The sequence below is a fragment of the Taudactylus pleione genome, unplaced genomic scaffold (genome assembly GCF_031769625.1).
Source record: "Taudactylus pleione unplaced genomic scaffold, aTauple2 ptg000268l, whole genome shotgun sequence".
NCBI classification, from domain to species: domain Eukaryota; kingdom Metazoa; phylum Chordata; class Amphibia; order Anura; family Myobatrachidae; genus Taudactylus; species Taudactylus pleione.
This window is the reverse complement of record NW_028284670.1, coordinates 5,453,488-5,525,576: the sequence shown is the minus strand read 5'-3', so window position 1 is coordinate 5,525,576 and position 72,089 is coordinate 5,453,488. Positions and strand designations below refer to the sequence as shown.

The 72,089-nt window shown below is 42.0% G+C and overlaps 1 protein-coding gene and 1 pseudogene across 1 annotated transcript; one reads left to right on the top strand and one right to left on the bottom strand.

Annotated features, from left to right (window-relative positions):
- The first annotated feature begins 30,380 nt into the window (after nt 1–30,380).
- Nucleotides 30,381–45,799, top strand: LOC148513917 (uncharacterized; annotated as a pseudogene).
- A 22,560-nt stretch (nt 45,800–68,359) lies between these two features.
- On the bottom strand, nt 68,360–69,370 carry LOC148513916 (olfactory receptor 5AR1-like). Its single transcript, XM_088481333.1, has one exon. It carries the CDS (start codon nt 69,368–69,370, stop codon nt 68,360–68,362), a length of 1,011 nt encoding a protein of 336 aa, XP_088337459.1.
- Nucleotides 69,371–72,089: the final 2,719 nt, after the last annotated feature.

Sequence of the window (72,089 nt, the reverse complement as noted above, 5' to 3'; positions counted from 1 at the left end):
ACATGCCTACTTGGATGCTGTCACCGATGTAATCCTTTAACAGACAGATGCACGCTTGTCGCTGCTGCTTTGAGGATGCAAGTGCGGCTACAGCCCACACAATTCACAAAGACAGAAAAAAAAAGAACAATATTTTAATTGTTTGTGTAGCACACTTTGAGGGTGTCACCACCCTTTAACAGACAGACACACGCTTGTCGCTGCTGCTTTGAGGATGCAGGTGGAATCTAGATGGGATTTGGAACCGGGGACACACTACCTCCATCAATTGTCTAAATCCCACTGCACTAATGGCGGATACCGGATGCACGTCTAACACCAATATAGCAGTCAAGGCCTCAGTTATACGTTTTGCTTCAGGATGACTGCTGTCGTACTTCATCCTCATCGCTAGGGACTGTTGGAGGGTCAATTGTTTAGTAAAAGTAGTGATGTTCCTACTTCCTCTCTGGGATGATGAACAACTCCCAGCAGCAGCAATAGCACTAGGAGGAAGTGGTTCTTGATCTTTCCCTATTTTATTTTTATCGGAGAAAGTTTGGTCCTCCATTTATGCTATATTGATATATACGTGCGGCTAAAGCGCACACAAACACAGAAAATATTTTTTTATTTTTGCTGGAGAGTAGTGCACTTTGTGGGTTACACCACCCTTTAAGAAATGAGCCAGCTGGCTCTTTACTTATGGGACACAGGCGCACGCTTGGCGCTGCTCCTTTGTTGATGCACGTGCAGCCACAGTGCACACAATTTACAAACACAGAAAATAATTTTTTTTTTGGTTTGGACAGGAGTGTACTTTGGGGGTTACAGCACCCTTTAATGGTCAAGCCAGCCGGCCCTTTACTTATGACACAGGCGCACGCTTGGCACTACTTTGTTGATGCACGTGCGGCTACTGCGCACACAATTCACAAACACAGAAAATATATATTTTTTTGGTTTGGACTGGAGTGTACTTTGGGGGTTACAGCACCCTTTAACGGTCAAGCCAGCCGGCCCTTTACTTATGACACAGGCGCACGCTTGGCACTACTTTGTTGATGCACGTGCGGCTACTGCGCACACAATTCACAAACACAGAAAATATATATTTTTTTGCTTTGGACTGGAGTGTACTTTGGGGGTTACAGCACCCTTTAACGGTCAAGCCAGCCGGCCCTTTACTTATGACACAGGCGCACACTTGGCACTACTTTGTTGATGCACGTGCGGCTACTGCGCACACAATTCACAAACACAGAAAATATATATTTTTTTGCTTTGGACTGGAGTGTACTTTGGGGGTTACAGCACCCTTTAACGGTCAAGCCAGCCGGCCCTTTACTTATGACACAGGCGCACGCTTGCCACTACTTTGTTGATGCACGTGCGGCTACTGCGCACACAATTCACAAACACAGAAAATATATTATTTTTTTAGCACCTGGGGGGAGCACCCCTGATGGACAGAGCACCCCCTGGCAACACTACAGCACCCCTTTAGGACTGGGACACTGCACAGGACTTTGGAGTGGACACAGCCCCTATGGAGAACTGACAGCACAACACAGCCAGCCCCTATGGACTTTGAAGTAGTGGACACAGCCGCACTACACTACGCTACACAACACAGCCCAGCCAGCCCTAACTCCCACCCTCCCTCTTCACTGTCCACAGCCGAGTGAGAAAATGGTGCCGACGCGGGTACCTTATATAGGATCCAAAACCCGCGAGACTCGGAAGGCGGGATGATGACTTTTTGCCTCGATTTCAGATCCGAGTCAGGCGGGAAAAGTCGAGCCTGACTCGGATCGGACTTGGATCGGGGGGGCTCAGGGGGGTTCGGATTTCAGAAATCCGAACCCGCTCACCCCTATTCTATAATATTCATTAACGTCACTATATTTATTGGCAGCAAATTCGCTAGTTTCCTTCCAATTAAGAGTTTTTTTTAAGATAAATCTCACAAAAGTGTAAGTAAATTTATATATTATTAAAGTCTATGTCTTAAACGGTGACTTTCTGCAAACATTTGTAGGGGATTCTCAGAGATAAAGTGTGTCTTCATTCAGTGTTTTCCAACTTCTCCAACTATTACTTTGTGTAGGACCAGTCATTCATATGATTTGCAGACTTTCTGTTGTCACTTAACTTCCCATAATTAGTTTATACCAGGAAACAGATCTATATACACACATAAAATGATGTCATTACAAGAATACCTATATATCTGTCTGTTATTACCCAGTTTTGTTCTATTAATGTTTACAATTGTAAAGCGCAATGGAAGATGCTGCCTATATAAATAAATAAGAGTAACATGCACTGTACAATGGTGACGTAATGAAATTAGCCCAGTTGTTCCCTCACTCTCCTGACATAATGAGCATTTTAGGAAAATAATTTGTAAGTTCTGAAAGTGAATTTCAACAAGTAATAGTTGGAAGTACTCAAAGAGCAATTGGCCTTGCCCCACATTCATACTCAGTGCATCTGATCCTATGAACCTCACATACAGGGTGTATGACAGTGACACTGATAACACAGGGCATCTCATCCTATCACCCCCCTACACAGGGTATCTGTCAGTGACACTGATAACAAAGGGCATCTCATCCTATCACCCTCATACACAGGGTATCTGTCAGTGACACTGATAACAAAGGGCATCTCATCCTATCACCCTCATACACAGGGTATCTGTCAGTGACACTGATAACACAGGGCATCTCATCCTATCACCCTCATACACAGGGTATCTGTCAGTGACACTGATAACACAGGGCATCTCATCCTATCACCTTCATACACAGGGTATCTGTCAGTGACACTGATAACACAGGGCATCTCATCCTATCACCCTCATACACAGGGTATCTGTCAGTGACACTGATAACACAGGGCATCTGATCCTACCACCCTCATACACAGGGTATCTGTCAGTGACACTGATAACACAGGGCATCTGATCCTACCACCCCCCTACACAGGGTATCTGTCAGTGACACTGATAACACAGGGCATCTGATCCTACCACCCTCATACACAGGGTATCTGTCAGTGACACTGATAACACAGGGCATCTGATCCTACCACCCCCCTACACAGGGTATCTGTCAGTGACACTGATAACACAGGGCATCTGATCCTACCACCCCCCTACACAGGGTATCTGTCAGTGACACTGATAACACAGGGCATCTGATCCTACCACCCCCCTACACAGGGTATCTGTCAGTGACACTGATAACACAGGGCATCTGATCCTACCACCCTCATACACAGGGTATCTGTCAGTGACACTGATAACACAGGGCATCTCATCCTATCACCCTCACACACAGGGCATCTGTTCCTACCACCCTCCTACACATGGCATCTGTCAGTGACACTGGTAACAAAGGGCATCTGATCCTACCCCCTCACAGACAGGGTGTCTGTCATTGACACTGATAACACAGGGCATCTGTTCCTACCCCCTCACAGACAGGGTGTCTGTCAGTGACACTGATAACACAGGGCATCTGATCCTACCACCTCACAGACAGGGTGTCTGTCAGTGACACTGATAACACAGGGCATCTGATCCTACCACCCTCACACACAGGGTATCTGTCAGTGACACTGATACCACAGGGCATCTGATCCTACCCCCCTCATACCAGGGTTTCTGTCAGTGACACTGTTAACACAGGGCATCTGATCCTACCACCCTCATACACAGGGTATCTGTCAGTGACACTGATAACACACGGCATCTGTCAGTGACACTGGTAACACAGGGCATCTGATCCTACCCCCTCACAGACAGGGTGTCTGTCAGTGACACTGATAACACAGGGCATCTGATCCTACCACCCTCACACACAGGGTATCTGTCAGTGACACTGATAACACAGGGCATCTCATCCTACCACCCTCATACACAGGGTATCTGTCAGTGACACTGATAACACAGGGTATCTGTCAGTGACACTGATAACACAGGGCATCTGATCCTACCACCCTCCTACACAGGGTATCTGTCAGTGACACTGATAACACAGGGCATCTGATCCTACCACCCTCACACACAGGGTATCTGTCAGTGACACTGATAACACAGTAGGGGTGAGCGGGTTCGGATTTCTGAAATCCGAACCCCCCCGAGCCCCCCCGATACGAGTCTGATCCGAGTCAGGCTCGACTTTTCCCGCCTGACTCGGATCTGAAATCGAGGCAAAACGTCATCATCCCGCCTTCCGAGTCTCGCGGGTTTTGGATCCTATATAAGGTACCCGCGTCGGCGCCATTTTCTCACTCGGCTGTGGACAGTGAAGAGGGAGGGTGGGAGTTAGGGCTGTGTAGTGTAGTGTAGTGTAGTGCTGCTGTTGACCACTACTTCAAAGTCCATAGGGGCTGGCTGTGTTGTGCTGTGCTGCTGTTGTTAATAGGGGCTGTGTCCACTACTTCAAAGTCCATAGGGGCTGGCTGGACTGTGTTGTGCAGTCAGTTCTCCATAGGGGCTGTGTCCACTCCAAAGTCCTGTGCAGTGTCCCAGTCCTAAAGGAGTGCTGTAGTGTTGTCCAGGGGGTGCTCTGTCCATCAGGGGTGCTCCCCCCAAGTGCTAAAAAAATAATATATTTTCTGTGTTTGTGAATTGTGTGCGCAGTAGCCGCATGTGCATCAACAAAGTAGTGCCAAGCGTGCGCCTGTGTCATAAGTAAAGGGCCGGCTGGCTTGACCGTTAAGGGTGCTGTAACCCCTGAAAGTACACTCCAGTCCAAACCAAAAAAAAAATTATTTTCTGTGTTTGTGAATTGTGTGCGCAGTAGCTGCACGTGCATCAACAAAGTAGTGCCAAGCGTGCGCCTGTGTCATAAGTAAAGGGCCGGCTGGCTTGACCGTTAAGGGTGCTGTAACCCCCGAAAGTACACTCCAGTCCAAACCAAAAAAAAAATTATTTTCTGTGTTTGTGAATTGTGTGCGCAGTAGCCGCACGTGCATCAACAAAGTAGTGCCAAGCATGCGCCTGTGTCATAAGTAAAGGGCCGGCTGGCTTGACCGTTAAAGGGTGCTGTAACCCCCAAAGTACACTCCAGTCCAAACCAAAAAAAAAATTATTTTCTGTGTTTGTGAATTGTGTGCGCAGTAGCCGCACGTGCATCAACAAAGTAGTGCCAAGCGTGCGCCTGTGTCATAAGTAAAGGGCCGGCTGGCTTGACCGTTAAGGGTGCTGTAACCCCCGAAAGTACACTCCAGTCCAAACCAAAAAAAAAATTATTTTCTGTGTTTGTGAATTGTGTGCGCAGTAGCCGCACGTGCATCAACAAAGTAGTGCCAAGCGTGCGCCTGTGTCATAAGTAAAGGGCCGGCTGGCTTGACCGTTAAGGGTGCTGTAACCCCCAAAAGTACACTCCAGTCCAAACCAAAAAAATAATAATTTTCTGTGTTTGTGAATTGTGTGCGCAGTAGCCGCACGTGCATCAACAAAGTAGTGCCAAGAGTGCGCCTGTGTCATAAGTAAAGGGCCGGCTGGCTTGACCGTTAAAGGGTGCTGTAACCCCCAAAGTACACTCCAGTCCAAACCAAAAAAAAAATTATTTTCTGTGTTTAGCCGCACGTATATATCAAATCGATATAACATAAATGGAGGACCAAACTTTCTCCTATAAAAAAATAAAATAGAGAAAGATCAAGAACCACTTCCTCCTAGTGCTGAAGCTGCTGCCACTAGTCATGACATAGACGATAACATGCCATCAACGTCGTCTGCCAAGGCCGATGCCCAATGTCATAGTAGAGGGCACATACAATCCCAAATGGCAAAGTTCAGGAAAATGACCTTGAAAAAGACATTTAAATCAGCTGAAGAGAAACGTAAACTTGCCAATATGCCATTTACGACACGGAGTGGCAAGGAACGGCTAAGGTCGATCCCTAGTATGTTCATGACTAGTGGTTCAGCTTCACATGACGATGGAAGCCCTCCTCCCACTAAAAAAATCAAAAGAGTTAAGCTGGCAAAAGCACAGCGAAGAACTGTGCTTTCTAAGAAGATATCACAAATCCCCAAGGAGAGTCCAAGTGTGGTGGTGGTTGCGATGCCTGACCTTCCCAGCACTGGACGGGAAGAGGTGGCTCTTTCCACCATTTGCACGCCCCCTGCAAGTGCTGAAAGGAGCACCCACAGTCCACTTGCTGATATGCAAATTGAAGATGTCACTGTTGAAGTACAACAGGATGAGGATACTGGTGTAGCTGGCGCTGAGGAGGAAGTTGGCGAGGAGGATTCTGATGGTGATGTGGTTTGTTTAAATCAGGCTCCGCGGGAGACAGTTGTTGTCCGTGGGATGAAAAAGCCCATCACGGTCATGCCTGGGCAGAAGACCAAACATTCCACCTCTTTGGTCTGGCAATATTTCTATCCAAATCCGGACAACAACTGTCTTGCCATATGTACCATATGTAAAGGTGAAATAAGTAGGGGTAAGGACGTCAACCACCTAGGAACATCCTCCCTTATACGGCACCTGCAGCGCGTTCATAAAAAGTTATTGTCAAGTTCAGAAATCTTTGGCTAAGACCGTAAGCAGTCCAGGGACACCTAAATCCTGTTGTCCTGTTGTATCCAAGCGCCTGCAAACCACACCGTCAACTCCCTCCTCGTCAATTTCCTCCTTAGTCAGGATCGGAAGTAGTCCTGCAGGCCATGTCACTGGCATGACTGACTCTCCTATCCGGGATTCCTCTGGAGGATCCTGCATTGCTACGCCTACTGCTGCCGCTGCTGCTGTTGCTGCTGCTGGGAGTCGTTCATCATCCCAGAGAGGAAGTAGGAACACCACTACTTTTACTAAACAATTGACCCTCCAACAGTCCTTAGCGAGGAGGATGAAGTACGACAGCAGTCATCCTGAAGCAAAACGTATAACTGAGGCCTTGACTGCTATGTTGGTGTTAGACGTGCGTCCGGTATCCGCCATTAGTGCAGTGGGATTTAGACAATTGATGGAGGTAGTGTGTCCCCGGTTCCAAATCCCGTCTAGATTCCACTTCACTAGGCAGGCGATACCGAGACTGTACAGAAACGTCAGAAAAAGTGTCCTCAGTGTCCTGAAAAATGCCGTTGTACACAATGTCCACTTAACCACGGACATGTGGACAAGTGGAACAGGGCAGACTAAGGACTATATGACTGTGACAGTCCACTGGGTAGATGTATCACCTTACGCAGCAACAGCAGCAGCGTCACCAGTAGCAGCATCTCAGAAACGCCAGCTCGTTACAAGGCAGGCTACGCTGTGTATCACCGGTTTCAGTAAGAGGCACACCGCTGACAACCTCTTAGAGAAACTGAGGGAAATCATCGCCCAGTGGCTTACCCCACTTAGACTCTCCTGGGGATTTGTGATATCTGACAACGCCACCAATATTGTGCGGGCATTACATCTGGGCAAATTCCAGCACGTCCCATGTTTTGCTCACACAATAAACTTGGTGGTGCAGAATTTTCTGAAAAGCGACAGGGGCGTGCAGGAGACGCTTTGGGTGGCCCGAAAAATTTCTGGCCACTTTCGCCATTCAGCGACTGCGTGCCGAAGACTGGAGCGCCAGCAAACACTCTTGAACCTGCCCCGCCATCACCTGAAGCAAGAGGTTGTGACGCGGTGGAACTCAACCCTCTATATGCTTCAGAGGATGGAGGAGCAGCAAAAGGCCATACAAGCCTATACATCCACCTATGACATAGGCAAAGGAGGGGGTATGCACCTGACTCAAGCGCAGTGGAGAATGATTTCCGTGTTGTGCAAGGTTCTCCAGCCCTTCGAACTTGCCACACGTGAAGTCAGTTCAGACACAGCCAGCTTGAGTCAGGTCATTCCCCTCATCAGGCTTTTGCAGAAGCAGCTGGAGAAAGTGAAGGAGGAGCTAAGACGGAGCGATTCCGCTCGGCATGTGGGACTTGTGGATGAAGCCCTTCATTCGCTTTGCCAGGATTCCAGGGTGGTCAATCTGTTGAAATCAGACCACTACATTTTGGCCACCGTGCTTGATCCTAGGTTTAAAGCCTATGTGGTGTCTCTCTTTCCGGCCGACACAAGCCTGCAGAGGTGCAAAGACCTGCTGGTGAACACACTGTCAGCTGAAGCGGAACGTGACACGTCAACGGCTCCTTCTTCATTTTCTCCCGCAACTGGGGCTGCCAGGAAAAAACTTAGGTATCCTAAGCAACCCGCTGGCGGTGATGCAGGGCAGGCAGGACCAAGTTTGGACATCTGGTCCGGACTGAAGGACCTGGCAACAATTTCTGACATGTCTACTGTCACTGCATATGATACTGTCACCATTGACAGAATGGTGGAGGATTACATCGGTGACAGCATCCAAGTAGGCATGTCAGACAGTCCATACCTGTACTGGCAGGAAAAAGAGGCAATTTGGAGGCCCCTGTACAAGCTGGCTCTATTTTACCTGAGTTGCCCCCCCTCCAGTGTGTACTCCGAAAGAGTGTTTAGTGCAGCCGGGAACCTTGTCAGCGAAAGGCGTAGGAGGTTGCTTCCACAGAATGTGGAGAAGATGATGTTCATCAAAATGAATTATCAGCTCTTCCAGGGAGACCAGCCTCCAGAAGGTACAGAGGGACCTGTGGTGGTGGATTCAAGTGGGGACGAGTTAATACTTTGTGAGGATGAGGATGTACACACTGAAGAGGGTGAGGAATCGGTGGATGAGGAGGATGAGGATGACATCTTGCCTCCGTAGAGCCAGTTTGTGCAGGGACACATTAATTGCCAGCTTGTTTTGTGGGGGCCCAAACAAACCAATCATTTCAGCCACAGTTGTGTGGCAGACCCTGGCGCTGAAATGATTGATTTGTTAAAGTGTGCATGTCCTGTTTATACAACATAAGGGTGGGTGGGAGGGCCCAAGGACAATTCCATCTTGCACTTCTTTTTTTTCTATGCATTATGTACAGTTTGGGGCCTAGTTTTTCTAACTGCCATCCTGTCTGCCACTGCAGTGTCACTCCTAGATGGGTCACGTGTTTGTGCCGCCCACTCGTGTCGCTTAGCATAGTCATCCAGCTACCTCGGTGCAACCTTTTGGACATGAAAACACTATTGTGAGGTGTGAGGTGTTCAGAATAGACTGGAAATGAGTGGAAATTAAGGTTAATAATAGCATAGGAGCAGAGAAACCAACAAATTCTGTGATTTTAGCTGTTTTTATGCTTTTTTTAAAAAAAATACAGATCCAAAACACAAAACCCAGAACCCAAAACACGGAAGGGTGGTTTTAGCAAAACCAATCCAGATCCAAAACACGAAGAAAGATCCAGATCCAAAACCAAAACACGAAAAGTGGCCGGTGCACACCCCTATAACACAGGGCATCCCATCCTACCACCCTCATACACAGGGTATCTGTCAGTGACACTGATAACACAGGGCATCTGTCAGTGACACTGGTAACACAGGGCATCTGATCCTACCACCCTCCTACACAGGGTATCTGTCAGTGACACTGATAACACAGGGCATCTGTCAGTGACACTGGTAACACAGGGCATCTGAGCCTACCCCCTCACAGACAGGGTGTCTGTCAGTGACACTGATAACACAGGGCATCTCATCCTACCACCCTCCTACACAGGGTATCTGTTACTGACACTGATAGCACAGGGCATCTGATCCTGCCACCCTCCTACACAGGGTATCTGTCAGTGACACTGATAACACAGGGCATCTGATCCTACCACCCTCCTACACAGGGCATCTGTCAGTGATATTTCAGCAAATTACAAAGCATACTAAAATCAGGTAATATAATAATATCAATAATAATTCTAAACTCCAGTTATAAATTGCCCAGTGGCTGTGCCATGCTAGTGTCTGAGGCCTGGGTCACTGATCCTAACAATGCTCCTGTATTGAACCAGCAGTATCTCTTCTTTTATTTAAATAAAATAATTGATTGCTGTATATGGGTCTTACCTGGCGCCGTATAATAGTCTGACATCAGGGACCTACATGACGTCTCACTGCTTTGTCTGTTTTATATATAAAACTCACTGACCCATGAGTATAATTCTCTTCTGCCTCAGAGAACATATAATAATAATGCAATTTAGAAACAAACTAATTAGTGAAATGTTTTCTGTAATTTGTTTTAAATTTTTTTATTATTTATCTTCTTTTTAAAGGAACATAGTTATATCCTCCTAAAATACTCAATACATTAATTTATCTTAACTTATGTTACAATATAAAAGTAAAATGAAAAAAAGTACTTGTTAGTATTAAAATTTTTGCAATCATTGTTAACGGGTATAAATATGCACTAAAATCACAACAACCAATCGGGAATTTGCCTTCATTGTCCAGTTTGCACTAAAACTATAATTCTGAATTTGCAAAAGCACCCAATAGTCCGACTAACCTTTTCATAGGGCACCTGTGAGGTTTCTCCTAGAATATTACATATGTCTAAAAAAAATTAACATATGTAATAGTTCAAGTAGAAAAGTCTCCATAGTAGTCCGGGTAGGAGGAGTCAGTCTGACAGGTAACCTGTAAATAGTGAATAGTGGGATCCTGCGTTGCCGCTGGAGTTAGGTACCAGGTGGTCTGGTGCAAACTCTTGTGACTTTGGATTCACCTGTCCCTCTGTCACAATTGGTGTCTGCGAGTTATCTGTCTCAGGTGGTGATCGGGTTTCAACGGAGGCCGGCATGACTGGAACCACAGGTGATGTAGATAGCTCTATTTACAAGACTTGTGTAGCAGTGAAAACTGCCTTTGATGATAAATGACAGGAACTGGAGGGACCAGCAGGAAGACTTGTTGAATTGAACTGATGAACTAAGAACTTGACTCTGGACTGGAACAACGTGGACTGAACTGATGAGCTTGGAACTTGACTCTGGACTGGAACAACGTGGACTGAACTGATGAGCTTGGAACTTGACTCTGGACTGGAACAACGTGGACTGAACTGATGAGCTTGGAACTTGACTCTGGACTGGAACAACGTGGACTAAACTGATGAGCTTGGAACTTGACTCTGGACTTGAACAACGTGGACTGAACTGATGAGCTTGGAACTTGACTCTGGACTGGAACAACGTGGATAGAACTGATGAGCTTGGAACTTGACTCTGGACTGGAATAATGTGACAATGGCTGAAGGGAAGTCAGGTAATGCTGAGACGAGGGCTAAACAAGGTAATCTGGAATTTCTATGACAAAGGCTGGAACTCAGGTGCAGGCTGGATTGGATAATTGGGAATAACAGGTTTCAGGAAGGAATGGGTAGGTTTGGGAATTTTAGGTTCAGGGAGGGAGTAGGTAGGTAAAAGGAGCAGGAGTTGATCCACAGCAGGAAGCAAGGCAGGTTGACACGATGCAGAGCACAGGCAGGCAGAGCACAGGCCAGGTATTGCTGTAACAGGATGACTGGATGCCAGGTATTACTGTAGCAGGTTTTTGGGATGCACCAGGGGTTGCTGTCAGCAGGTTTACTGGATTGCCAGGTTTAACTGTAGCAGGTTTTCTGGAAGCACCGGGGGTTTCTGCCAGCAGGTTTACTGGATTGCCAGGTATAGCTGTAACAGGTTTTCTGGATTGCACCAGGGGTTGCTGTAGCAGGTTTCAGGGATACACTAGAAATGCAGAAACAGCATGAACCATACACCACGGGAAGACTAGATGTTCAGGCCCAGAATGCTATCAGGGGAGGACATATATACCCTGGGTCTGGCAGCAATTGGTGGATACAGACAGGTGGTCTGGCAATAGCATTCTGAGTGGTGGAAGGCACAACACAACATGCAGAGGGAGTATTCATCTCTGCAGCACTGAGAATCAGAACCACACCTGCAACTCCAATCAGGGCTAGCAGTGCTCACAGACAGGAGAGACCAGGTGCAATAATCACTGTGACAGGAATGCATAGAGAAGTCAGAGCAGATCCCCCAGGAGAACTACAAACACAGATCCATGGGACAGCTGACAGGGGTAAGTCTCAAGGCAAAAAGGTGACAACTAGACAGGGTCGTGACACCCTCTTTGTCACATAGGGGTAAATTTACTAAAGTGAAAGTTATTAGAAGGGAGTTTTAGAGGAGATGTTGCCCATAGCAACCAATCAGATTCTACTTAACATTTAAATAACACCTTCTAGACGATAATAGATAGAATCAGTTTGGTTACTATGGGCAACGTCACTTTTAAACTCACTTCTAAAAACTCTCACTTTAGTAAATTTACCTCATAGTGTTTCTACCCAGTCCAATCAGAATAGTAAACTCAATTTCTCAAAAAAAACCAAAGGTAACTGAGGTGGTGTATTAAGTATCCAGCCCTGTAAAATTGTTTTTGTTCCAGATGCACTAAGGGCTAGTAACAATTTTTCATTACCGTAAAAGGTTCCAAAGGTATTTAATAATAGAACAAGCCCATAAACAATGGTAGATATCCGCCTGTCCCTGATGGCATTTGGGACATTGGTGGCTCACAGAGGTCGCTATATGGAAACATCTCAGAGGGGGTAAGTAAGCATTATGAAATGTGTTAAGGAAATGTTCTGTATACATATTGGCTGGAAATGCCTCTCTTGAAAAAATAAGGGCACATTCCATTCTTGGGATATCTAATGTGGGAAACTATGTCACCTATTTAGCCACCCCCCAGACATCAAGGATTAATCCAAAATATCCTGAAGGAATGTGTAAGGGATTGATATAGCTTTATACCTGGGAAGAGGTTGTAGCACCAGTGTATCAACTGAACTATCCCAATCCCCACCTGAGAAATGTCTTATAACATGGGTCACGTAGAATTGGGACTGAACGCTAGGGGTTATGGTCTAACCAGCTCACACACCTGGAAGACTTATGAACATCATAGAGCACTTGTTTTGCACCGTTATCAAAGCCTAGAGTTTGTTTATTGCCATCACCTTCCAAATAGTGAAGGGATGAGCAGCAATGCCATCCAGGAAATTGGGATTGTGAATAAAGGATAAATGGAGAGAGTAAAAGGCATTAAGCCCTGTGTTATAGCACAGAATATGCCAAGGTTTCCGTGCTGTCCACAGAAGTGGATTGTCTTTCATGGATTCCGATATCTTCTGGTCTGTTTGGTGGAGAAAACAAACTAAAATGGTGTCCCATAAAAAGCCCTGCTCTAAAAATGTGTTAGTATATGTTGTATCATTAAGCAGCCAGTTGAATAATTTGTCGCAATAATGCTACAATTCAGAGGGCTACTTATGTAGAGTAATTCCCCAGTAGGGTATTTCTGTTTTGCCCACTGTAATGGAAAACAAGCTGCCCATGGTGGATGGACAAATCTACCCTGAAGTAGCAATGCAGGAGATTTATCTACAGTAATCTGGAAACCAGAAATGCCCCCAAAATGGGCAATCCTACCCAATGTCTCTAAGAGTGATTGCTAAGGCCTGGCTGTATATAGCAGAATATCACAAAAGTTATCAATTTGATTTTGCAACAGCCAATCATATTATCCTGAAGGGTGGCCACCAGGTCTTACACTGAGTGCAATAGGGACTTTTAAAATCAATGGGTGACCACAGTAGTATTGGCTGGAGCACATATGAACTGGATAACTCCAAGCAGGACAGAAGCTATGGTGACTACAGGTGATAAAGTAGCAGCAAAGGTTAACCACAGAGCAGGCTGTGTTAGTTTGCAGATGGCATGTGAAGCCAAAACAAAGGCAGGGACAAGGTTCCAGATACAAGACTGAGGTCAATAGGCATGGCGGACATGACTAGAGCACACAGAAGGAGACACCAGGGCTCAGGACACAAAGAATAGGACCAGACAACTAGACACCAAGGTATTTGCTATAACCAGCAATGAGGTTCATTGCTAGCTGCATTTTAACATAGAGATGGACCAATGAGTGGCAGCCAGAGAACCCAGCTCCCCTAATGAAATAATCAATGCAGCATTCCAGCTGCTAGGTAACAGCCAGGACCAGGATCCCTCACAGCCACTCAAAGTACCAGTTGTTTAGCAACCATCGGGCAGTGTGGCCGAATGATGCATCATCCCGGTCACTTGGAAATGGCTGGGAGCTGCAATGGAGATGAGCCACAATGGCAGCTCATAACAGGGTCTAAAGCCAAATGAAATAGTAAGGGGGGAAAGGAGACAACCCTGTTGTGTGCCTATGTACATATGAAAATGAGACCCCACCGTTCCATTCACCAACAGTAAGGTACAGTAACCAGATTATAATAGAAATAACGTATGAATTTTTTACATTTTGTCTCAAAACTCCATATCTCCAAAACTTCAACAAATGGGGCCATGAAACCATGTTGAATGCTTTGTGAGTATCTAAACTTAGCAGCAAATTTTGGTGTTTAGGAGAATTATGAAAGGCTATCACTGTCGCAAGTGTGGTGTGAGTACCTATCACAGCATAATGCCCTCTAACAAAACCCAGCTGATGGTCAGTCAGGATTGAGGGAAGTATCGTCTGGAGTTAGTGGCCATAATTTTGGATGAAAGTTTATAATCTACATTTAATAAACGAATAGGTCTATATGAAGACAATAAACTAGGGTCCTTTCCAGGTTTCAGAAGAAGTGTCATGTGCGCTTCATTAAAAAAAGAGTATGGGGAGCCCAATATGTGTATAGCATTGTATAGTTCAATTAGGGAGGGAGAATTATGGGAGTGTAATAATCAATAATATTCCCCAGAGAAACCATCAGGACCAGGAGATTTGTGAGGGGGAAGACTCGTAATTGCTGCATTAATTTCCTCTATCGTTATACAGTATCTCCCGCCAGGGGTTGTTGTTGAGAGGTGGTCAGACAGGGTAAATTAGCATCGTGCAGTAATCTCATTTGTAGATCAGAGTCAATTGGGTAAGATTTAAATATATTTTCAAAATATAATTGAAACTGGGCAACAATACTCCAAAATTTAGTTAAAATTTGTGCTTTTGTGGGATGTCATAATGCCACCACAAAGTTGAGTTGTCAAGGGCATTTAGATCTATTAGCCAGCAGCTTCCCAGGCTTATTGCCCCAGCAATAATACTTATTTTTTGACAAATTCCATGTCCCTTTTTACAAAATAAGTTCTAAAATGTGGCGGGTCTGTTTGTAGGGCGTTAAGACCTCATCAGTGGGGTTAGCAGAATAGGCCCTCCACTGCAGCACTCAACACAGTGACAAGATGGCACAGCGTATACACGGTACTTAGTACAGTGGCCATCTTGGAACAGGGAATATAGTCTCCCTGGAGGAGTAAGATGGAGTTGACAAAGTAGCACAGTCCAGTTTCAACCACGCAAATCACTTACAAAAGCATTTTATAGATGATCTACCTTTGTTTATAGGGTTTATGGTTGTTTGAGTCAATGTGGATAGATTTACTCAAATGCATATTTTTTTTTTATCCCAATTGCCTACTAGAAAAATCTCATTAAATATTTTTTTCTCTGCGATAGTCCCATTTATATGCTACTATAGAGCAAGTCACTTCCATTCTTCTTTAAGAATTCCTCATTGAATAACCTTTGTTTGATACATTTAATGCTCCATCTAGAGGAAAACCTTTACATTTCACAGACTGTCTTAGTTCAGATGAAAGCGGCTGGCCAGGCTTAAAAGCACGACTGCTATACAATCTACTCCAGAGAAACTGCCAGTCAGTAGAACTATTTTTACCTTATTTAAGATTTATGATTACCAAATATTTATTAGAAATGTGCGGTTTGGTTTTTCCAAAAAAACAAGCGTACCCAAACTTGGGAGATATGAGTCCCGACTGGAGTCTTCCCACCAAGTTCTGATTTAAGAATGAGGCAAAACATAATCATCCCGGAAATGTTGGATATTGCGTGTTTTGGTTGGCATATTACAGCCCCTCCCTTATGATCAGGCACATATCACACAGGAGAGTGCAGGATAGTGGGCTGTATTGTTTAAAAAAAAATGCCATTAGTATTCCACAAGTACAGAGAGAGTTGTTGTAGTAAGTAGATGGGGAGTAGGTGTGAATTAGAGATGTGCGCTGACCCACATGGTTTAATTTTGGATCTGGATTCAGCTTTGATTTTGGTTCGGCAAAACCACCCTTTTTTGGTTTTGGATCTGTATTTAAAAAAAAAATAAAAATTATAAAAACAGTTACAATCATGTCATGTGAGCCTGGTTTTGTTTCTACAGTATTATTAACCTCAAAAACATTAATTTCCAATCATTTACAGTCAATTTTGACTACCTCACAGTTCACAATATTGGCCCTCATTCAGAGCCGTTCGCTATTTGCGTTCGTTCGTTCAAAAACAAGGGGTGGCTATTCAAATGATCCGTTCGCACATTGCAGTCTGTTCACACCTCTAAGTCTGAACGAGCGAGCAAAACATACGCTCGTTTATTTGTTAAAAACGCCTCCTGGCCGCTCGCACCATACATCATGTCCGCTATTTATTAGATTAATCGAGTACATCGAACAGGATATGAACTGCTCGCTATTCTTGTGGTTGGTTTTTTCAACCGCTATTTTGCGAGCAGTTCTGATTTAAAAAAAAACAAGTGACGTGGTCAATGACGCTGCTGGATTAATTATGCACTCCCTTAAAACGCCCGTTTTGACCTTTAAGCACGCCTGCGTTCGGATCTCCACTCCCCGTTTTCAAGCACCTTCCCCTGTTACCACCCACATATGCCTCATTCTGTCACTCAAAATAGCAGGCACTCGCTATATTGTGTACAAACAATTTTCAGCCGCACTGACTGGTTCGCGCATGCGTACTAAAAACCGTACGCATGCGCAGATGTGCGAACATCGCTCGGAACGAGCGTACTGCTGCTAGCAAGTGGCTCTGAATGAGGGCCATTGTTCACTAATAATGGCCACAGGCTGACTGGCTAAACTAAGTAACAGAGCAGCGACACAAATACATTGCAGTTCAAAAGAATATAGCACATCTATGAAACATTGAAACCAATAATGTTTTCATTGATCAAGAACTAGATCAGAGGCCCGAGGAATTGATTGATTAATTCATTGAATTGATTCATTAATTTAATTTATATAATCTATTAAAATGCAAAAGAGAAAAGGCCATTAAAGAATACAATATTAGTAGCAAAGGATTCCTCACAAGGGTTGAAAGTGAAGCCAAGAAAATTAATAGTTGCACTAAAGAGATGCAAACTCCAAATCAGCCTTTATTACGCTAACAAATATTAGGAAGCTGACCTGCTGGCCATAGAAACCATGAATGTTTTTACATTTGTAATTAATCAAGTAGCACTATATCAGAGGCCTGAGGACAGTACAAGTAAATGGAGGTAGAACAGAGAAGCAGTTATAGTTAAAAGAAAAGAAAAACAGAGACATGGGCCTTGCAAACCAGAAGACAGTCAATAATATCCTAGTAAAGTACAGCCTAGTAAAAGTAAAGTACAATGAAAAGAAATGTGGTGCATGATGGAATTGTCCTGGGGCCTTTTCAGCCACCCTTATGTTGTATATTAAATAGAACATGCACAGTTTAACAAACCAAGCACTTCAGCGACAAGGACTGCCACTTTTGCTGCTGAAGTGCTTGGTTTATTTGGGACCCCACAAAGTAAGCTACCAATGGTCTTAAGGCAGCTAACAGTGGTGTTAATACTTTCTACAGTTGGAAGAGATCGTTCTCCTCATCTGATTCTTCGCCATCATCAGTGTTAATATTATCATCACACAATATTTGCTCATCCCCACTGGAATCCAGCATTTAATGCTCTGTACATTGATGTAAATAGTGGGAAAGGTCTTACTTGTGAAATTTTTTGTTAATTTTTCCAAACATCACCATTTACACATTTTTAGGAATTAGCCTCCTGTGCTGATCAAAGTTTGACATAGAACAAAAGATTCCCATTCTTTTTATCACCTGCATAGTTTGGCAACCAATCTGAAGATGGAATCTTCATGTATTATAAATGTCCACTAGTATAATTCTATTGTGTGCTAATTGTTTTGATATGTAGTATTTATATTCAATAAATGTATGTATATTGTGATGATAGTCAATAAAAATTTTGTTAACTGTATTTTCTGTATCCTACTTTTATTCCATATAACATTGTGGAGAAGCTGAATTTACTGTCCTTAGAGTGTACTGTAGGTCCCCGATAACTGGGAGTTCAGCAATAGAAATGTTTTTTTTGTGTCCTATTGTGGGGAATTCTTGTCCTTAACATTTCTTATAGCATTAACCCCTTTGTTGTGGACTCATTATCTGCATATACACATAAACTGCATGGAGGGGCCCGGAAGACTGATGGGGACTGTCTCCAAGTCAGGGAACCGGGTTATGAGCAATGATGTAGGTTTTGTTAAAAAAAATAAAAAATTAAATGAATGAATACATGGGTAGAGGGAGTTCAAGTAATTTTGTCTTCCCAACCCTGTCACCTACAAAGATGTTAGATCCCTCATTTGAAAGAAAGAATTCCCCTCTTTCAAAATACTTGTCCTTATATAAGATACTGTCTGGTGTTTAGTACGTTCACTAGGCAAACTCACTACATTGAAGAAAAATCAAGGAATCCATGGATGACCAAACTGGCATCCAAATTAACAGGGGCACCCACATTTCAAATTATATGAACACTTACTATGTGCCCCCACATAATGATAACTGATACTTTGTGGGCACTCATATTTGATAGAGAGGAATTTGTTCTTTCAAATTACGTGGCCCACTTGTAGCTACTGTCTGGTGATCATTGTTGATCACTTGACAATATTACCCTGCGCTACGGAAACAGACATTTTCCATGTATGGGTGTTAGGGCAATATGTATCCTATAACAAAATGATGTAGAAAAACAGAGATGTGTCAGACCATTTAAACACTGTTTTCTGGGCGCCCAAAAATTTACCACCAAGTTCTTGTTGGCAGCATGAGAGCCCTCTGTGTGCCTGGAGAGCCGCTGTGTCTGCGGCAGCTTAGACTTACTCAGAAGGCTGATGGCCACCTGATCTTTGGCCCTCATTCAGAGCCGCTCGTTAACAGCAGTACGCTCGTTGCGTTCCGATGTTGAGAAACCGCTCATGCGTCGGTGTAACACTGCGCATGTGCGTACGGCAGATTGCAAGCTTTTTGTCACTCGTTTGGCAAATTGCGAACAGGAAGTGACATGTCAAATGTGATTGACAGAACAGGCCGTTTTTGGGCGTTGACGGGGGTGGAGATGGAAAAACGCAGGCGTGGCGAGGTGTTTTTGGGGCGTACATAAATTAGCTCATGTGAACGTCAAATGTGTTCATACCAAGACATACGTCACTGGCTGATCCTCTTTCCGTTCAAACTGCTCGCACAGCTTGGGGTCTGCACAACTCGACCACAATGGCGATGGCCTTGTCCTTTGGGCTGGGCCTCCTCGATGTTTCATCGATTTCTCACGGCTTGTCAGAAAAACAATCAACTTTGGATTGAAAACCAGCTTGAAATGTATTTTTTTTTTTTCTAAGGAATAGCACAAAACCGTACGCAGCTGAAAACCTTGGCTGCTAATTTCAGGATTACACAATCAATTAGCGTTTTTTTATAGGAAAGTATTTTACAATTTTGTTAGTGTTTTTTGATTTTGTAACAATATTGTCATCATGTTTGTGTGTATTGTAACCTTTTGCATTGGGCTTGAGTTTTTGTATTTTTTTTTACCAAAGTGTTCCTTAAAGTAACTTTTTTTTAACCCTTGATTTTGTGGAAATCCAAAGCTAAGATTTAATTTTTTCCTTGTGGTACAGGATTAACTAGAAACCAATTTTCAATTAATGTCACAATACAGTTGAGAACCATTTGTAGGTTTTATTTTCAAAACACATTTTTAAACAAATCATGTGTATTTTCACGTACAAGTTTGGGGTCATTGTTACCCACTATTCTTTGGTACACTTGTCTTTTTGAAATGATAAATTTGGTACAAAAAATTCAAAATTAAAAAAAACAATTCACAAGAAAGGAGAGGGAAGTTTTGGCCAGAAAGGAATATGGGGCAAGCACAGAAGGAGTGTGGGAAAAGTAGCCAGTGCTGTCATCGTTTCTTTCCCCATTTGGCTGGGGTAGGGTGGGCGCCAGACCAGCTCCGGGATGTCCTCTGGCTGGCCTGTCCAGAGGCAGATGTTGTGGCCTCTGGACTAGGCACAGGGCTAGGCACATTTGGAGGAATGGCTGTTGTTGTGCCAGAGGTGGAGGATCCAGATGTTCCAGCAGGAAGGGAGGTCGGCTCCACCATGTGCTTGCGAACGAGCTGCTCCAGGGCATTGGCGATTCTGATGTTGGCCCTGGTATTTTCAGCCAGGGCCTGACCAATGGTCACGTTGGCCGCAGCATTTTGCTCCAGGGCCTCAGCCACCCGTAGCAGACTGGCGTCCATCCTCTGCCGAATCTCCGTATGGGAATCCGATTTAAAATTGAGTTCTGTGAGGAGTGCCACTGCCTGTGAGGGGGATTGCCCAGGACTGGCTTCTGCAGGGTCCTCAGCCGGATGTACTGGTTCCTTCCCTGCAGAGCCAGCAGAAATTCTGCGGCCAAGGCTCCCCTCTGGAGTAGACTCATCCGCCTGTGTCTCTGTGCGAAAAAAGAGAAAAGAGGAACATTACAATCTACATATTGTCACAATAACATTTCAGAGTTGGTTACATCACAACATTTACCTGGGACAACATGAGGATCCGCAAAGTCTGGCATGTCCGTATCCATGTTGGACACGCCAAACACCTCCACATCCTGCACACAACCCTGTGCCAGCTCTTCCAAATCAGTAAACTCCAATGACACAGGGGTGGGACCCCCATCTGTCCCCCTTGCATGCCTAGCCCTGTCTGCCATTTTTTGCTTCAGGCGATATTTGAAGTCTTGCCATCTGTGGGGGAAAAAGTAGGCATTATTCCTGCATTATTTGACCCTGTTTTTTTTGGGTGGTCAAGTTTTTTCTTACCGCCGTTTGACATCCCGGGCTAGATGGACATAATCACCCACCCTATTGACAGCACTGGCTATCTCCTCCCACATTCTCCACTTCTGGCTTGCACCCATATTCCTGTCTGCCTGTGGCAGGATGTCCACGCACTTCTGAACCAAAACCTCCATCTCCTTTCTTGTGAATTGTGGCTGCCTTTTCTTTTTCCCAGCTTTGCCTGGAATACTGGGCCCAGCAGCCTCTTCCATGTCATCCTCAACACCTATTTACAATAAAATTGTTACATTTTAGCGGGCCAACTTTCACTATATTCTGGCTCTAAATAATCCTTGATTAGAAATGCCAGAAATACTTACCGGCCGCCTCTTGGCCATTGTTTGGCTGGTCTGTAGCCATTTTTCATGTCCAAACGAGAACTACACCAGACCGTTTTTTTTTGGTCGTGACGTATTTATACATGCGTCCTTATTATTCGTCCGCATCATTGATTGTGCGTTCCTATGATCCATCCTTAATTTGAGCAGGAAAAGAAACACTATTTATGGCTTTGTCCGACTCGAGTCTAGGTGGCGGGTGTTGTTTGTTGGAGGTTACGTTGGTTGGAGTGGATTGTTGGCGGGAGTTGTATTTGGCGGTGTTTTGTCATTTGTTCTGTACGTTTTTTTTGGGGTTTAACTTTCCGTTCGCATTTTTTTGTGTGGTTCTTTTAGTTGTGGTATATTTTTTTTGTAAGTTTTTTACCGTCTTCCTTTTGTAAAATTTGTCTATAATGTTTTTTTTTTTGGGACCAACAATTGTTTTTTTTTTGCCTTTTGTAGGTTTCTTTTGGCTCTGCCCAACGACCTTTTTGTTCTGTGACTTCTATATCATGTATTGGTAAGTTTGGATTTTTACTTGTTTGTTAAATGTTCTTGACTTTTTTTTCGCATCTTTTGTGGACATTACTGTTTTTTTCTGTGTTTTTGTGGATCATAATTGTGATAACTAATTAGCGCATTTTTGTTGGCTTGATTTCTCTAGTTAAACTGTGAACTAATTAGCGCATTTTTGTTGGCTTGATTTCTCTAGTTAAATTGCGAACTAATTAGCGCATTTTTGTTGGCTTGATTTCTCTAGTTAAATTGCGAACTAGTTACCGTTCACAATCTGGGTTGTTGTTTGGGGACCAAATTGTGGAAGTCGGCGCAATGTTGGTTTGCTCTTTGTAGAAATGTGTGTTTATCCCCTTTTATGTTTTGTCTTTTACAAAATTAAGCTTCCAAAATGGGCAAGACAAATTTTGTCCTTGTTCTGGTCTGTTGAATTTTAGGTTTGGGAAATCATGACAATACCCCGGCATGTAAGCATCTTTGGATTGTATCGTAAAGATAAGTATTTTTCTGTCTTTTTTGGGGGAAACAAACTTTAACTTCAATTCTTGCCATTTCAGGTTGATCTTGGTCGGATTGTTGTGGCCATGCTCCCGGAAGCCGACCAACCTCAATCTTGTCCCAGGCATAGGCATCGTAGGCGTACAAGGCCCCAGATATATAGAACACGTGTCACCCTTTTTGGAATGCCCGATGATGAGGTGTTAAGGCGCTACCGTCTTCCGCCCCAAATCATCATAGACACTCTCTCATTAATAGAGAGTGATCTGGAGCGGCAAATTGACACTCCTACAGCAATACCACCACTTACGCAATTTATGGCGGTGTTACATTTTTGTGCCTCAGGATCCTTTCAAACCACGGTGGGAATAGTTGCGGGAATCTCCCAATCCTCCTTTTCAAGGATCCTGAGGGCAGTGATGGAGGCCCTTTTCAAGCACCTCCATCATTTTATTAAAATGCCTTTGGATATGGGTTCCCTTAGTGTGGCCAAGGCCAATTTTTACCAAATAGCTGGCTTCCCACACATCATAGGGGTTGTGGATGGTACTCACATACCACTTCAGCCTCCAGCACGGCTGGAGGCCATTTTTAGGAACCGAAAACACTATCACTCACTGAATGTAATGGTGGTATGTGATGCCTCCCTCCAGATCCTGTCCCTGAATGCAAAATTACCCGGGAGTGCACATGACTCATTCGTCATCTGGCAATCAGGGATATGGCAAAAATTAAACAACCTACAAGCTGGTAATGCGTGGCTTCTGGGTAAGTGGAGACCTTTAGTAGATACCAATGCAAAGCTTGATACACAGTGTTCCTGATGTTGTCACTTCTTTTTCACAGGAGACAGTGGCTACCCTTGCACGCCCTGGCTGCTCACTCCTTATTTGGCTTCCACACCAGGCCCACAAAGTGATTTTAATTTTGCACTTACAGCCACCAGGCAAGTGGTGGAGCACTGTATCGGCCTTTTAAAAGGCCGATTCAGATGCCTCCACTGCTCTGGTGGCGAACTCATGTATTTGCCGGATATGGTTTCGAAAATTGTGGTCCTGTGTGGGATATTTCACAACATCGCCATAAGGAGTGGTGTCCCAATGCAGCCAGAGGATGCCTTGCCTGAGGATGGCCCCCCCGAGGTTGGTCGGAGGTCAGTATGTGGGAGGGCCATACGCGATGATGTGGTGGCCAGATTTTTTAGGTAATTATTGGCACAAAATAAGTTATTTGACACAATGTCGAAAGGAAATTTTTTTACCATCAAATTAATCGTTTTTTTCTTTCCCATCTTGTGTTTTATTTCATAATATTTTGGAATGAAATGATGACTACTTCCTGCTCCCAAAAAATGACTTCATGGGGCCACATTGGATATATATTCTGGACCCAATTTTGAAACGCAACATTTGTGGAATCATGTTGGCATGCTCATTCGTCAACCAGTTCTTGATTTTGTGCTTTTTTTTTATTATGGTGTTTGCTGGTTTTTACAGTTTGTTATCACTGTGTGTATTGTTTGTGACCCAACACTTTGTGTTTTTATTTTGTGTTGAATACATTTTTGGTTATTTGAATCAAAACAATTCTTTTCGACATTACAAGCAAGTGTAAGCAGGTTCACCCAAGGAAAAGTTGCTTAATGGCTAATCCTGTAATGTGTCAATTTGCTCATTATTTAACTATGCTTTGTGGGTAAAAACCAACACCAAAAGGTATTATGTAGAATCAGTATACTTTTGAATCTCTGCCTAAGCAGGTTTACCTAAAAAAAATAAAAAAATGTAAATAAAAAAACCTCTGGTAACTCTCCAAACCTATTGTTAGTGTTAGGTGTTTCATGTGCCTGCTTTAAAAAAACATCATAACACAATCTTTGTGACATTAGTTTCAAATACTTGCTGCAAGAGTCTACTTATGTAAGTTTAAACAATCTAAGATTTTCAGACAAGGAATGAGACTGTATTCAAAATTTAATTTTTTATTGTCGAAAAATAATTCAGTGGCAAACAAAAAAAATTAGGGCCACAGGATCCCCGCCATCCTATCCACGACCACCAGCAGGCCAATCACGTGCCCCCGCATCAGTTGGACACACCCGGCTAGGTCCGCCAAATGCCTCTGGTCCTCTGTGGGTTAGAAAATTGTGGTGCTTACTAAAATGAATCCATAATTTATGAATCGAAAAAAATACTCACGCAAAATAGACTTAGCAAAAAGTGACAATAGTGTTGCAAAAACAACATAAAAAAAAAACCTTGAACAATACAAAAATGAAAAAACAAAAAACATTAAAAAAATAGCAACCGTAAACCAGAGATACAAGTTTGACTGTTTTGACATGTGGGATATGTGTATGGGGAAATCTGCTGTGAAATGTAAATACAAACAGATATATAACCAACCTTTAAAAATACTAAAAAAAGGAAAAGGCACAGACAAAGGATTACATCAACACATTTTCCTTACAAAAAAAGGATAAAAGGGAAACATACTGTTGTGAATGATGGCTGGCCCCAAAACCACTCCATCATCCTCCTCGGAGGTGGTCACATTTCCCAAGGACGTGGGAGGGGTTATAACTGACTCGGGAGATGGGGTGGTCAAGAGAGGGGTGGGTTGAGGGGAGGGGGAATTGGGATGGAGGGGAAATTGCCAAGAGGGATGGGCGACAGGGTCTGGGGTGGAGGGGGAATTTTGGGAACTTTGGGGAGAGGAGGTTTGGCTGGGAGTTGGGGAGAGGGGACGAGAGCGACGTCTTTGCCAGCGATGACGCCGTAGTCTTCGCTCGGCCCCTAAATGATGGGAAACAAATTGAGGTTAGTTTCGAACATCACCTTGCTAAACGCTAATTGTTTAACCAAAAAAAAGGAAAACATGCACACGCAGATATGAGTGCAAATAATAAACAGGCCAAACAAGAAAACATGCACACGCAGATATGAGTGAAAACAAGAAACAGGCCAAACAAGAAAACATGCACACGCAGATATGAGTGAAAACAAGAAATAGGCCAAACAAGAAAACATGCACACGCAGATATGAGTGCAAATAATAAACAGGCCAAACAAAAAAACATGCACACGCAGATAGGGCCACAAAGATAAACAGGAAAACCAAAAAAAAACAAAACTTACTTTCTGCTATATGCATGCGAAAACATGCCAGCAAGCGGGGCGTCCGCCTTTGAAGGTCGGACCACCTGCGCTCCAGCTGGCCGATCTGTCGGCGTGAGCCGAAGGAATGCAGGTGGCCGCGAACCTCCGCATAGGCGGCACGCTTCTCCCTATTGCTGATGGGGGGAGGCTGGCTGGTGATACGCCTGTCCTTCACCTCTGTAAGAACCAGAAGCTCCTGCCTGGTGAATGCAGAGGCTCTCATGATGGCAATGGTGTATTTTTAATAAAACAGGTTTAACAAAGACCAGAAAATAATTTTGATTGGCTAATGTAGTTGGGAAATTAACAGGAACCATTCTATTGGTTAGTGTATGAGTCATGTGTTCGACAGGCCAAAAAATCTATTGTGAGTTATGATAGGCTTGATGCAGTGACATGCGTAAGCTAATTTAAATAAAGAAATGAACCCAGTAAAATATGCGTGGGAAAAACATTGTTTAAACCGTATGTATTCTGCGGGTAAACACAAACATGGAGAACAGTAAAGTTTATTGAAAAAAAAACAAAAAAAAAACGAACACATGTGAAGAGCAATTAAGCTAATTGATATATTGATTGGCATGATACGATTGAAGGAGGTAGGCAGAATGAACGAGCAGGTAATCGGAATCTGACAGGCCCACTTCGATTTGTACTTGTGCGTGCGTTCCCTGCAAGCCACATTGGGGATGTACGCTCGCTATTTGGCTCGCTCGTTAGCTAGAGGAGGGGTCGGGAGACTTTGAAGTTTAGCTGCGTTCGAAATTACATGCGAGCGCTTAAATTAACATATTTCGGCACGTACGCCGCATACGGGTCTGAATCAGGGCCCTTGTTCCATGTTTCTGATGTTTCGGTTTTGTACGTGAGTGGTGGATGTGAGATGCTTTCAGTAGGCGTCTCTAAGCTCATTAGCATATTTTCACAATTGCGAATCTGCGAGAGATCAAAGCAGCGATGGCATTTTTATCCAAATCTGAATCAGGCCCAAAAACTGAAACAGTACACAAAAAAATAAAATTTTCCACGGATGGGGGAGGGGATCTAAAGTTCATATCTCTCCTTTCTTGTGTGAAATAAAAAAGTAATCCCTCATTTAATTCAGTAGGTTCTCTAGTTTTTTATAATGCTAACTTAAGCCTTTTTTGCTCCCATATTCTCCACATATATTGTAAGAGTTTAAAAGAAGAGAGCAAAAAATTTTAAAACAAATGTATTTTCATTTCAAGCGCAGACATTTTTGTCAAAACTTACACATATAGAATCCTGGTTATTACTATTTTGGAGAGGTGGATTATTAGCAAAACAAAAACCAAGCAAAAGAGAAAAAAAGAAGTTGTCTTTGAGTGATGCACAAAACATTTAAAATATAACTGGTTAGTCTTGTTAAAAAAGTTTTTTGGTAGTAGCATGCTGTGCATCACTGCATTATATTAGATATTAATGTATATGTGTGACTGATGAATAGTTAGAATTGATGGAAAGTGGGAATATCCGTGAGCCGCAGTACAGAAAGTATGTATAACCTATGATGCATAACACAACTTTTTGGCTTCTGAACATGAAAATGACATTTTTCTGCAAAACATGTATTTATGAATAGGTCATTTTTTTCAAATTCTTTAAAGTAATAAATGTATTCTGCTACATTTATTAGAAAACATTGTCTTAAATGAATTCAGTCGGTAGTATAGAATGTTGCAATTCAGTTCTCGTCATAAAACTCCCCCCCACCCAGTGCCAGATTAGGGTCCACATGGGCCTGGAGCTGAAATTTACAAAGGGTCTAAACCCCATCCTGTCTAAAGGAACATTACACACACAAACCAACTACAGCTACAAGGTGAGCTGGCAAAGGTGGAACCAAATACAACAGATGCAACACAGTTTTGCCCTGTTCCGGCTCATTTTAGCCCCTACCTACCACCACATACACACACACAGTACACACTAGACACACACAGTACATATACAGTGCACACCACTTATACAGTACAGTATACACACTAATTGATGCTACTCATCAAGTAGCCATCATAAACTAAACTGCTAAACTGAAGGAAGGCATTTTTACAGTCCCTGACATTAGAAAGTTAATAAAAGATGAACATTTCGGGTGTGTAATGAATATTGTGGAACTTTCAGCGTGGACTTCGTTCAAACAAGTGATTTAAAATTTTTTAGGCAATGTCAAGGATCCAAACTACAAATAAATTGTCAGGGAAGTGCTTAATAGTTACAGAAACCTTGGCTGTAATATGAGTTTAAAGGTACATTTTTTGAATTCCAATATTGAGCATTTCCCGAATAATCTCAGAGACTACAGTTAAAAACACTGTGAATGGTCCCACCAAGACATTAAAGACATAGAAAGAAGATACCAGGGTCGTTGGGACGTCAGCATGATGGCTGACTACTGCTGGATGATACATAGAGATGACACAAAAAAAGCTTATAAGCAAAAAGCGACAAAACGAAGTATGAAGACAAAAAAAACAAGAATATAATGATTTTTTCAATAAAATGGTTTTGTTTCTATTATTGTTTGATTTTATTGTTATTTTATTATGTAATGATACAGTGATATAATCTACACTTCCTCATATTTCACAATAAATATGTAAAAAACAATTAAACTTTTTGTTTTTTCTTAAAAATTTATGTAACCCCCTTATAGGTAAATGTGATGTGGCAAATTTTTTAAATATACTATTTCTTGATGTACACAGGAGTATAATTAAGAATATAAAAGTATTATTAAAAAATCTTTCAATACCTTAAATTTGCAGACCTGTGTAATTATTCTATTCACATCTGAACTATGTGACTCATATTTAGTGGTGTTTTATTTTCCTAAATGATACCACATTTTCTATCTATTACTGTGTCAAAGTCAAATACCAAAATTGAATAAAGTACAACAATAAACAACTTTCTGTACATTTAAATCATATTTTATATACTTAAATATTGCTTTTCAATATCATGCATTGTTATATATTAGTGTTTATATTCTTTACGAACGTTGCACAGTTTCCAAAATACAGTGTGTAAATGTAGCACTGCAATTCTATGTATGAAAATATATTTGATTTTGGAAGTGATCACAGATTCTGTGATTACTTATTTTATTCAGCATTGCTCGTAGTTACAGCTTGTTTGGTAGATGCATAGGCTTTCCATAAGAACCTGTTTTTAACTGTAAACTGTAAACTTTCCCACTCTTTCCCACTCTGGACTTTCCCACTCTGAGTGGCGAGCACCTGAGGACATGAGCACACATGGATGCAACAATGATGACAAGGAAGAGGTTACCACAACTCAAGTAGACAGCTTGAAAGCTTGACCAGTTGCATTGTTTGACCTGTAATCTATTGTGTAGTGACCAGTTTATCTAAACTGTAATATATGTTACTAAGGTTACTCCTGTATTGTTTGCTGTGTATAAATTGTACCACACTGACCCTGCAGAATTGAAGCATTATGTTGGTGCCAACTGCGCTTGCGCATTGTATTTATGCAAATAAAATCTTTGCGACTTTGGAACTCCAAGAAGCTGAGCGGACTTCACAATTATTTTATCATTAATAATTGGGGGCTCTGAGCAGATCTCTTATCACTCTATTCATAATACACAGAATTCAGAGCATCAAAAAGGGTGGAAGACGCATCACAAAAGGGTAAGAACAATTTGTTCTATATCTTAATGTCATCTGTATTTGATACACTGAATTCCTGCTTTATGGGTTGAGAAGGTGCAAAGAATAATTCGGGACAAGGTAAAATAAATTGTTTAGTCTGCGTAGATATTTGCTATGTTTTAATATAACTTTCTGCTTAGTAGTTATGTTGCCATAAGCTTTTAACCATTTTAGTCAACATTGTATTGTTCTGTGTAAAATTCACCATTTACTGTTTCTGTGCTTGTTTACTGAAAAGGCAAATTAGCACATGAACAGCTCTGAGACAGTCACACTGATAACAGAGTCTGTGGCCTCAGAGACTGACTCATAGCTTAGGTTTTATCTCAGTCAGTATATATTTTAAATAGGAAAGATATCTAAAATGCAAGAGTACCGCCCCAGAATTAGTTTTTGTTTCAGCACAAGGGTGGTTGCATCTTTAAGGTAAGAACGCAAATCATTCTCTTAGATTGCATCTGGTGCTGGCAAGCTGAATTCCTACATTAGTCCTATTGTGATTTTTTTGTTTTTTATTATGTAAAGAGATTGTGTACTTTAATTGGTGGTTATGTTCATGTGTATGTGGCTGAGTCTTTCAGTTATATACTGCATTTACTGTTTGCCACTAAATTCAAACATTTATATTTGTTCTGCTATAGTATAGTATACTGAAGTAAATTGTTAGAAGTTTCTGGGAATAACCTACCAGCAATAGAAAAATTCCTGTACAGGAAAGAAAAGAGTGTATGTGAATTGTGTGATGGAAATATTGTTAAAAAGTGGAGGTCATGTCGCTTTAGAAATGTGGGGTACCCATGTGAGGTATTGAGCTGAATGCCCAGGTAAGAGGCATTAAAGTTTTTGAAATATACAAGATACCATAGGGATTGTGGTGAGGTTAGATTAGATTGGATTAAAAGTATATTTCAGAAATGCAAGTGATTAAAGCAAGAGTTTTAATCTGCTTGAATTGTTTACAACAATCATCAAAGCTTCCGGTAAATAGTACCAACGAAAGCAGGTGATTGGCCCGGCTCAGAGACAAGAAATTGTAACTGAGTGACTGTATCAGTTTTTAATAGGGTGTGTTAGGGACCACGCTGGAAAGCACCTTGAGGTTGTCTTGGTTTGCTCCCAGTTGTGTAGAGTGGAAGACACATCGCTATAGTAATGTGAGCTCACAGACGCGCAGCGTGGACTGTTTGCATATGGCAGGAATAATACTTTCCGCTATGGGAGCAAAGCAGATGCAGCAGGGGCAAATTGTGATCGATGTGCAGGTCAAATTAGGACCAGTAGGGTCGGCAAGGTATATTATGCACAAGAAGTATGGTGAGAAGGCAACACTGTACTGTGATAAGTGGATGAAACTGACTGCAAAATGTGTGAGAAAATTTCCTAGTGTTGGCAGCTTTGACCCAGAAATATTGAGCTCAGTTAAAGATAAGATTTGTACATTAAGATCGCTGAAGTGGCGACTTAAACATAATACGTGTTTGAATTTGCGGCTACATGAAGGCAGTATATGGTACGAAAAAAAAATCTCACATACTGGTATAAACAAAAAGATACAGGTGGTTACAAAAGTCGCAAGCGCACCACCTCCGCCATATGCAGATGAGGGCTTAACTACCGCTGATAAGAAAGTTAAATGTAATTAGTATCCAGTGTTGGAAAAAGAAAAATATGCTGATTATGATAAAGATAATGAACCTGCTTTCATTTCTGCTGTTTCTCATGTTATTCAGTTACAGGAGGACCCACAAAGGAGGCGAGGGGTAGTTTCTGCTCCAGTGGCCATTGTTGGGGATCATGAGGTGCTCTCAGATGCTATTAAGCCCAGGAGCATTCATGCTACTGAAACAATAGTCCCTGCAATTAGCATAAACAATAGTGAACCTGCAGGATTACATCCTGAACGCACAATAGCTGTTCCTAATGGTAAGCCTGATAAGGATGATGTGATCCCAGTTAGAAATGTAGCTATGCATTGTCCATGGAGTAGATCTGAATTATGGTCAATTATTACTGAATTCCCAGATCCTAGGAAAGATCTAACAAATTGTCAAAAATGTATTAAGGATTTGGGTAATGCCCATGAACCCACAAATAAAGATTAGAGAGTAGTATTAAGGGCATGTCTTCCTCCCACAATTAATGTACAAACTTTTATTGAGGATAGTCAACTGGAGGAAGACAAACCTTTAACTGATGAGAGTAACCAGGTGAACATTATTCTCATTAATACTAAGTTAAAAATGTACTTCCCTGTAGTTGTTGATTGGCATAAGATTTTTTCCATAAAGCAAACAGATAATGAAAATGCTTTAGAATATTTCCTTAGAGCTTTGTTGGAAATGGCCAAGTATACAGGAATATCTAACATAAAAGACAATGTGAATCACAGGGAAGTGGCTGTTTCAGTTCTTATGGATGACCTTAAGGAAAATTTGAAAACAAGAGTTCAGACCTCTATTCCAAATTGGAGAGGAATCACGGTAGATGCCCTTAGGGAATCAGCTATTGACCATGATAAAAATCTAACCAAGAGAAAGGAAATGCAGAGAGAGAAATTAATGACTGTGAGTATACAGGCCGGTATGGTAAGGAAAGACAGCCACAGTCAGGTAAGTGTTACACATGTGGATAAATAGGACATATGGCCAGGAAATGTGGATTGGGACAGTATAAGAAGGAAAATAGAGACTCAGGTTATTACATGGGAGAAATTACCCTACACATAATCAGGAACAAGGTAATTGACCTAGGAGGGATCAAGGATTAGAAAGAGGCCCACAAAATGGGAATTATTCAGAGAATATCCAAGTACCTTGTGCTACATACCAGAGACAAGCACAAATTATAGCCACAAATGCTACACGTGAGTATGTCGATAACTCTTGAAGTTTAGGTCATACCTGTATGCTACAGCTAGTTAGATTGACAGTAACAGAAAACCGTGATAATGAACTTAATGAAAACTTTTTTTTAAAATGTTTCTGGTACTAATCAAACTTTTATTAGATAGAGGGGCGACCAGATCTTAATAGCGTCTATATGTATCCATCCTTAGTCATATGGATGAGTTATTGTTATGATCATTATTGTCTTTTTTTGCCTAATACTAAAACAATTGTTTCATCTCTCACAAGCAGGACACAAGGTATAAGGATAAGCTACAGCCATGGTGGACAAAGGATAAATATTTGGGACATTATCTGATCCAGGGGGATGAGACGATTGACACTGGACAGGATATAAGGAAGACAATATAAGGATCTAATGTTATATGCACACTATGCAGTATCTGCTCATTCTAAATTTGACACAAATGAGCACAAGTTGGAAATTGTCCCTTATGGCATCATCAAATAATAACCATCAAAAGACGTAATATGCTAAATCCTGTAATTTATTTACCATATGTTTCTCATAAGATACAAAGGGTGGAGAGTATTTAGCAGTTACACAGATATGCATTGTTGCATGGAACATTTATATCAGTCCTAGGGCAGCTTGATGAGGGCAGCTTGGTGCGGTTATGCATTAAGTGTGGTTAAAATCAAGTGTGCTTTCTGAACAGTTAAAAAAAAACCAATTAGTTATCCTGTATGAATCTCACTGAATATGGACTTATCATCTGTCTCTTTTCATCCCAGGTATGTAATATTCCTTGCTGAGTAATACAAGTGCCAGAATCTGCATTAACCCCCATGCACCAGCAGCTGTATAGGCAATGTATGTGATATTCCTTGCTGAGTACTACAAGTGCCAGAATCTGCATTAACCCCCATGCACCAGCAGCTGTATAGGCAATGTATGTGATATTCCTTGCCATCCTGCAAACCACAACTCCTAATCTATATTTGCACTAATGCAAAATTAGCTGGGCATTTAAAGTATGTGTATAATCTTGTACATGTCTGTAATTGGTTTTGTTAAAAATATGGGAATCTTTTATGACTTGCTAGCAATAGTAATTACCTGTGTTTGGATGGGGATCACTGAAGCACAGTTTATAGTGTCATACTGCCTGTTTTCTTAAACTTAGAGCAACGTATGTCCACTGATCAATTTGCATTTCAATCAACTGACCAATTGGCTCAGATGAGGCTAGTGTCTTAATCAGCCATACTATTTCTGAACATTCAGTCCTAGGGCAGCTTGGTGTGGTTATGCATTAAGTGTGGTTAAAATCAAGTGTGCTTTCTGAACAGTTAAAAATACAGTTGAACAACATCTAATACCAGGTAATTACAAACCCATTACTTAACAATTTTGATTGGAATAATATAAAAAACATAATGTATCAAAAACTTCTATTTCTTATCTCACTACATGGAATCATCTCTAAGGCTACTACATCCTTTACTGTCCCTGCACCTCATCCTTCTGTACATATTGCTGCCTCATTAATCCATTCTCCTCTTACAAACACACATGAGCTTTTAACTTATCTATACACATTGACAATGACATCCACAACCTATCGCCATAAATATCTATCATACAAATCCCACCAATATATTTATATCTCTCTCCTATTGCTTCTATTAGCTGGTGACATATCACCAAATCCAGGCCCAACACACATGCCACACCCACAACGAGCTATAAATCCAGCTAACCTCATAAACATTGCGTGCCTCCTCTCACCCTCTAAGTCACTAAAATGTGCCTTATGGAATGCACGCTCTGTCTGCAATAAGCTAACATCCATCCACGACCTCTTTATTTCAACTAACCTCAACCTTCTTGCGATAACAGAAACATGGCTCACACAATCAGACACTGCCTTCCCTGCTGCAATTTCATATGGTAACCTACACTTCTCACATACCTCCAGGCCTGGTAATTGTAAAGGAGGTGGGGTAGGACTATTCCTCTCCCAATCTTTTACATACACAGTTCTCCCACAGGTACCTTCACTCACATTTACATCATTTGAAATACATTCTATCAGGATTTTCACCCCTTTCTCTCTGCGAGTTGCTGTTATCTATCGCCCACCTGGGCCACCTCAACAATTTCTGGAACATTTTTCTGCCTGGCTCCCTCACTTCCTATCTTCTGAGATCTCCACCATCATTATAGGTGATTTCAATATTCCCATTGACAGTCCACAATCTCCTCATGCCTCCAAACTACTCTCTTTAACCTCCTCTCTTGGCCTCTCCCAATGGACTGACTCCGCTACTCATAAGGAGGGCCACTGCCTTGATCTTGTATTCACCCGACTATGCTCAGTCTCTGATTTCACTAATGCTCCTTTCCCTTTCTCAGATCACAACCTGATCACCTGCACACTCTCCTCTATAACATCAACCTCAAAGTCGGTGAAATCAACCAAACCTCCTAAAACTAGCAGAAATATTAATGCTATTAACTTTCATCAACTATCTACATCTCCACAACAACTCTCACCAATTTCTACATTCACTTTTCCTGAGACTGCTGCATCACACTTAAACCAGATTCTAGAAAAAGCCCTTGATGAAGTAGCTCCAGCCACCCATCACACACCACGTAGACTTAGACGTCAATCGTGGCATTCTAACTTTACAAGGCATCTACAAAAACTCTCACGTAAAGTAGAACGTCAGTGGCGAAAGTCTCATACTCCAAGTGACTTCCTCACATATAAGACTATCTACAACTCTTATCGTACTGCTCTGGACACTGCCAAACAAACATATTTCCAATCTCTTATCTCTGCTCAAGCCTCTAACCCCAAGCGACTTTTTAATACATTTAAACTGCTTCTTACTCCTCCCTCACCCAAACCACCTGCTACTATCTGTGCGCAAGATTTTGCTTCCTATTTTAGGGACAAGATTGATGAGATCTGAAATGAAATGGTAAGCTCTTCCTCAGCTAGTGACCTGCTCAATTCGCTACCTGTATCCTCTGGCATATTCTCTTCATTTGATCTCACAAACGAAGATGAAGTATCTTCCCTCTTCTCATCCTCCTACTCTATTACCTCTCCTCTAGATCCTATACCCTCACAAATCAGTAAAGCTCTGTCTCCTGTGCTTATCCCAACCCTAACTAAAATCTGTAATCTCTCTCTCTCTACTGGCAACTTTCCATCACTGTTCAAGCATGCAGTGATTACTCCTATTCTGAAAAAACAAAACTCTGACCCCAACACTCTCTCAAATTACCATTCTATCTCCCAGCTCCCATGCCCCTCCAAGCTACTTGAGAGACTTGTCTACACCCGCCTCACACACTTTCTTAACTCACACAACTTATTGGACCCACTTCAGTACGGCTTCTGTTCCCAACACTCCACAGAGACAGCACTGACTAAGGTAGTAAATGATCTGGTCACTGCCAAGGCTAAAGGCCATTACTCACTCCTAATTCTTCTAGATCTCTCTGCTGCTTTTGACACTGTTGACCACTCTCTTCTCATACAAACACTACAATCCCTGGGTTTTAAGCACACGGCTCTTTCTTGGTTCTCTTCCTACCTATCTGATCGCTCTTTCACTGTTCGTTTTTCTGATTCTGCCTCCTCTTCGCTACCTCTATCAGTTGGAGTACCTCAATGCTCTGTGTTAGGGCCTCTGTTATTCTCAATCTATACCTCCTCTCTTGGCAAACTAATCAGCTCTTTTGGATTTCAGTACCATCTGTATGCAGATGATACTCAAATCTACCTATCTTCCCCAGATTTATCACCAACTGTACTGGTCTGTGTCACTGAATGTCTTTCTGCAATTACATCTTGAATGTCATCTCGCCACCTGAAACTTAATATTTCTAAAACAGAATTAATTATATTTCCACCAGCCAATAACAGTTACCAACCTGATCTCTCTATTACTGTTGATACCTCGACCATCCACCCTGCCCCACAAGCTCGCTGTCTTGGTGTCATCCTTGACTCTGAAATGTCCTTTGTTCCCCACATTCAATCTGTCTCAAAGTCATGTTACATACATCTAAAAAACATATCCAAAATTCGACCATATCTCACACAAGACACTGCAAAAACTCTAATCCATGCACTTATTATTTCTCGCATTGACTATTGCAACAGTCTCCTTACTGGTCTTCCCAAAAACAGGCTATCGCCATTACAATCAATTATGAATGCAGCTGCAAGGCTTATCTTCCTTGCCAAACATTCATCATCTGCTGCCCCGCTCTGTCAGTCCCTCCATTGGTTGCCGGTTTTCTACCGTATTCAATACAAAATACTTTCACTTACACATAAGGCTATAACCAAACCACACCAACATACATCTCTTCGCTCATCTCAAAATATCTCCCTACCCGACCTCTCCGCTCAGCACAAGATCTTGTTTTATGCTTATGACAAACAACTAGAACACCAATATGACAGTCACAAGGCACACAAAGGACTGTCGCCGATCATACAATTTCCACTGGTAGTGACAGATGTAAAATGTCTACGCACTAGCATATATAGGGATTACACTTATTATTATATGATATTATTAAGAAAAGGAGAGCTGATGAGGTTGCAAAGAGAGCGGCAGCCTCACCTATTGCTCAGTTGCCAAGAATCCAGGCAACCAATTTGTTTTTTGTTATTTTTAGACTCTCAGCGTACAGAGGGCCTGATTCAGAGCCGGACACAAAACAGTGTTCGCCCGCAGTAGGTACGACCATCCAAATGTCAAACCAAGCGCTCGCACGTGTGGTCGCTCGTAGCGAATCTTCCGCCCCATATTTCCCCAAAACCTCCCCTAGCTAACGAGCGTCCGAATAGCGAGCGCTCTACTCGTTTTTTGTTGATGTGTTCACTTGCACAAATACTACCTGAAGTAGGCCTGTCATTTGTCGATTGCCTTGTTTCTCATTCGGCAAACATCCGTGAATCGATTGGTGCCAATCATCACCTTAATTGTTGGTCGAATGTTTTCAATCTTGTTTGTTTTTTGAATGTCAATAAACTTTAATGTTTGTTTTGTGTTCAATTTGGTCCGTAGATTCCGTCCGCTTTGAATGGCAAACTTGTTGTTTATTTTAAATCCAAAGGCTGTTTGTTTTGGTTTTTTTTGTTTTATTTGGGTTTAGAATATAGAAAATGTTTTTTTTTTTTTTCCGGATTGTTGTTAACGCATCAAAATGCAGCAAGCCAATCCTAAGTCACAATATATTTTTATGGGTTGTTCACATGACTCCTACTTTAACCAATAGAATTGTTCATGTTATTTATGAAAGTACATTAGCCAATCAAAATTTAGGGGTCCCTGTAATAAAACTGATTTGTGTAAAAAAAAACCCATTGCCATCATGAGAGCCAGTGCTTTTATACGGCGTGAGCTGCTGGTGCTCACTGAAATTATTGATCGCCGTATAATGGATAGGCCGCCTCCCGTCACGAATATGCTCAAGCGACGGGCGTACGCGGAGGAGCGGTGCAGGCTGCGGACTATGGGGTATCGGAGGACCATAGGGCAATTGGAGCGCCGTTGGTCCGATTTACGGCGCAGATCCCCACACCTGCTTGCGCATCTTCAGCTGCGAATCCGTCGGCGTAAGTGGATATTTGAATTTTATATATCTATGTCAATCTGATTTAAATTTTTTATGTTTGCTAATGTAAATTTGCATTAATGTGTGTGCATGTGTGCAGTATGCATTTTTATTTTGCTAAATGAGACCTTGTTAATGTTGTCTTTTTTTATTTTTGTTTTTCTTTGGGGTTAATGTTTTACATTGAAAATGTTTTTTGGAATACATATTTGCTAATATTCCAAACTATACATCATTTAGGTCAGGAGCGGATCTAGAGACGGAGTCGGAGGCCTGCCCGACCCCTCTCCCCAACTCTCACCATGTCCTCCCCTGCCCACTCCTCCCAAATTTCTCCACCCTCCCTTGACCTGGACATCCCTGTTTCCCCTCCCTCTTCTGCTCCCCAATTCCAAATAACCCCTCCCTCCCCTGTCCTACCCATCCACATTTCCACACCCTCCCCTGATCCACCCACTCTTTCTTCTACTCCCTCCCCTTTATCCCCACCTCAAATTACCCCTTCTTATTCTTCCGTCCACTGGCCCACTTCATCGGAGGATGAGGATCTTGGCCAACCTGGCCCTGAAGCTGCAGGTAATTTGTTTTACATGTGTGCAATTAATTTATGAAAAGGTGTCCTATATGCATACACTGTGGTATCCCTGAATACAATCTAAGGCCATTCCAAATTTGTAAATTTTTATTAATTATTTTATGTTAAATCATCCTTTTTTTTTTTTTGCTATTTAATGTCAAATTTAGGGCCAATTTTTTACCTTACAATGTCTTCTTTTTTTTTTGTTTTACATTTTTCTTAATTTTTTTATTTAAAAATTTTTTTGGGGGGGGTTTTCTACATTCTTCTTTACCAAATTAATTTTTGCATTACCACTTATGCCAGAGCCAAATACAAGTGTCATGTGGCTTTTTTTAATTTGTTGTAGAAAATCAAAATACAAATTGTGTAAGGATTTTTTCAAATGCCAAAGTGATTGTTCAACCCACTATTCTCATGTTCTTGGTTTTTTTAGTTGATTTTTTGGGCCAATTGGTAATTTAGGCAAGTTCATGTAACCACTATATTTTTGCAAAAAATTTAGCATGGTATGTTATCTAATTTTCATTGTAAATCATACTGTCGTTTGTTTATAATTAAAAAAAAAAAGATATTAATACACAGATTTCTCTTCAACAGACCCAAGGATGCGGGATCAGCAGATTTTGTGGCCATGGACCATTTGGTAGCATTATTGCACCATTAATATGTTTTGTATGATTGTTTTTGTTAATAAAATTTGTTATATGCAAAAATTCTAATTTATTGACTCAAACATTAGCTACCAAGGTCAATCAATTTGTTTGCATGTGTTAATTTTGTTATGTTTTTTTTGGGGGGGGATTTTGCTTATGAAAATGCAAACAATGTTCCAGACTAAAAATAAAAAAAAATAAAATAAAAAATGAAATAACATACAATCTGAGTGGTTTCCCAGAAATTGCAGACATATTTTGAAATCCCAAAAATGTGGTTAATTGACATTAACTCCATAATGGTTCGCTAGAATACCCTTATGTAGTTATTGTTTTCTCCAAATTAAAAAAATGCAACTCCCAAAATAGGAAAATTAAGAGGAAAAAAGGTTGGCCAAACTATGCAAACATGTTAATTGTTAGGTGAAAAAGACAAAAAAACAAAACAAAAAACAAACAAAACACTTGGAAACAAATTTCAAAGGTACTATCCATTTGTTAAAGGCTTTTGGTGTATTTTCATTTTCAAAAAAAAAAGAAAAATGTTTAATACACATTTTCACCAAAAACAAAAAATATACACACAAATTTTATAAACACAAAATCAAGAACTGGTTGAAGATGGTGCATGCCAACATGTTGTCCAAATTCAGGATAAAAACACATTTGTCCAGGTGTTAAGTTCATTTGTGAGTCATTATTGTCACAGTTGAGCAATTTCAGGAAGTAAGCAGGTTGTTGTTTGGTTTTTGAAAAAACAAGAAAAGAAACAGTTTACAATTCAAAACATAGGATAGTTAACACACATAATTTACCTTCTTCCCAAAGTAAACTACGTCATCAAGTATGGAACCCCCAGACACTCTCCTAGAACCAACCTCAGGGGGGCCATCCTCCGGCAAGGCATCCTCTGGCTGCATTAGAACACCACTCCTTATGGCGATGATATGGAAAATCCCACACAGGACCACAATTTTGGAAACCATAGCCGGCAAATACATTAGGTCGCCACCAGAGTGGTTGAGGCATCTAAATCAGCCTTTTAAAAGGCCGATACAGCGCTCCACCACCTGCCTGGTGGCAGTAAGTGCAGAATTAAATTGACTTTGTGGCCCTGGTGTAGGGACCAAATAAGGAGTGAGCAGCCAGGGCCTGCAAGGGTAACCACTGTCTCCTGCAAATGTAAAAACATAAAATGTAAAAAATATATATTAAAAAAAGGTAACGTCAAGACATTAAGGGTCCCACTTACCTGGAAGCCACGCATCACCAGCTTGTAGGTTGTTTAATTTATGCCAAAGCCCTGATTGCCGGATGACAAAAGAATCATGTGCACTTCCTGGGAACTTTGCATTCAGGGACAGGATCTGGAGGGAGGCATCACATACCACCATTACATTCATTGAATGAAAATGTTTACGGTTCCTAAATATAACCTCCAGCACTGCTGGAGGCTGAAGTGGTATGTGAGTGCCATCCACAACCCCTATGATGTGTGGGAAGCCTGCAAATTAAAAAATTTTTTGCTTGCCCACAGTAAGGGAACCCATATCCATTGGCACGCATCGATCACGCCCCTCAGGATCCGGGAAAAGGAGGATTGTGAAACTCCTGCCACTATTCCAACTGTGGTCTGGAAGGATCCTGAGGCACAAAAATGTAACACCGACATAAACTGTGTTAGTGGTGGTATTGCTGTTGGATTGGTAATTTGCCTTTCAAGATCACTCTCTATTAATGAAAGAGTGTCTAGGATAATTTTTGGTGGTAGGCGGTAATGCCTTAACACCTCATCATCAGGCATTCCAAAAAGGGTGACACGTGTTCGAAATATCTGGGGCCTTGCACGCCTACGAGGCCTACGTCTAGGAGGATGTGCCGGTTGGTCGGGGTCTGTGACCATCGCCAATATTCAGCCAACATCATTCTGAAATGTTAAGCAATGAAGTTAAGATTTAGATTATTGCGAACGTTAAAAAATACTTATCTTTTCAGCATAAAAAGGCAAATCTTACAGGGTTGGGCAGTGACATCTTGTAGTAAACCTACGAATTTGTTAGTGAGAATAAACGAACACTCAAAATTTGACAAAAAATTACAGACTAAGGCAAAATAAACCAGAATGCATGCACTACCCAGATGATGTTTTTTTAATAACACAATTTTTTTAAAAAATGTACTGTCCGCTTAACATTGACCTTGGCAAACTGTACGCCACATTTAACCTTAACGCCAAAACCACAAACATAAGATCGCAAAATACTATGCCACATTTAACCTTAACGCCAAAACCACAAACATAAGATCGCAAAATACTACGCCACATTTAACCTTACCGCTAAAACCACAAACATAAGTTTGCAAAATACTATGCCACATTTAACCTTAACGCCAAAACCACATACATAAGATCACAAAATACTACGCCACAATTTATGTTTAAATAATTAAAAATAAAAAACATGGCAAATCAGGCAGGTTTTTAGGCACAACACTGCACAGCGTGACCACTAAAAATAACCTCACAAATGTAGATAAATACAAATTTATAAGGATTTCAAAAAACACTTACCACACAGATGAAGACACCCAATGTTTCCAAATCCAAAAAAAGCAAAGAAAAAGTTCAAAAAACTAAATGAAAGAAAAGTAAACACGTATTAACATTTAAAATTTTTTTTAAATTTAACATGTAAAATCGAAAGAAAGTATATTAATAATCCGAAACACTTCCAATATATAACATAATTTTTTTAAAAATAAAAAAAAAATTCTGACATTCCTATCCAAAGCCAAATTTTTTTTTCTAAATGAACACTCTAAACTCGATGCCCAATACCACGACCATGACTCCAACTCCAAATCCAACTCCAAGTCCAACTCCAAACTCTAAACAACCCAACCCGAAAACAGGACAGAAATAAGCCTTAACTAGCCTAAACTTTTCCGCACAAATCAATGACGCCCAATAGGTGCACCCAAAGCATGATGCGGCCGCGTAATGCACACGCATCTATAAAAACTACACGAGAGCACTAAATCGGTCTGCTTTACTCATTTTGGACAAAAAATGTCAAAAAACATTACAATTTTTTTTTTTTAAAGGCATGGAGACAGAGAATGAGGAGGCTGCGGGGCCCAGCAACCAGCCCCATCAAAAAAAAAAACGACAGCCACAATTCACAAGAAAGGAGATGGAGGTTTTGGTGCAAAAGTGCATGGATAACTTGGCACATGCACCAAGAAATATGGGTGCAACACAGAGATAGATACTGTGGGAGGACAAAGCCAGTGCTGTCAATGGGGTTGGTGACTTTGTCGTTCAACCAAAGAGGTCAAACGGCGGTACGTAAATGCTCTAACCTATTTCCCAAAAATTGGAGGAACATTTTAAATCTAAAACTACTTTTTTTACCAACAGATGGAGTGACTTCAAATTAGGGATGAGCGGGTTCGGTTAAGTTTTGGATAGCCAATAAGATTCGGTTTTTAAATCAGAACGGAACCGAGTAGAACCGAACCCGCTCACCCCTACTTCAAATATCGCCTAAAGCAAAAGTTGGCTGATAGGGCTAGGCATGCAGGGGGGACAGGTGGTGGGCCAACCACTGTGTCACTGGAGCTGGCCGATTTGGAGGAGCTGGCACAGGGGTGTGTGCAGGAAGAGGAGGTGTTTGGCGTGTCCAACATGGACACAGACATGCCAGACTTTAAGGCTCCACTTGTTGCCGCAGGTAATTTTGTTAAAACTGTTTAAAAAGGATTTTTTAGAAAAATTAAAAATGTACTAATATTTTTATTATCTATCTTTTTCACACAGGCACAGAAGAGGATGAGTCTCTTCCAGAACTGAGTTTTGGCCGCAGTATATCTGCTGGCTCCGCAGGGGAGGAAGCAGTATTTCTGTCTGGGGACACTGTGGTGGACAGTCCAGGGCCTTCCCCCTCGCAGGCAGTGGCCCTTCTCTCAGATCTCAATGAGAAAATGGATAAGAACACTGAGATTCTGATGAGGATGGATGCCAGTCTGCTATGGGTGGCGGACACCCTGGAGGAAAACCCTGCGGCCAATGTCAGAATAGCTAATGCCCTGGAGCAGCTCGTCCGCCTGCGCATGTTGGAGCCGGCCTCCCTTTCTGCTGGAACATCAGGGCCCTCCACCTCTGGCGCAACATCGGCCATCCCTCCAAATGTGCCTAGCCCTATGCCTAGGCCAGAGGAAACACCAGCTACCTCTGGCCAGGCAATGCGCATGACCAGACGGACAAAATCATGCTCCCTCCAACATCAAGCCAAGTGGGGGAGAAGGCGTTGACAGCACAGGCTAATTCCCCCAAATTCCATCTCTGTGTTTGCCCCATATTTTTGCACCACAAAACCTCCCTCTCCTTTCTTGTGAATTGTTTTTTTTTTTACATTACTTTATATTTTTGATCAAAAAAAAAAAGAAATTTTGGCAGAAAAAAAGCCAAATTTATACAAAAATGTTAACATTTAATTTTTATTAAAACAAAAAACAAAATAAAAAATGTGTGTCAAATTAATTCTCAAATGGCTAAAAGGGACTAGGAACAAACATACTTATACATAACCAAGGTCATATACTTACCTTATGTTTTTTATTTAAAACATTTTTTTAACAGGTAAGTAAACAATAACACAAACAAAGCAATTAGTAGCTGATTGTCTTTCTGTATTGAAACCAAAAGGAAAAAAAAAATAGGTGTTGGGCTTTAAAAAAACTAAATAAATCTGACAACAACATGCGTACGGAATATAGCAAAAACATCAAGCATTTTTAACTTTATTGAAACATTTATTTTGTGATTGCTGTGATTTCAAAACACAAACAAATAGGAACACAACATGCGTTCCAAATTTAGCTAATAAATCAGGGCCATTGCAAATCACCTTCTCGCAAGTGAACCAATTATTAGGTGATTGGTCTTGTGCCTTGTAAAGGAGAATAGCAAAACATCGATTCGCTAAGGGAGCTACGAAGTGACCATCGTCTTTGCGAAATCCAATACCCTACCACAAGCTGGACGAGCAGTCATAATGGAAACTGGATCACACAGTGATGTATCCAAAAGACCATCCAAAAAACGGCTTGACACGACTGCATTTTCACATCTCCACCCCCGTTACCACCCATAAATGGAACATTCTGTCAATCAAATTACATAGGTCACTTCCTGTTCACTGTGTATACGAGCGAAAGAAAAATGACCGCAAAGATACTGCCGCACATGCGCAATGATAACCGGACGCAGGCGTGGTTTAAAAAAATCAAATGTGTATGAGCGAACGGCTACTTGCGTCCGGCTTTGAATGAGGTCCAGAAACTGATAAATATGCAAGATTTGTGTTACCACAGGGGGCTCATTCCAACCCAGGTACTGTAATACAAATCAACTTCATTCAAATAGTATAATGTGGGAATTTGAAATGTTTGTTTGGGTCAATTTGTTTTTAATTTGGTTTATATTTTAATTTGGTTAAAAGAAAAAAATAAAATGATAATAATAAGTTGAGTGAGGTGATGACTGACACAGGGTAAGTGTGAAAGTCGAAGGAGATTGAGGCTGTGTTCCCGGGCTGGGTTTTGGATCTGTATGGTTAGACACAGGTGCTCTCTGAAGAAGGCTGGGTCTGATGAAGTTCCTGCGCATGAAGGAACAAATAGACAGGAGGATCTTACGAGTGGAATTTGAGGGACGACTGGTACTCCGGCTAGGACCGGACAGTAACTGGACTCCAAGTATAATGGAGGATGGTTGGAACTCCGGTTTGACCGGGGGGGTAACTGGACTCCAGGTGTAATGGAGGATGGTTGAATGCACACAGCAATGAATTATAAGAGAAAGTCAGCTAGAACATCATATGGAGCACAGTAGGGGAGCTCACTAGACTAAGCTAAGAGTCCTATAGCAGGAATCCTTTTATTTAGACTGTTGAATGCTGATTGGTGGAGGCGGAGTCACGTGGGCAATCCAACATGGCCACACCCATGGACCGGAGCGCTGCCGTCTAACCCCACAGACGCCGGAGCCGGAGCAGACTGAAGGGGTGCTGGAAAGGAAATTCGGACAGAGCCAGCTGAAGAGGAGAGAGCTGCTGCCGCCCTATGTGAGTGCCAAGGACACCGTGGGTGAGCACCCGCAAAGGTAAGTACTGGGGTCTGGTTCTGGGGTCTCTGCAAGGACATGTGACAGTAAGTATGGCAAGAAGCATTGCCACTAGTATTACAAAAGTATCAGAACTACCTCTAGGCCACCACTTGTCACCATTGGATATATTTTATTTTTTGTTGGACAGATAACTTGGTACTGTGATAATGAAATAACTGTCAGGTACACCATGGGTGTGAGAAAGAAAACAAGACAATAACAGATGAGTTTAAAGCTTCTGGCACTGATCATGTTGGGCACTAAATGTAATGTCAGTGTTCCTGGAAAAGAATGTAAGGGTTAAGAAATTTCTTGAGTTCTGGTTGCTTAACAGATTGTTGGGAAGGATGATACCAGGTGTTGATGACCACTACTACAACATTGAGAGTTGCTAAAAGAGACACCTGGATCCATTCCACTCATTCTAAGAGTGTAACCGAACAAAAGGACAATCAAGAACAAGAAAAGGGAGAAGTGCTTTATCAATGTAAGACTTTTTCCCGGCAACTTAAACTTGCATGAGGGCAAAGCAACTGAACCAAAGATGAAGAATAACCATTACAGTGTGAATGTTTCCTGTCTCTTCTGTGTACTTTCTTTTGTTTTGTTTTTGTTCTTTTTAGCTGGAACTATTTTTTATCTGACACCAAAGTGGAACGCTCTGGAGGTGGGTCTGATAACGATGTTATGGGATATACATGGGGAGCTACCCAAGATCAGGCCATGACCTAACTCAACTTATAAGTTATAACTAAGGAAAAGGTTCATAAATCAGGGGAATAATTAGTAAACAAAGTGTACAACATGTTTGGTTTTGGGAGTATGGGACATATTACGTTTACAAAAAGGACAGGTATAATCTTAGTATTGATGCAGAAGGGAACATGCTTTTAGCAGATGGGGGTGCTAGCAACCAATAGGATGAATGGTTGTCCTTTTCACCAAAACTTGAATGAGTGTGTTTTAAGAGAAGTTAATACTGAGTGTGGTGACACATGTCCAATAAACAAATGACAAAGATACATTAATACTGATATTAAAACTGAAATCAATCCAACAAGATGGTATTAAATTGTCAAAGATAACGAGGGTATACGATATATAATTTTAGAGATGAAATCTGATGTAACCTGTTGCACCCACATGAAATAATTTAAAGAAAAATTAAATTTTAGGTACTGTAAACATATAATTCTCTATTGAGCAAGAGAATATTAAGCAGTGTGGTTCTTATGGTTAGACACTGAGAAAGTTTTCAAAATTCGTTAATGGGATGATGTATGTGCCGGGAAACTTCTGCTGATAATACTGTCAACCATACTAGTGATATACAGTATATTTTATTAAAATGATAGCTCTCTTTATAAAATGTGTTAGGAATATGTTCAAAAGGACCAACAACCAATCAATCACCCTGGTATAGAAATGGATGTTAGGGTTCCAATAAAGTATTACAACACAGAACTGGACAATCTGCAACATGATCCTACATTGGAATTATGAAAAGAGTGAATTTTACACCAGACATCATAGATAATTTAGCCCTAAATTCCCCAAACATCCTTTATAGGTTAGATGAGTTCCCACATCCTACCAATGGTCCCTAGGTATCCGCTGAGCATGTATAAAGGTTGTCTTACCCTTTCCTCCTGTACCCAATTGAATGCTCGATGTCTGATTTGTGTTAGATATATATATATTATATATATATATATATATATATTAGGGGTGAGCGGGTTCGGTTTTACTCGGATTTACTCGGATCTTTAAACGGCATTTTATTGGCTATCGCCTATCATGTGTTTTGGATAGCCAATATAATAAATCCGAATTTGCGGTAAAGTGGCGATAAGAACCGAGTAAATCTGAGTAAAACCGAGCCTGCACATCCCTAAATTATATATATATATATATATATAGAGAGAGGAAAGCAAGAGCCGGCCCCATCCTACTATAGAATGCAAAAAGAGGTATTTAATCCATAATAAATAGTAAAAACCGACATCCAGTAATACAGTGCATATCCATATAAAGGTCAGGGCATGTGGGGAGACCAGTGGTATATCACAAATGGCATAGTGAGCAAGTCATAGAATCCATGTAGAAATAGCATATGGATACTCATCATAAATCCATCCCCAGCATGTAGTGCCCGACAGCTGTGTTGGTGTTAAAGTGACACCTTCATCATGAGCAGCAAAAACAAGTCCCAAAACCCACAATAAATACCTGCATAATCATAACCAAATACTCACACCTGTGCTGAAAATCTGTGCCAGATGCTGTCATTGATCCCTGGAGTCATCGAGACCGGAAGTCTCAACATGCACTCTAGTCCCATGCACCACATGTGCTGCAGCAGTGTACACAAGATGACGTTCCAAAGCAGAACAAGTCATCGGTTGCCAGGGCAACAAACAATGCCGGTCGGGGAGCCAGTAATGGAAGTGACGCTCTGGGAACAGAGTTAGTCACCGGTAGTCATGACAACCAGACACGCGTAAACAAAACAACTACAAAGCAGTAAAGTGTCTAACTTAACTTACAGAATCAGACACTCATTGTTCTGGCAACCAATTCATAATAACAAAGAAATGTAAATGTTATAACAGTCTCAGCAACATATGTAAAGTGTGAGTATATGTTACTCTAAGCAGGTCAAAAACATATATACATATATACAAAGATTAAAGTTATATACTTGGAGAGAATGAGCAGCATATATATATATATATATATATATTAGGGGTGTGCACCGGCCACTTTTCGTGTTTTGTGTTTTGGTTTTGGATCTGGATCTTTCTTCGTGTTTTGGATCTGGATTGGTTTTGCCAAAACCACCCTTCCGTGTTTTGGGTTCTGGGTTTTGTGTTTTGGATCTGTATTTTTTTGAAAAAAAGCATAAAACAGCTAAAATCACAGAATTTGTAGGTTTTTCTGCTCCTATGCTATTATTAACCTCAATAACCTTAATTTCCACTCATTTCCAGTCTATTCTGAACACCTCACACCTCACAATAGTGTTTTTATGTCCAAAAGGTTGCACCGAGGTAGCTGGATGACTATGCTAAGCGACACGAGTGGGCGGCACAAACACGTGACCCATCTAGGAGTGACACTGCAGTGGCAGACAGGATGGCAGTTAGAAAAACTAGGCCCCAAACTGTACATAATGCAAAGAAAAAAAAGAGGTGCAAGATGGAATTGTCCTTGGGCCCTCCCACCCACCCTTATGTTGTATAAACAGGACATGCACACTTTAACAAATCAATCATTTCAGCGCCAGGGTCTGCCACACAACTGTGGCTGAAATGATTGGTTCGTTTGGGCCCCCACAAAACAAGCTGGCAATTAATCTGTCCCTGCACAAACTGGCTCTACGGAGGCAAGATGTCATCCTCATCCTCCTCATCCACCGATTCCTCACCCTCTTCAGTGTGTACATCCTCATCCTCACAAAGTATTAACTCGTCCCCACTTGAATCCACCACCACAGGTCCCTCTGTACCTTCTGGAGGCTGGTCTCCCTGGAAGAGCTGATAATTCATTTTGATGAACATCATCTTCTCCACATTCTGTGGAAGCAACCTCCTACGCCTTTCGCTGACAAGGTTCCCGGCTGCACTAAACACTCTTTCGGAGTACACACTGGAGGGGGGGCAACTCAGGTAAAATAGAGCCAGTTTGTACAGGGGCCTCCAAATTGCCTCTTTTTCCTGCCAGTACAGGTATGGACTGTCTGACATGCCTACTTGGATGCTGTCACCGATGTAATCCTCCACCATTCTGTCAATGGTGACAGTATCATATGCAGTGACAGTAGACATGTCAGAAATTGTTGCCAGGTCCTTCAGTCCGGACCAGATGTCCAAACTTGGTCCTGCCTGCCCTGCATCACCGCCAGCGGGTTGCTTAGGATACCTAAGTTTTTTCCTGGCAGCCCCAGTTGCGGGAGAAAATGAAGAAGGAGCCGTTGACGTGTCACGTTCCGCTTCAGCTGACAGTGTGTTCACCAGCAGGTCTTTGCACCTCTGCAGGCTTGTGTCGGCCGGAAAGAGAGACACTACATAGGCTTTAAACCTAGGATCGAGCACGGTGGCCAAAACGTAGTGGTCTGATTTCAACAGATTGACCACCCTGGAATCCTGGCAAAGCGAATGAAGGGCTTCATCCACAAGTCCCACATGCCGAGCGGAATCGCTCCATCTTAGCTCCTCCTTCACTTTCTCCAGCTGCTTCTGCAAAAGCCTGATGAGGGGAATGACCTGACTCAAGCTGGCAGTGTCTGAACTGACTTCACGTGTGGCAAGTTCGAAGGGCTGGAGAACCTTGCACAACACGGAAATCATTCTCCACTGCGCTTGAGTCAGGTGCATACCCCCTCCTTTGCCTATGTCATAGGTGGATGTATAGGCTTGTATGGCCTTTTGCTGCTCCTCCATCCTCTGAAGCATATAGAGGGTTGAGTTCCACCGCGTCACAACCTCTTGCTTCAGGTGATGGCGGGGCAGGTTCAAGAGTGTTTGCTGGCGCTCCAGTCTTCGGCACGCAGTCGCTGAATGGCGAAAGTGGCCAGAAATTTTTCGGGCCACCCAAAGCGTCTCCTGCACGCCCCTGTCGCTTTTCAGAAAATTCTGCACCACCAAGTTTATTGTGTGAGCAAAACATGGGACGTGCTGGAATTTGCCCAGATGTAATGCCCGCACAATATTGGTGGCGTTGTCAGATATCACAAATCCCCAGGAGAGTCTAAGTGGGGTAAGCCACTGGGCGATGATTTCCCTCAGTTTCTCTAAGAGGTTGTCGGCGGTGTGCCTCTTACTGAAACCGGTGATACACAGCGTAGCCTGCCTTGTAACGAGCTGGCATTTCTGAGATGCTGCTACTGGTGACGCTGCTGCTGTTGCTGCGTAAGGTGATACATCTACCCAGTGGGCTGTCACAGTCATATAGTCCTTAGTCTGCCCTGTTCCACTTGTCCACATGTCCGTGGTTAAGTGGACATTGTGTACAACGGCATTTTTCAGGACACTGAGGACACTTTTTCTGACGTTTCTGTACAGTCTCGGTATCGCCTGCCTAGTGAAGTGGAATCTAGACGGGATTTGGAACCGGGGACACACTACCTCCATCAATTGGCTAAATCCCACTGCACTAATGGCGGATACCGGACGCACGTCTAACACCAACATAGCAGTCAAGGCCTCAGTTATACGTTTTGCTTCAGGATGACTGCTGTCGTACTTCATCCTCCTCGCTAAGGACTGTTGGAGGGTCAATTGTTTAGTAAAAGTAGTGGTGTTCCTACTTCCTCTCTGGGATGATGAACGACTCCCAGCAGCAGCAACAGCAGCAGCGGCAGCAGTAGGCGTAGCAATGCAGGATCCTCCAGAGGAATCCCGGATAGGAGAGTCAGTCATGCCAGTGACATGGCCTGCAGGACTACTTCCGATCCTGACTAAGGAGGAAATTGACGAGGAGGGAGTTGACGGTGTGGTTTGCAGGCGCTTGGATACAACAGGACAACAGGATTTAGGTGTCCCTGGACTGCTTACGGTCTTAGCCAAAGTTTCTGAACTTGACAGTAACTTTTTATGAACGCGCTGCAGGTGCCGTATAAGGGAGGATGTTCCTAGGTGGTTGACGTCCCTACCCCTACTTATTTCACCTTTACATATGGTACATATGGCAAGACAGTTGTTGTCCGGATTTGGATAGAAATATTGCCAGACCAAAGAGGTGGAATGTTTGGTCTTCTGCCCAGGCATGACCGTGATGGGCTTTTTCATCCCACGGACAACAACTGTCTCCCCCGGAGCTTGATTTAAACAAACCACATCACCATCAGAATCCTCCTCGCCAACTTCCTCCTCAGCGCCAGCTACACCAGTATCCTCATCCTGTTGTACTTCAACAGTGACATCTTCAATTTGCATATCAGCAAGTGGACTGTGGGTGCTCCTTTCAGCACTTGCGGGGGGCGTGCAAATGGTGGAAAGAGCCACCTCTTCCCGTCCAGTGCTGGGAAGGTCAGGCATCGCAACCACCACCACACTTGGACTCTCCTTGGGGATTTGTGATATCTTCTTAGAAAGCACAGTTCTTCGCTGTGCTTTTGCCAGCTTAACTCTTTTGATTTTTTTAGTGGGAGGAGGGCTTCCATCGTCATGTGAAGCTGAACCACTAGTCATGAACATACTAGGGATCGACCTTAGCCGTTCCTTGCCACTCCGTGTCGTAAATGGCATATTGGCAAGTTTACGTTTCTCTTCAGCTGATTTAAATGTCTTTTTCAAGGTCATTTTCCTGAACTTTGCCATTTGGGATTGTATGTGCCCTCTACTATGACATTGGGCATCGGCCTTGGCAGACGACGTTGATGGCATGTTATCGTCTATGTCATGACTAGTGGCAGCAGCTTCAGCACTAGGAGGAAGTGGTTCTTGATCTTTCTCTATTTTATTTTTATCGGAGAAAGTTTGGTCCTCCATTTATGTTATATCGATTTGATATATACGTGCGGCTAAACACAGAAAATAATTTTTTTTTTGGTTTGGACTGGAGTGTACTTTGTGGGTTACAGCACCCTTTAACGGTCAAGCCAGCCGGCCCTTTACTTATGACACAGGCGCATGCTTGGCACTACTTTGTTGATGCACGTGCGGCTACTGCGCACACAATTCACAAACACAGAAAATAATTTTTTTTTTGGTTTGGACTGGAGTGTACTTTCGGGGGTTACAGCACCCTTAACGGTCAAGCCAGCTGGCCCTTTACTTATGACACAGGCGCACGCTTGGCACTACTTTGTTGATGCACGTGCAGCTACTGCGCACACAATTCACAAACACAGAAAATAATTTTTTTTTTGGTTTGGACTGGAGTGTACTTTCGGGGGTTACAGCACCCTTAACGGTCAAGCCAGCCGGCCCTTTACTTATGACACAGGCGCACGCTTGGCACTACTTTGTTGATGCACGTGCGGCTACTGCGCACACAATTCACAAACACAGAAAATAATTTTTTTTTTGGTTTGGACTGGAGTGTACTTTCGGGGGTTACAGCACCCTTAACGGTCAAGCCAGCCGGCCCTTTACTTATGACACAGGCGCACGCTTGGCACTACTTTGCTGATGCACGTGCGGCTACTGCGCACACAATTCACAAACACAGAAAATAATTTTTTTTTTGGTTTGGACTGGAGTGTACTTTCGGGGGTTACAGCACCCTTAACGGTCAAGCCAGCCGGCCCTTTACTTATGACACAGGCGCACGCTTGGCACTACTTTGTTGATGCACGTGCGGCTACTGCGCACACAATTCACAAACACAGAAAATAATTTTTTTTTTGGTTTGGACTGGAGTGTACTTTCGGGGGTTACAGCACCCTTAACGGTCAAGCCAGCCGGCCCTTTACTTATGACACAGGCGCACGCTTGGCACTACTTTGTTGATGCACGTGCGGCTACTGCGCACACAATTCACAAACACAGAAAATAATTTTTTTTTTGGTTTGGACTGGAGTGTACTTTCGGGGGTTACAGCACCCTTAACGGTCAAGCCAGCCGGCCCTTTACTTATGACACAGGCGCACGCTTGGCACTACTTTGTTGATGCACGTGCGGCTACTGCGCACACAATTCACAAACACAGAAAATATTTTTTTTTTTGGTTTGGACTGGAGTGTACTTTCGGGGGTTACAGCACCCTTAACGGTCAAGCCAGCCGGCCCTTTACTTATGACACAGGCGCACGCTTGGCACTACTTTGTTGATGCACGTGCGGCTACTGCGCACACAATTCACAAACACAGAAAATAATTTTTTTTTTGATTTGGACTGGAGTGTACTTTCGGGGGTTACAGCACCCTTAACGGTCAAGCCAGCCGGCCCTTTACTTATGACACAGGCGCACGCTTGGCACTACTTTGTTGATGCACGTGCGGCTACTGCGCACACAATTCACAAACACAGAAAATAATTTTTTTTTTGGTTTGGACTGGAGTGTACTTTCGGGGGTTACAGCACCCTTAACGGTCAAGCCAGCCGGCCCTTTACTTATGACACAGGCGCACGCTTGGCACTACTTTGTTGATGCACGTGCGGCTACTGCGCACACAATTCTCAAACACAGAAAATAATTTTTTTTTTGGTTTGGACTGGAGTGTACTTTCGGGGGTTACAGCACCCTTAACGGTCAAGCCAGCCGGCCCTTTACTTATGACACAGGTGCACGCTTGGCACTACTTTGTTGATGCACGTGCGGCTACTGCGCACACAATTCACAAACACAGAAAATATATTATTTTTTTAGCACTTGGGGGGAGCACCCCTGATGGACAGAGCACCCCCTGGACAACACTGCAGCACTCCTTTAGGACTGGGACACTGCACAGGACTTTGGAGTGGACACAGCCCCTATGGAGAACTGACTGCACAACACAGTCCAGCCAGCCCCTATGGACTTTGAAGTAGTGGACACAGCCCCTATTAACAACAGCAGCACAGCACAACACAGCCAGCCCCTATGGACTTTGAAGTAGTGGACAACAGCAGCACTACACTACACTACACTACACAGCCCTAACTCCCACCCTCCCTCTTCACTGTCCACAGCCGAGTGAGAAAATGGCGCCGACGTGGGTACCTTATATAGGATCCAAAACCCGCGAGACTCGGAAGGCGGGATGATGACGTTTTGCCTCGATTTCAGATCCAAGTCAGGCGGGAAAAGTCGAGCCTGATTCGGATCGGACTCGGATCGGGGGGGCTCGGGGGGGTTCGGATTTCAGAAATCCGAACCCGCTCACCCCTAATATATATATCACCCATCTCTCGAAGTGCTTCAGGTAATTCTGCACCATCAGAGATGATCCGTACAACACGTAATGGATGCGACAAAGGAAGTCCTTGTTTAAGGGGTGCAGGATGAAAGCTATTAGCTTGCAATAAAGTATTTTTGTCCGTGAGTTTTTTAAATAGCTTAGTGGATAAGGTTTCACCATTCTTATATACACAAACGTCTAAATAGTTGATAGTACTTACACTATATGCCAAAGTGAACCTAATGGTGGTATTCAAAGAATTAAGTTCATCAATAAACTGGGTAAGAGCATCAACTCCTCCTGCCCACACCATAAAGAGGTCATCTATGTACCATACATAGAAATGTATAAATTGGGCAAAACCAGTATTCCCCATGATATGTTGTTTTTTGTACATAAACATAAATAAGTTGGTGTAGGATGGGGCCATATTAGACCCCATCGCTGTGCCTCTTAGTTGTAAAAAGAATGAATTATCAAAAATTAAATAATTTTTACGTAACACTATCTCAATAAGTAAGAAAAGATATTCAACATTAGGACCTTTATAGTGTGGACTATGGGAAAGGATGCTCCGTAAAGCATTCAACCCATCAATGTGGCTAATATTAGTGTAGAGACTAGTGATGTCAAGAGTGACAAGCATACTGGATTCAGGGACAAATTCAATAGTTTTTAATTTATTAATAAAATCGGTTGTATCTTTTAAATAATAACACGTATTTTGCACAACTGGCTGTAACCAAAAGTCAATAAACTGAGAAATCGGTTGACATAGGGAACCACAAGATCATATTATAGGTCTACCCGGAGGGTTGTGTAATGTTTTGTGAACTTTGGGTAGAATATAGATCACAGGGGTTCTAGGATGGGATTGTTTTAAAAATAATGAAGTTGATTTGTCTATATAGTTGTTGGATAGACCTAAAGAGATCACGCCATCAATGTATTTTTTATAAACATAAGTCGGATCGTATGTTAGTAACTTACAACAGTTACCATCTGCGAGTTGTCTTTGAATCTCAGATACATAGTTGGATCTGTTTAATAAGACAATGCCACCTCCCTTATTGGAAGGGTGGATCACGAGATCAGAGTTATCCCTCAAGGCTCTGACAGCAAGATTTTCTTCTTTAGACATACAGTATTAGAATATGAGATCCTCTGTTTTTCCATAAAGGGAAGGGTATCACGTTTTACTAATGTTATGAAAGTCTTGATAGATGAATTAAGACCAGGTGGGTCAAATGTACTTTTGGGTTTAAATTTAGCATTTTGCACCGAAGTGGAAGAATGTCTAACAAAAAAATCCTTTAATTTTAATAGACGATGAAAGCGATACAATTCTACTCCAAAATCAAATGTGGTCTGTTTAAAAGTCCTGACAAAGGACAAGCCTTTAGAGAGGACAGACAACTCATGATCAGCTGGTGTATAGGTGGATAAATTGAAAATTAGAACCTCCTCCTGCCCCTTTGGTTCTGAGCTTTTTTTGTGGTATCTAGTCCCTCACCTTCTACAGGGCCTCTTTTTGGACCTTTGTATTTGGACCTTGTCCCGCCCTCCTTTAAAAAAGATAATGATGAGGGCTGGGGATTCATTTGATCCGAATCACTAGCCGACGTGTGGGTGTCGATTTCTGAGTATGACCTATCAATTCTAGTTTTCCTAAATCTGTTAGTATTTCTAAACCCAGACTTAGAATCATTTCCCTGAAGCCAGCCATAAACTCGCATATCTTTATAATCCTCTTTGACACGTTTATATTTATACTTTTTAAACACAAGTAAATCTGAATAAAATTGATCAACACTGGTCTCAATTTTAGATAACCAATCAAATGAGGAGTCCGTCCTCAGAATATCTAAACCTGTGTTTTCACATGCCACAATATCTTTGTCAAGTGACACAATGTTGGCATTCACCTGTTCAATAACAAGAATCATCAATTGGAAAGAGTAGTCATTCAATATCTGACACCATTGTTTGCAAAAAGCAGTATTAGATCTACCAATAGTAGGCTGATTGCGGATTCTAAAATTCCTTGGTATTATCTTTTCTTTATCGTATTGGGATAGTGTTAAACCATGCAAATGAAGTTCCACTTTCCTTTTTCTCAATTTCATCAAATCTGTGAAGACTTCAGAGGGGCTATCCACATCAAAAGCCAATGATTCTGCATCTGTAAACAGTATTTGTGAAATATCTTTGTTGTCAAATCTCTTAATCCTGGTCAATTCATCCGACACGGTCACTGTAGTCTCCATTTTATATAACAATAGTCAGTGTAGAAAAAAAACAAAGTTCATAAATATTAAAAAATAAAAAATATGAGAAATGAAAAAGTGGAAAAAATAGCAAAAAGGATGATGGTGCTCACTGGCATAAAATATAGTTACATATCCCATGAGACCAGAAGCACACACTTCAATATAGTTACACAGCAGAGTGCTCAGCACATAAAAGGTTGCTATTGAGGAAATCAAGAGCCGGCAACATCCTACTATAGAATGCAAAAGAGGTATTTAATCCATAATAAAAAGTAAAAACCATCATCCAGTAATACAGTGCATATCCATATAAAGCTCAGGGCATGTGGGGAGACCAGTGGTATATCACAAATGGCATAGTGAGCAAGTCATAGAATCCATGTAGAAATAGCATATGGATACTCATCATAAATCTATCCCCAGCATGTAGTGCCCAACAGCTGTTTCGGGGTTAAAGTGACACCTTCATCATGAGCAGCAAAAACAAGTCCCAAAACCCACAATAAATACCTGCATAATCATAACCAAATACTCACACCTGTGCTGAAAATCTGTGCCAGATGCTGGCATGGATCCCTGGTGTTATCGAGACCGGAAGTCTCAACATGCACTCTAGTCCCACGCACCACACGTGCTGCAGCAGTGTACACAAGATGACGTTCCAAAGCGGAACAAGTCATCGGTTGCCAGGGCAACAAACAATGCCGGTCGGGGAGCCAGGAATGGAAGTGATGCTCTGGGAACAGAGTTAGTCACCCGTAGTCATGACAACCAGACACGCATAAACTAAACAACTAAAAAGCGGTAAAGTGTCTAACTTAACTTACAGAATTAGACACTCATTGTTCTGGTAACCAATTCATAATAACAAAGAAATGTAAATGTACGGTTGACTAGCTCTGTTCCCAGAGCGTCATTTCTGTTACTGGCTCCCCGACCAGCGTTGTTTGTTAGGTTTGTTTGTTAGGTTAGGGTTAGGCACCCCTGGGGGGAGGTTAGGGTTAGGCAGTGGGGAAGGGGGGTTAGGTTTAGGCACTTAAAGGGGGGATTAGGGTTAGGTATTGGGGGTGAGGTTAGGGTTAGGCACCCCAAAGGGAGGGTTAGGGTTAGGGGGTAGAATTAGGTTAATTAGTACTTACCTTTAGATGATCGGGGTTTCCACTGCTGCCGGGATGCTGGTGTTGGGATTCCAACTGCCAGACATGCGTCCGGTGGTAAATCATACCGATTCCCTTTAAATGTATCAATACAGCGAATAACATAAATCAGCCTTTTAGCAGCAATACACACTTCAAGACAACTGTATGATTTAATAGCGGGTAACCTTATCTATTCGTCAATCGGTTTATTATATTAAGAACTTGATTTTGGCATTCTACTTTTTGTGCATCGGTGCCTCCTGCATGTGAAGTTGACCTTACTGTCACACTACATATTAAATAAACATTGTTGTGACGACACAGAAATATTTCATTAGAAAGTCCTTCTATTTCCAACCATGTTGGAATAAATAAGAGCTGTGGTCTAATTATGATGAGATTATGCACCTTAAAACCTTTTAGTATCGCAACAGTATAGAGCTATTTAAGCGCCAGAACTGCGGATAATATCATCGATTATGAAGTGGATTTTCATGGATTAAGATTATAAACAATATTTAACAAAATTACCATACAGTATCAAAGGAATCACTTTTGCTAGTCTGTACAACAGGTATCACAGCTAATCAGATACCTGAAAAACACCTGAAAAAATTAATAATTTGGATACTGTATCAACAAATGTCCTCTAATACACTCTTAATAAACTAAGGGGTCCATTTACTAAGCCTTGGATGGAGATAAAGTGAAAGGAGATAAAATCCCAACCAAATTAGCTCCTAACTGCCATGTCACATGCTGTATTTTAAAAATGACAGTTAGGAGCTGATTGGTTGGTAATTTATTTCTATACAAGGCTTAGTAAACAAACTCTTAAATCTGAGTAGAACTATACAGGAGATAGACAGATTTAGACAGATATTTGGTTTTGTTACAACTACTGTATTAAGTTTTTCTGGTCTCATCAGGATGTTTCAACACTTGATTTATAAACTAAAAGACTATAATAAAACTAGCCGCTTTGGTTACTTATTCATCTGGCCATCAATTTTAATGGCTAATTATCCTTATTATTGCATGTACAGTATACTGTACATTGTATGTACTGTATACATTATTTGATTGTGACCTGTGCAATTACTGCTGTCCAAATATTATTTCCTGACCTAAAGTGACACACGTATGTACGAGTATTATGGTGATAAACTGCATTATACACTACAGAAAGTCAGACTGGTCTATAGATTATTACCTGGCTACTGTAAAATTGTTCAAATGTTTGACTTTATCATTTATCAACTTACCAGTTCATAATAGAATATGATACATACAGTATGAGTGCGAGCTGACCATTATTATATCAGCCTAACAGAGAGAGTACCGACACACATCATGAAATACTGTACACAGTGGGACGATTGTTCTTGTTTTTAATCACACGTCTCTCTTTATTCACTATTCTCTATATAATCTTATCTATCATTTTTATCAATATTTAGCTGCAGCTACCTAAAAACTTTTTTTTAACAAAACGAATAAGTTATATTTTACCCTTTTTGTTGGCCTCTCAGAGACAGTCTTTTTTTTCCTCTCATGTTTGTACTGTAACTCACCTTGTCATTTGTCATAGGCAGCACTCCCAAAGGTAGTGTATAGGTATGAGAATGCAAGGTAAAGTTGATGTAATTAGAGTGCGCGCACCTCCTACCTTGGGCTTGTCAGCTTCGCTTGCAGGTAGTGAGTTCCGGCTTAGCGTGTTCCGTCTTGTATGCATTTTTCTAAAAACCATTGATCAGAGGAGTCCGTGTCTTCCACTTCCTTTCGTATTCGGTCCCAATCAAGCGCCGGCGGTAAGGGCAGCAGGTCTGGATCCCCCCTGGTAGAGCTCTTACCACGAGTCCAAGTAACCTGTTGCTGTTGTGATGTAGGCTGGCGCCGTTGGAGCATGTGGGTCTGTAATCAGTGCAGGTTCCCTACGCGTTTCTCCCAGATGGGCTTCATCAGGGACAGTTATTGAGTTGTTATGGGCACAGTCCTTCCTTTCATAGGTACCTTAATTGCACTTCAATTGAAACATCGTTAAATAAATAGTTTCTGACTGTGTCTCTACTTGGCAGCAATGAAAACAGTTCTAAAGTTAATATATTTCTAATATCTTTACTTGATAAAAATTAGAGAATACATCTAATGTTCCTATAAAAAATTGGAAGTAAAGTAAGATAAAGTGAAAATAGTGCTATTGATGTCAAAATGGGTATAATGCCCCTGATTTAAATATATGTGTAAAAAAAAAAAAAAAAAAAAACGCTTATATATTTTAAAAATAGAAAGTATCTTTTAAACTTGAAAATTAATGTTTAGCATAAGGATAACTCTATTACTAACACAGATTAAAGAGTATTCTCCATGGTGTTTAGTTAACGGTTTTAAAGATAGAGAAGGATATTACTAACTCATTATGTTTAGTGGACTCCAAGTCTCATGTGTATATATGTTATGTTATATATCTCTCTATTAATAGATAACTAGGTGATAGATATAATTTAGATAATTAAAAAGAAGATATGACTGGACCTATAACTTGGTCCAAAAAGTAATAAAAATTGGGTGGAGTTTATAAACTATTTAGAATTTTTTTTGAACCTGAGTAGTATGTTTTCCAGATTGGAGCATTCAATTCCATGATCTTCTATTTTCATTGTATAAAAGCATCCATAAATGTCAGGGTTTTCAATTTATTCTATTGAAGAGAACGCCTGTCCGGCAACTGCATTACAGCTTATGACCAGACCTGATCAAGGTCATATTAATCATTACAGACGGCATTGAGACTGCTGACCAAGGGAATAACCAAGTGGATCTATTACTTGTCAAAAGTGATTGATATCTTTTTGCAAGTTTTTTTACAAGATTCTTGTATATATAGACTGCATATGAATGAACTAAAGGTCTTTTAACCAATTGTGAGCAGTGATTTTGTAACACGTTATTTTTAAACTTTGGACACTGAGTGACTCCACGGACATATACTTATATTTACTGTGTGCTTTTATTTCGTGCTATCATAAACCCTGTTATACATTGAGTATACATACTGATATATTTTATCTGAATTGCATTCTCATACTGTGTTTCATTAAACGATATTTTTTTATTTGTATATAATATATTGATCAAATTATTCATATATAAGACAATTAGATATACACATAAGTGTACATTATAATATTTTTTGATAACGCTAAGCCTAGTTTTTTTACACATACAGTCCCAATAGGTGCGCCCTATAAGATCATATCCACATATCAATTATCTATTCCGGTGATCTTGGAAGGAGTCACTTTGATCTGTGGCAGCCCTAAGGACGTATAATACAGTTTTCCAATTACTCCCTGTCACAATAGCGCGGACATCATTTTACTGCTATAGCACTCCCAAAGGGAATAGGATTGAAATACCGGCGGTTCAAATCCCGACTGTGGAAGCACAACAGGAGGAAATCTCAATGCCGGCTGGTAAGTATCCTAACACTCCCCTCCCCCCCAACACTCCCTTGGTGGTGCCTAACCCTAAAACTCCCAACCCTAAATCTCCTCGGGGGTGCCTAAATCTAACCTTCCCTTCCCGCACCCCAAACATAACCCTCCCGGTGGGGTGCCTATCCCTAACCTCCCCCCCAGGGGCACCTAACCCTAACCCCCCTTTCCCTAGCCTACCCCTAACCCCCCTGGGGGGTGCCTAACCCTAACTTCCCCTATCCTAACCCTAACTCTCCCCGGGGGCTGCTAAACCCTAAGTCCCCCCGGAGGTTCCTTGTTCGGGATGGCATCTGTCAGGATTCTGGTGTCATGTTTAAGATAGGGATCTGTATTTTGACGCCTATCTTAAGTCCCATGTCAGGCTTGAACAATCGGCATTTAGACCACTGACATCTTTTTCCGGTGGTCTAATAACTACATCCCCTCTAAAGTAATAATAAATTATTATTTATGGATACATACGTTTAAAATATACAAAAAAATGAAACACTCCAGCTGGGCGCTAATGCACAATTAGTTTTACTAATAAATACAGCAGCATACACCTATGGGCCTGTGTAAGCCCCCCAAAATACTACAAACTATAGTCACTACCCAAAAGATTGAAAATGGTGTCACGCTACTAAATCTATCAAAATTGATAATCACTCTTTGATAAAGCCTCTTTGAACAGAAGCGAAATGCGTCAGTAGGGTTAACTGTACCTTGCCGGACACTTACCTGATTACCTACATTGACCTCATTTGCGGGAGCCACTTCTTGTGCTGGTGCAGAGCTGTGGTTGTCTCGCTGGACTTGAATTTATACAGCGGCTGGTAGAGGCGGTCACAAGCTGAGTTGATTATTGCCTCCAGAGCTGCAGAATTCTGGATCATTTGGCTACTGCCTTAAACACTGGGAGCTATTCCAGCAGCAGCCCTTTATAGCACCGCAGATTCCTTTGGTGAATTATCGCTACAGACCCGGAGGTCTGAAATGTGAGGATCAAAGATCACAATTACTCTTGTGCAAAGGTCCAGTGAGAACTGTTTTTCTGGACAGAGTGTCCTAAATAAATATGCCAGTGGTTCCTATTGGGAACCTTTTATAACAGTCTTTATAACACATTAAAACAGTGTATAGTGCACTTTTATTGTGTTACTGTTCTATTTGATACATGTTATACAAAGGATAATCAATTCATTATATTGATTTGGAGTCTTGATTGCAGTGGCATATCTATAATGGGTGCAGTGTGTGCGGGGCACACGGGCCCCTGGGCCCAGGGGGGCCCCGCACCGCACACCCTGCAACCATATTAGTTTAAACTCACCTGTCCGATGTCCCGTGTCAGGTGTCTGCGCTGCTCAGAACACCAGAAATGGCTGCTGCGGACTTTTTTCCGGTGTTCTGCGCATGCGCAGTAGACTCCGGGCACACTCTAGTGCCCGGAGTCTACTAATACTCTGGTGGCTGGCCAGCCACATCAGTCGGCTGCCGGCCACCGAGGAGAGAGGAGGGGGCCCCGCACAGGCAGTGCACATGGGCCCCCTCCTCTCTTAAGACACCCCTGCTTGATTGTCATTAATTCCGTGTCAAGTGATTATCAATTTTGATCTAATTTAATTTAATTTAATTTTTCTGAAGCAAGTCCAACTTAGTATTTATTTGTGGGTGTATAAAACGGTGAAAAAATCTCATTTGCTTTTGGTTCCCTTTCTTTAAATTTCATTTAAAAAGAGTTTTTTGGCCATTTGGGTTAAATGTTTTTTGACATGTTAGAAAGATGAAAAAGACTAATGGCATTTTCTGAAAATAGGGCCTCATTCAGCGGTGTACGCCGTTGTGGCTGCAACTGCATCTATATGTTAATAATCTTCCGACCAAGGGCGGAATGTAATAGAGTGCGAGTTTTCAGTCATTTTTAAACTCGCACATTTGTTTAGTACGTGTTTCCCCTGCAACTTGCGCAATATAATGGGGTGCGAGTTTTCGGTAAAAATGCGAATTGGCGTGCGTGTTTTCATGAGAATACAGATCTGGAATATGTGTTTTTTTGGAACAACCGGAATGCGAGTTTAATTTAGTGTTATGTAGAGTTTTAAACAATTTCACACATTGGCCCTCAAAAGTCTCCTGATGCCTACCTCACACACCCTATATAAACCCCTATCCTCCATTTTGTCCTTTGAAAGGTAGTGAGGAGTTTTGTGAAGGAGTGGTGAGAGAGAGGAAAAAAAAAACCTTACAATTGTATTGGAGTTGTGCTGCAGCATGGCATCCAGAAAAGCAAGGAGGGTGGCCAGGATGGTGGAGGAGGAGGAGGAGGTTGTACTGCAACCTGATATTGGTGAGGAGGTCAGCAGTGAGGAGGTGAGCAGTGAGGAGGTGAGCAGTAAGGAGGTGAGCAGTAAGGAGGTCAGCAGTGAGGAGGTGAGCAGTGAGGAGGTCAGCAGTGAAGAGGTCAGCAGTGAAGAGGTGAGCAGTGAGGAGGTGAGCAGTGAGGAGGTGAGCAGTGAGGAGGTCAGCAGTGAAGAGGTGAGCAGTGAGGAGGTGAGCAGTGAGGAGGTCAGCAGTGAGGAGGTCAGCAGTGAGGAGGTGAGCAGTGAGGAGGTGAGCAGTGAGGAGGTGAGCAGTGAAGAGCTCAGCAGTGAGGTGGTGAGCAGTGAGGAGGTGAGCAGTGAGGAGGTGAGCAGTGAGAAGGTGAGCAGTGAGGAGGTGAGCAGCGAAGAGATGAACAGTGAAGAGGTGGAGGAGCAGGACAGTGAGGAGCAGGAAGTGCAGGAGGTGGAGTCTGAGGCGGAGTATAGTGTTGAAGATCAGGAGGCTGAAGCTCCCCCAGCCCCTGGGAAAACATGGACTGGGCATAATATACGCTTCAGTTATGATGAAAATTGCGCCCTGGTGCATGCAATAGTTCCTGTTTTTCCCCGCCTGCTTGGGGCACAGTCACACCGGACGTCAGCAGCGCGGCAAAAGGAGATGTGACGTAACATCACTGATGCAGTGAATGCACTAAGTGTATTCCGGCATGAACTAAAAAATATCAAAAAGCGCTATAATGAATACTGAACATGAATAATGAATATATAATTAAAAGGAACACAAAAGATAAAATGGCTGAGGAGCATAGACTGCGATGCACGACAGGAGGAGGGCGAGCAGCGAGAGTTCACTCCATATGAACAGGTGCTGAGGCCGGTTTTTACTCCTGAGGTTTTTCCAGGTCCACATATTGTAGACACTGATGTCCTGGTGAGTATGCAAACAAATGTTACTACTTTTCACTGTACTTTTTAAAAATACTGAAATTACAAGTATTGGAGAACTAATTATTTTTTTTTACATTTTTTAGTGTGTACGCACCTTAAAGTGGGCCATTCACCGTGCGATATAGCAGCCAAATAGTACCAATCTTTTGTTTCACCTGCTTTATTGCACCGTGTATGGGCTGCTTTTACTTTTAACTTTGCAAATGAAATGTGTCAAATAATATGTTACATTTTGCTTAGGTACAAAAATGCAAACATATGTGGCAGTATCCCTGAACCTCTGCATTTATGTTTATAAACTAAAATTTACAATATATATAATATATGTCTCATACTGTACATTAATATAAAATACTTGGTGTAGGCACTCCCATAATTACATTATGTACTCATTATTGCAAATTTTAGGATGCATGTTGTGTAATTGTTTAGAATTGTTTGTTTTTTGTGTATTAATTTTTATTTTTTACATTTTTAAAATCACATCTGCTGCACCAAGGAGGACAAGAACTCCAAAAAGGCCTCTCATGGAAAGGTCAATGGAGGAGGCTGGTGAGTTAACAAAAAGTTTTAAAAATAAACTTACACAGATTTACATGTGTTTATTTTTGTTTAGAATCAAAACTTAATGTCTCATTACTTAATTAACTTTAACATTGTGACATTAAGACCTAAAACAATGAAATGCCCAAAATATGGGCCCAACTTATTATTGTTTTGAAAGTATTAATGAAAAGGTAGTGATAGAGATGTGCACACATACATATAGCCTCCTTGCATGTTAAACAGGCCTTATAATGTTGGCATGCCATGTATTTTTATTTTAGCCATTTTAATGTTAACAATGTGTTTTATTTGCACATCAATGTAAAACGTATACACAAGCCGCTTCTGCTGTTTCCAATGATATGCGGCAGACCTATATTTTTTGTCAGACTGCGGGTGTATCTGCATGCAGATTGCTACGTTACAGTGTCACAAGCGATAACACTGTAACGTAGCATTTATCATACAGATACACCCATTGTGTCACTTTACTGCAATCACTACTGAATGTACCTGTTTTTAAGCATAGATATAATTAGTCCAAACACACTTTTAAACATTTTAGTTATACTATATTTAAATATTTACATTTCAGGACCATCAGGTCCAGGCCACCAGCGACAAAGGACCCAGGGCACACATTTTGGCTTGGTGTCCTACACATCTGAGGACTAGTAGGAGGCTGAAGCTACTTTTCCTCTTAGTCCTGTGGCAGCAACAAGCCAAATTCCACCTACCCAGCAGCAACAACCACCCACACAGCAAACAGCAACAGCCACCAACACAGCAAACAGCAACAGCCACCCACACAGCAACCAGCAACAGCCACCCAAACAGCAACCAGCAACAGCCACCCACACAGCAAACAGCACAGCCACCCACCCCCAGGGCAGATGAGCTGGCTCAGTCCCTGCACACCTTCCATCAACACCAGATGCAGTACATGGAAAGACAGCATCACACACCACCTCAGGAAGCTAAATAGGACCTACGCAGTAGCCCTGGGAACCCACATCCATATGGCCAGTGACTTGAGTAGGCATCTGGTGGAGCTAACACAGGCCGCCAAAAACCAAAATGCTGCCATACGGGAGCAAACCCAGGCGGCCAGAGACCAAAATGCAGCCATACGGGAGCAAACCCAGGTGGCCGGAGACCAAAATGCAGCCATACGGGAGCAAACCCAGGCCTATGTGGCATTACAAAGAGAGCTGGTGGCACAAAGGTCCCTTAGGGAAGTGCCATCAATATCTACTCCCAGCTCACAAGCCACCAGTCCCCAAACAGCCTCACCAATCAGTCCACCGAGGTGAAGTGCCCATACAAGGGGGGAGTGCTACTGGATGTGGTATAAGAGATAAACAGTAATTAGTTAGACAATGTCTAGATAGACACCAGATGTTAGACAGTCAATAGTTAGACAGGGAAAAAAGTTAGATACAAACAAAAGTCAGACACATTAAAGTTAGAAATGTAAAAAGTTTGACAGGTACAAAAGGTCGACAGGGTCAAAAGTTCAACATGAAAATGGTCGACACAAAAATGGTCGACAATTATTATTTTTTGTTTCTTATCCCTAATCTTCACCCTAACCCTCCCCTTGGTGCCTAACCCTAACCCTCCCTCCTGGTGCCTAACCCTAACCATCTGGGGAAGTGCCTAACCCTAACCGTGGGGGTAAGTGCCTAACCCTAACCCTCTAGTAAGTGCCTAACCCTAACCCTAAACCTAACCATAGTCCAAAAAAATAAAAATGTGTCGAAAATTTTTATGTCGATCTTTTTCATGTCGAACTTTTGACCCTGTCGATCTTTTGTACCTGTCGAACTTTTTAAATGTCTAACTTTAGTGTGTCGAACTTTAATCCTTGTCTAACTATTAACTGTCTAACATCTGGTGTCTATCTAGACATTGTCTTACTAATTACTGTATATCTATAGTCCGGAACCCGCTGCAACTATAGGAGCAGGGAGTGGTAGAGGCTCATCTGCCTCACAGTAATTTTTATATTCCCAAAAATGTCATGTTAATTTTGCAGAAATATTACTAGTTTAGTAAAGTTAGTTAATTCAAATTCGTGTCTGTCTTTCTTTATAAATACTAAACTTAGTGGCAAAAACTTGGAAACCGACAAAAACCGCCAAAAAGTGTCGCCGATTGTGACTTTTTGTCAGGCGGAAACATCTCCGTATTCAAAACAAAATAGTTTTCACGTACACGAAAATGCAAGGCAATGTAATAGGCAAAAAAGATTTGCCTCGGAATAGTTTGAGAGAAAAAGTGCAAAATCGATAATTTGGGGTGCAAGGGTGGGGAAATCACTCAGCACCCTTCCTTGGAATAGCCCCTCAAAGGATAACTGCATTAAAAAACCCTAAAAAATAATATTAATACCCCAAAACAGTACTTTGAAAATGGGGGCATCAAAGTGCAAAGTGGGGGTACAAACTTGTAAACTAACAAAATAGACTTTTGGGTGGTCTGCAAGTATGTTAAGGTGTTTTTTGGATTGCAAATGTTTGCTTGAGGTACATTTTTATCAGTTTATAAAACGTCACGTAGTGACTTTACAACATGCTTGCACCCAGTTTCAAGTACAACAAATTTGACAGGACATATTATTTTTACTAAAAAAAACTGCTTAATGCAATTCATCAGCACTTGTGTAAAGGCACTAATTAGAGGCAATTGCCAGTACTTAAGTACCCCAAATAGCTTGATTAGGCCTATTCAGGGGCATCTACATTGAACCCCAATGTTAGTGCATCTAGTTGGGGGTGTCAGGCAGATTTCACCAATGCCGACAGCACTTTTCGCCCGGTTCACAGTTGCGTTTTCGCGTCTTTTGGAATTGAATACGGCGAATAGGGGGCACACACTTTGTCTACAATAACACTGCTTAGTAAATAGGCCCCTTCTGAAAAACATTACATTTTGGGTTTGGGTAATGGTATTTATACACAAAAAAACATAGTATTTACATACTTAAAAATGTGTTTATACACTTATATGCATATTTATATATGTTTATGGATTGAAATATTCCTTTTTAACCTCCCCCCCCCCAAAAAAAAAAAAAAAAATCACATACAACTCTTCATTCTCACCTTGGTCTTTTTTTGGGCGAGATAATGGTAATGTTTTATGTGCGAGTTTCGAACTCGCATCCTATTACATTGCACGAGTTGTATGTACATGCTGGTGAAAGCATCTGGATGTGATTTAGAAAAATGTGCGATTTGAAATATGCGAGTTTGCATGATCTCGCACGCTATTACATTGGTCGAAATTACAAAATGTGCGAGTTTTGCGGCAAACTCGCAATTTTGCAAACTCAAACTCTATTACATCACGCCCCAAGACTCTGACAGGCTGCAGCGCTAATCCAACACCGGGCTGACTGTAAAACCCTCCCAGCACACCCACGTCTGGCCAGACATTCTTATTTTACCTCCCAAAGATGCCCACTGAAACCCCCAGCTTTTGTCCAAATTCATTTTGTGGCTCCCGAAGGCAACCATCTGGACTCATGTGCACAGTGACTCGAACGCATGCGCAGACTGGAAACATCGGCCGCTTGCGTCCGTCATCGACACTGCGTCCGCTTCTGAATCAGGCTCAAAAGTTTTGTGTCAAAAACTTTGTGTGGGCACTGCGTATAAAAGTATTGATATCGATATTGGAATGTGATGAGCGCTAGAATCGTAAATTGGCCTCAGCACAAGGGTGAGAAAACTCTCAGCAGTGTAGAGGTTAAATTGGCTACTTATATGTTTTGTGTACTTTAAACATTACTGACAGAACCCCAACTTTATCCCTAATAAATGACAGAATTATATGTACATCAGTAAGATTGTGCATTGCTCGTATGATGACTATTTTCACTTGTTGGTTCCTCAGGCTGTATATAAGTGGGTTCAGCATTGGTGTCACTGCAGAATAGAAGACGGCAGCCATCTTGTCTTGGTACTCAATGACATTGGAAGGAGAGCGTAGGTAAGTAAAGAAAACTGACACATAGAAGATGGAGGCACAAGTGACATGTGAAGAACATGTGCTGAATGCTTTCTGCCTGCCCTCAGCAGACTTCATCCGTAGAATGGAAGAAAGGATGAATGTGTATGAGATCAGGATAATTATAAATGACCCCATGCCGCAAGAAACTACAAAGAACACAGTGACTATGACACAGGAGAACGTGTCAGAGCAGGACAGCTGGAGCAGCGGAGGGACGTCACAGTAGAAGTGATCTATAAGATTTGAGCCACAGAATTGGAGGGTGAATACACAGATGGTCTGAAATGATGACTGCAAGAAGCCAATGGAGAAAGCCAGGACAACTAGATACATACATATGTTCTTGGTCATTATAGAGACATAATGGAGGGGGTGGCAGATGGCAGCATATCGGTCATACGCCATGTTTGCAAGAAGTAAAACCTCAGTACAGGCCAGACCAGCAAAAAAGTAGAACTGAAGGGCACACCCAACAAATGAGATGGTCTTCCTCATGGAGATAAGGTCAGAGAGCATTTTAGGAGTTATAACTGAGGAGTAGATAAGGTCCACCAGAGAGAGGTAACTCAGGAAGAAGTACATCGGAGTGCTGAGGTTGGAGCTGATACGGGCAATGGCCATCAGGCCAATGTTTCCCAATACGGTCACTATGTAAACATGTAAGAAGACTATGAAGAGGAATGGGGCAAGTTTTCCATTGTTGGTGAGTCCAGAGAACACAAACACTCTCACTTGGGTCTTGTTTATGACGTCCATTGTTTATCTGTATGTACTATAGGGATGAAATAAATATTGATTAGATACAGCAATAATTCATACACATAAAAAACCTCCAAAACAAGCAATGCCCCATAAAGCCAAAAACACAAAATAGAACCAGCAAAAAAATTATGTGCAAGGACAAATATATATTCCACTCCTTATCCACATTGTGGGCCTAATTCAGAGATGACACAGTGACGATGCTGCATGCAGTTGGCCGATGTTGGAAGTCTGCCCATAAGTCTGGGCCACACCAAGTATGCTTCCCGTCTATTACTGCTCAGAGACACAGTACCGAATCAGACGCAGGGTCTATGGATTTTTGTGGGCATACCAGGCAAATAACAGGGTGGTTGATGGTACAGGCAGCTAGTGGTAATTTTGTTGAATACAGTTGCATCAAAATACGTACATCTGCTCACACAGGAGGTCATAATCAGATGTAGAAACTGCACTTACCATAGGGCTGATGCACTTGTTGGTGGTGCACCGATGGTGGAATGTTGGGAATCATTGGCGGTGTTAAAGTGCGCAGAGACACTGAAAGTATACATTTCAATGCTTGCTCATTGAGACGCAGGCTACTACACCAGAGGAGGACTGATACTAGCATTTGCATATTATCACAGCCGCGACTCCGGCAACAGATGCAAGAGCCGATGCAGCAGCGTCCATCTCTGAATCAGGACTCTAGAGTTTTTACTGTATAGATGTGCTCCAGAATAAGACAGAATTGAATGTTGCATGCTACAAACCATGTAATTGGACATCTCACAATGTTTTAAGGACTAAATAACAATTTAGACAAACATATAAACAATTAGCTCTCAACTGTCTTTCTGTTGGATGGGGACAAAGCACTCACCGAGGGGGATGAGTGGGAGGTTCCGATTGCCTCTGGAGGAGCATTGCACAAGGAAGCCTTCCAGAGACTTCAGCTTCTTCCCCACCAGCTAATCCCAAATAATCACCATTTGTGTCTCTCCTGGAAGAAGTATGAGAGACCACCATATCTACAAACTAGAGAACATCTGACAGGTTCTTCATATTTTAAACCAGCAGACACATAATTTTGGTCCATGACAAGCTGCATAAGGGTTGCTGGCATGGCAAAATCCATCCTCTGATTATCCCTGAGCAAAACCCTGCCCTGATTACATCGGAGCAACACTCTGCCCCTGATTATCCCTGAGCAACACTCTGCCCCTGATTATCCCTGAGCAACACCCTGCCACTGATTATCCCTGAGCAACACCCTGCCCCTGATTATCCCTGAGCAACACCTGTCTCTGATTATCCCTGAGTAACACCCTGCCCCTAATTATCCCTGAGCAACACCCTGCCCCTGATTATCCCTGAGCAACACCTGTCTCTGATTATCCCTTAGCAACACCCTGCCCTTGATTATCCCCGAGCAACACCTGTCTCTGATTATCCCAGAGCAACACCGTGCCTGATTATCCCTGAGCAACACCTATCTCTGATTATCCCTGAGCAACCCTGAGTAACAACCAGCCTCTGATTATCCCTGAGTAATAACCTGCCTCCGATTATCCCTGAGTAATAACCTGCCTTCGATTATCCCTGAGTAATAACCTGCCTCTGATTATCCCTGAGTAATATCCTTCCTCTGATTATCCCTGAGTAATAACCTGCCTCTGATTATCCGTGAGTAATAACCTGCCTCTGATTATCCCTGAGTAATAACCTGCCTCTGATTATCCCTGAGTAATAACCTGCCTCTGATTATCCCTGAGTAATAACCTTCCTCTGATTATCCCTGAGTAATATCCTTCCACTGATTATCCCTGAGTAATAACCTGCCTCTGATTATCCCTGAGTAATAGCCTGCCTCTGATTATCCCTGAGTAATAACCTTCCTCTTATTATCCCTGAGTAATAACCTGCCTCTGATTATCCCTGCGTAATAACCTGCCTCTGATTATCCCAGAGTAATATCCTTCCTCTGATTATCCCTGAGTAATAACCTGCCTCTGATTATCCCTGAGTAATAAACATGCCTCTGATTATCCCTGAGAAATAACCTGCCTCTGATTATCCCTGAGTAATAATCTGCCTCTGATATTCCCAGAGTAATAACCTGCCTCTGATTATCCCTGAGTAATAACCTTCCTCTGATTATCCCTGAGTAATATCCTTCCTCTGATTATCCCTGAGTAATAACCTTCCTCTGATTATCCCTGAGTAATACCCTGCCTCTGATTATCCCTGAGTAATAACCTGCCTCTGATTATACCTGAGTAATAACCTGCCTCTGATTATCCCTGAGAAATAACCTGCCTCTGATTATCCCTGAGTAATAACCAGCCTCTGATTATCGCAGAGTAATACCCTGCCTCTGATTATCCCTGAGTAATACCCTTCCTCAGATTATACCTGAGTAATACCCTGCCTCTGATTATCCCTGAGTAATAACCTGCCTCTGATTATCCCTGAGTAATAATCTTCCTCTGATTATCCCTGAGTAATATCCTTCCTCTGATTATCCCTGAGTAATAACCTTCCTCTGATTATCCCTGAGTAATATCCTTCCTCTGATTATCCCTGAGTAATAACCTGCCTCTGATTATCCCTGAGTAATAACCTGCCTCTGATTATCCCTGAGAAATAACCGGCCTCTGATTATCCCTGAGTAATAACCTGCCTCTGATTATCCCTGAGTAATATCCTGCCTCTCATTATCCCTGAGTAA

Bases quoted from the DNA above. Each gene is read 5' to 3' on its own strand.
- LOC148513916 (XM_088481333.1), bottom strand. From the start codon at position 69,370: ATGGACGTCATAAACAAGACCCAAGTGAGAGTGTTTGTGTTCTCTGGA.